We start from the raw sequence: 70601 nt of genomic DNA, 5'->3' as shown, positions 1-70601 counted from the left end.
CGTTAGCCTGTCTCTAGCGTTTTGGTATTGTTTGTTAGCATTTAGCTAAAAAAGCTTTCCAAAGGCAAAATGGCGTAATTCTCGTTTTGTTTGACAGTCAATAAAAAAACAAAACAATCAAATGTACCTTTGACGTTTTAACATTTTTTAAAGAGGAAGTCAACCGTAAACATTTCTTGACAATAACATGTTATATGCGATCTCACTCGTCTTAACGTGACATTCTGTTGAATAAATATGACATTTGTGGAATATGAGTTACGCAACAAAATCCAGCCGTTTTTTTATCCGACTCAGCCATTTTGCCACTCGCTGTCGACTAAAGATGACATCACGAGTTGCTCAGGCAACGAGGCACAGATGACCTGTTTTCTGAAGCTGCGCTGTGATTGGTCGTTGCTTGAGACTTGAGCAACTGTGATGTCATTTTCACTCGACAGCAAGTGGCAAAATGGCCGCCCGTCTGTTATTGATAAAAACTGCAGGATTTTGCTGCTTAACGCTTATTCCACTAACGCAATATTAACCAAAATACTGTATTTAGACTACGGGGCCGCATAGAACATATTATTGTCAAAAAACATTTATATTTGTTGTCTACTGCTTTTCTATTCTTGCCGTCATCGAAAAACTGTCTTCTGGTTAATTGATGCTGTTAGTGCATTTCGAGGCGTGCCTCAACGTCGGGTGGACTTAAATGTTTGACTCCGCCCACACGGATTTCCCAAAATGGCTTAAACAATTTTTTTCCCCACAAAATCTGCAGATTTAATGATGAAGTTATTTTTTTTACTACTCAAGCCTCGGTCAGCCGGGGCGGAGCTAACTAAACGGTTTGAGGAAGAGGCGGGGAGTGCAGTACTGCAAGTCCCCAGCGGTTGAGCTTAGTATTTGCATTTTGGTCCGTTTAAAATTTTCATTGTTCAATACAGTGTTCAAAACATGCTGTAATCATTATGTGTTAGGTTTTGGTTTAACAACAAATAAAGAAAAAAGACGCTTTGAGGTCGAAAATCTGTGTGGGCGGAGTCAAACATTTAGGTCCAGTCTAGCGCCACCTGCTGGTATGGACAGTTGTGCCAAATGCTCTCCTTTTATTCTCTTTTTTTCTCTTTCCTCAGCGAAGAGTTGCGCAAGGAAGTTCGCCAGTTGAAGAAGGAGCTGAAGGCGTTGAAGCAAAGAGAAGACGCCCCCAAGCCCGCCATGGATGAAGTCAAGGAGGGTATGCGGGCCGTGTTTCTTCACTTTTTTTTCTTTTTTTTTAATAAACGGATAACATAGTGTGCAAGGTGGCGCATTTTAATGGTGTTTTACGGCCCCCAGCAAACTCTGACAGCCGGGTGGTCCGCGCCGCATTCTCTGCTAATGGTCACTAAGACAGACGAGCGAGCCTCTAATTGTGCCAATTAGTTGCAGACGTCTATTGTTCCCCCCCGACGAGGTTCCGCAATTTAGCATTTTTTGCATTTTGTATAGAAATGTTTTCCCCTCTTTTTTCTACACGCTCTCTATTTTTGTCTTCTGAAGGAGAACATTGTTTATGTAACATTGTCCCAAAAATATAATATAAATAATAAGATAATAAGAATCAGCACTATTTGCGGGGGAAAGGGACCAGGCCAGCCTGCAAGTCGCGGGAATCTGCGCATAATTGACGCCTTTGAAATGCTTTCGGAAAATGCAAACAATTTATGATTTTTTTTTTTTTCCCGAGCTGCTCACTTCCCTCGCGGAGGAAGCGCTTAACGTTGGCACTAAAATGTTTGAGGGCTGCAATAAATGATGACTGCACCACTCATTGTTCTCGAATAAGTCGTTGACAAATCATCTGGTCTTTAAAGTGTCAAAAATAACAAAAGATGTTGCAAAACCGCCTCTGCGCTCCAAACCTCAAATATTTTACTGAAGCAGCAAAACCAAGCAAACAAGAGCTTGCAACTGAAGAAATGTTTTATGTCTTGGCACCGAGTTCGTGTTGTAAAGCTCCAAATGGGTCGGAGGTGTCGACCTCCTGTGGGCTGGAATATCAACCACGCTCATGGAGGCAACTGGCAAGATTATTGTAGTTAAACGGGACGTCAACCCAAAAACTATTTCTTGACAATAATATGTGACCTCACGAGTCTAAACATGACATTCTGATAAATATTACATTTGTGGAATATGAGTTATGCAGCAAAATCCAGCCGTTTTTATCCATCTCAGGGGGCGGCCATTTTGCCACTTGCCGTCGACTGAAGATGACATCACAGTTGCTCAGGGCTCAGGCAACGACCAATCGCAGTCCACCTGTTTTCTGAAGCTGCGCCGTGATTGGTTGTTACCTGAGACCTGGGCAACATTGATGTCACCTTCAATCAACAGCAAGTGGCAAAATGGCCGCCCCCTGAGATGGATCAAAACGACTGGATTTTGCTGCTTAACTTATGTTCCACTAACACAATAACAACCAGAATAACTTATTTAGACTAATGGGGCTGCATAAAACATATTATTGTCACAAAAAAAATTGGAGAGGGGTTGACTTCCCCTTCAAGCAGCAAAATCCAACCGTTTTTTAACAGTATCAGAAGGCGGCCATTTTGCCTCTTGCTGTCGCGTGAAAATGACATCACAGTTGCTCAGGGCTCAGGTAACAACCAATCACAGCTGAAGGTGAGCTGTGATTGGTCGTTGCCTGAGCCCTGAGCAACTGTGATGTCATCTTCAGTCGACAGCAAGTGGCAAAATGGCCGCCCCCTGAGATGGACTTTGCTGCATAACTCATAATCAGAATGTCATGTTTAGACTAGTGAGGTCACATATAACATATGATTGTCAAGAAATGTTTAAGGTTGACGAAAAAAACATGAAAAAACATTTTAGCTAACAAAATAAAATAAAAACGAGAGTGCTTTTCAAAAAACGAAAACTAAAAAACAAAAATGTCCTGCAATTCATGATAACGGACTTGAGCGCAAACCGCCCGCTCGCTCGCCAGACGCGGATCCGGCGGCCTCGCTGCGGTTTCTGTTACTTCATTTGTTTGTCAGCGTAGCAAAACGCGAGCGTCACCACAGACGTCTGTCAAGCGCCCGCAATAAACATCACATCACGCCGCATCTGCAGCCAGTCAGACCGTCTGCCGCTCGCTGACCTCACGTCGGGCGTTTCGCACCAGACGCTGCTGCAAGAGGCGCGGCGGGAAAGTATTCTCAGCTGCGTTTAGTACACAACGCTTTCTTGTTGCGTCGCGGCGGATTTTTGCCGCCGGGTACGCGACTCCCGAGCCAGTCAGAAAATTGAATTACAAGCCGCGCTTCCGCCAGTTTGTTCGCGTCGTTCGGAACTTTAAGACCTAATTAGGATTTGTTTTGCAGTTTCTGCAAAATATGCCAAATAAGACACAACGCACCCACTTGCTATTAAGTACCACAAGCGTAAGCGTGTTAGCCGAATGTCAAGTTGTGCCGACGTTTACGGCTGGTAACAAATCGGCTGTTTGTCCAGAGAGCAAAAATCCGACCAGCGAGGCCGTCGCCGAGTATCTCGAGGAGAGGAAGAAGTACGAGGAGAAGAGGAAAGACAAGCGCAAGAAAGGCTCGGGCAGAGAGGAACAGGTAAACAATTGTCATTGTCGGTGGCGCACGGGTTTGACCTCTGACCTGTGACCTCTGACCTCCTTAAACAGACGATGGAGCTGCTCAACCGTTTCAAGTCCAAGCTTTCGACGGCCATCAGCGAAGCCCCGGAAGAGGAGGCGGACGTGGAAGAACTGGCCGAGGACGACGATAAAGGATGGTGAGCGGCTAAATGTTGACGGGCGTGCGTTTGTTTTGTAAATCTGACGTGCACACTGACCAACTCGTTCACTGCCATTGACGGCTTTAGACGTCAAAAATTCATTTGAACTATTTCTATTAGTTTAACATTTTTCCCACTTTTGTTAACAAGAGTATGAAAACCTAGATTTTTTTAAATTGTATTAGAATAGATATAAAATTAATCACGATTAAATTTTTTGGGAAAATTGGGAAAAAAGTTATTACAATTATTTTATTTTTTATTTTTTAAAGAAAATATTATAAAAAATTTAGGGGTGTCAGGTGATGATTTTTTTTTTATCGTAATTAATCGCATGACTTCACGAGTTAACTCACTATTAATCACAAATTTTATATCTGTTCTAAATGTACAAATCTAGGTTTTCATACTCTTGTTAACAAAAATGGGAAAAAAATGTTAAACTAATAAAAATAGTTCAAATGAATTTATGACTTCTTTAGCTGTCAATGGCAGTGAATGAGTTAAACGTCTTTCTTATGGCTCTAAGACCTTTGGAAAATAGTTTTCTGACACCTGCTGCTTAGCACCCTTAAAATCAAGCCATCTTTTTTTTCTTTTTTTACTTAAATTACAAATATTGTCCACACGGGTCTTAATTGTGAGCTTACCCGCACCTGCCATTTTCCGCCCAAAGAAAGTCACAATCTGACGTTGCACCCGTTTCAATGCGTGCCAAAGTTCAGGGGGTACGTACAGTACGCGCACGCGTCGGCCGGCCCCCGCCGCCAGGAAATGGGTCCTGACGCTGTGTTCTGCTCTCATATTCTGTTTTTTCGGCGCAGATCTTAAAAGCAAGTCCATTTTGAAATGAATACCATGTGTGTGAACGAGAGATTTAGAATAACACAATCTGTTGTTGCCATTAGTCTCCAGGAGTGTGTGTGAGTGGTGGGTTGGTTTCGGGTGTGGGGGGGGGCAAATGAATTTTTGAGAAACCTTGGTTGGTAGACACCTCGCCGCGCCGCCCCCGCCAGGTATGGCAAGGACTTTAGGGGGGGGGGGGGGTGTCGGGGTTCCTGGAAAAATAGCATTGGGAAGTGTGTGCCACTGCAGGAGCAGCGAACTCAGAATGTGGGTTACAACAGGTCAGACACTGGAAGTCAAGTCTGGGACAGAGGAGGTAAACTATTCCATCTGTGTCGGCGCAGACCCCCCCCCCCCCCACCACCACCACACCCCCCAACTCGCCCTCCTGCCTCGACTTTACCCCCCCCCCCTCCTTTCTCGCTTGAGTGAACAAGGCCAGAAAAATAAACAGCGGAGGCTTCTGTAGCTTTGCATCACAGCCTCCGTCTCGCCGTAGCCCCTTTCTCACAAAACGACCAGTACAGTTGACGACGGTTGAAAATGGGTGGTTTTTTTTGTTGTTTTTTTACTGCAAGATTTATAAATATACGAGTTTAGAATATAATGGAAAATTTGGCAGCCAGCAGTTATTTTTGATTGATGTTCATGTTTATTAATATGTCATTACATTGCAGTGCGTAATTGAGCGTGTCATATATTGGAAACATTTGACTCATGGAGCTGACGGATTGAAAGCGAGCTGATATCCTGGCAGGAATGATGAAAGTTGGAAACTCTCCTTTGATTGTTTTCAGTCTCAGTGTTGAAAGTTGTTGTATCAGTTGGGCTTAAAAACCCAAATATTTTTCTCTGGACCAGGAAGAGTGCAACTGGACAATTTCCTAAGACAATCTGATATCTTGTAAGGCATCGGAGGAAAAAATGCACAAAGAGTCATGAATTCTAGCCCAATTTATAGTATTACAACACCAATCTTAAAAGTAAACAAACAACAATGAACCGTTGACAGTTCGTTTGAAGTTTTAAGCTCCCAACACACATCACTACTTTTGTTGTCTCGGCATTTAATTCTCAGTTTTGCGATTTAATGTGTATTAACTCATTCACTCCCAGCCATTTTCACTGAAGCAACCCCCTTCACTCCCGGCTGTTTTACTGGATTTTGAAAGATTAGTCTTTTCTTTCATCAGGGGGGAAAAAAAGTATATTTGTATCTGTTTCCGTTTTGCAGCAATTAGCATTAGAATATAGCTAAGTTTAATCGTTATTTACAAGCCCGTTTAGAACTGTGAGCTTGTTTTCAACATGGCCCTGCTTGATCTCTTATGCTCTGCTGCCACCTGCTGGCCGTTTTTTTGTAATAACTACTATCGCTTTAAGCGACCTCTTCAGGTCAGGGGCTACATCAAAGCCTTTTGTATGCTCTAGCATAAATAAATAAAACATTTAAAAAAACATATAAATACGTTTTTGGGACCATGGCAATATTTAAAATAGAACGTTTTTATATGTTTTTGGGAGCAAATTTGATCACAAGTGGATTTAGAGACCTCTAAATTACATTTCTGAAAGGGTTAATTATTCTTTATAAAATACTTGAACATCAACATGCTCTTGCATAAAAAAATATATTCTTGGGATTATGAAAATATTTAAAATAGACCGTTTTTATACGTTTTTGGGAGCAAATGAGTTAATGAGGAGCAAAATAAAAAATGTGACCCGACAAGGGCTTATTCCAAGCCTTGAATATTCTTGGCCGGAGTTGTGAGCTCTCCCGTCCGTCCCCACCTCCGTCCAGGCTCGGCCACGTGCTGCAGTTTGACGAGCAGTCCCGCAAGGTCAAAGACGCCGCCGTGCAGGACGAGGACACCTTCGAGATCTACGACCCGCGCAACCCCGTCAACAAGCGGCGGCGGGAGGAGAGCAAGAAGATCATGCAGGAGAAGAAAGCTAAGAGGTGAAGTCGTGGGGAGGGGAAGGGGGGGGGGGTCGGCTTCAAATCGGACCCTGCTTTTGTGAAGCGATCTCCCAAACATCTGGATTCAGGATGCTCACCGTGTCGTGACGGGACAATTTTGGACTGCTGCTTGTGAGTCATTTGTGATGTTTTTGTGGCCAATGTATTGACAATAAACTGTTAATGAGCTTAAAGGACTTGGGATTGATTCGTTTTTTTTGTTTTTTTGGGGTCCTTTTGTCTTGGTACAGCGAACCCCCGCCATAACGCTAGATGGGGGTTCACCGTACATCAAGTCAAATCAAGTCACCTTTATTTCAAAACCAGGGTTCAGCAACCTTTTCTGTCAAAAGAGACATTTGAGGCCAAATAAATAACCCAAAATGTGTTTGGAGCCGCAAAAACATTTGAAGATTGTGATGAAGTGTTAGTTAGTTAGTAGTTAGTTGTGCGTTAGTGTTAGTCTAATGTAATGAGGGCCCAAGAGCTAATTCGAGTTGCGCCATGACAGAAAAGTATCCAACATCCATTATATACAGATTCATTTTCTTTCGTCTTCCGTTTTTGGATTTTTGTTTCGTGTTTGTGTAATTTTTCATATTTTATTTTTCATAAATTTTTAGACTTTTCTACCTTTTTGTCAAATGTTTTAAATTTTATGGAGATATTATGGCAGAGCTCTCTTCTTCCTTTTTTGGGACATTTTATGCCAATTTTTTGGTATACATTTTCTGATTTTTTTTTTGCAATTTGTGTGCATTTTGTGGTAATTTTTTAGATTTCTTCTGTTTTTGTGGACATTTTATGGTTACTTTTTGAACATTTTTTGGTGCCATTTTTTATTAAATTCAGAAATATTTGGCAATTTAATGGAAATTGAATATTTGTTTTAAACTTTTTCATCTACCTTTCGTCTCATTTTCTGACAACTTAAAATTTGAACTGACATTTTTGGAATATTTAATTATTATTTTTCTATTTAATCATTAATTCCTTTAAAGAATATTTATCTAAAAATAAATATGTAAAAAAATAATATTTTTTATTTTATTTTTTTAAGAAAAACAACTTTTCTGCTGAATGTGGAAGAAGGTCTAATCTGTCCAAAACGGTTTATACTGTCTTTGCCGCCCAGTTCTCTATCTTCACCTTGTTCTTGGAGTTGACACTTGGTTCCTTCTACGGATGATTCCGGTTGACATTTAACTAAAGACTTCTTCCCAAAGAAGAACCAACACGTTGAATAAAAAATAAAGCTCTTAAATAGTCATAGCATCGACAAGCTGGTGGCTTCAAAGTTGCCATTAGAGCCCAGGACTGGACGTCCTCCTGGATGTTGCGAGTGTAGGACATGAAAGTGGGACAGAAACGACATGTCAATGAAAGCCACCAGAGTAATAACCCTCATTACCATTTGTCCTCATTAGCCGCCGCCTGTCGTTTCTCGGAGCAGGACAAGCTCGTAATTCACCCGCCAAAGGATTTAGTGCTCGAACTGAACGGCGCCAGGTTTTCCGGTCCCTTTGGCCTAAGTGATTGGCTATCGATTCTTTATGAATGTAATCCACTTACCTGGAGTCTGCAGAGGTGACCCGGCTACCTGCAGAAGCTCGGAATAGGCGCCGGACACTCTCGGGTCTGTCTTATGAAGAAGCTTTCAAGTTCATTGGACAGTAGATTCGTCTGCAAAAGGGAGAGACGGGTTCAAGGCTTGGACCGTGGTAATAAGTGTTTTTAGAAAAACAAAAGAAAGGTGTGGCAGAGAAGGCTGGGAAAATGTTAGACTGAAATACATCTTTAGAACCAGTCCTGGAACTTTCCTGACGACTTTTCCAAGTTTCGGGGGTTGTCACTTTTTTGGATTTAAAGCGAGTATTCGCCAACATCATCTTGGACCAAAATCCTCCCTTATTTCTGCTGGTCGCAGCCGAAGACTCTCTCTTCACATCTTTGACATCCTCCTGCACCCCTCAAACCCCCCCCCGGTGTGAACTTTCCCCTCTGGGACTTTCATCTGGGTGGCGGCGGTCCAGTCTGGACATCAGCTGTGGGAAAAAACTCTTAGCGGGGCTTAACAACACCGAGCCCCAAAGCAGACCTCGGCAGATAGCAGGTGCCGGAGCCGTGACCTTCCCATTTCGGTCCAGCATTCCAGCCTGTCAGTCTAGCCACCCCCTCCCGACCCCCTCGCACCCTTCCCGAATGTGGACTCTGCATGCTCTGTGTCCGAGTACACCATCTGGAGCTCCTCATCCCGCTGTGCTTTGTTCAAGCGCTGAAGTGTCCACAACACTCGGAGCTTTCATCGCTGACCATTTGATTTTAGGCAGAGCCGCGGTTGCCTGTGATGATTAGTGCCTTGTTGTTGTTCTTGTTGTTAGCGCCTCACACACCAGGACGTGTCTGCACATTCAAGTCAAGAGCAGACGAAAGCGATGATTCCCAACCGCTGTGCTGTGAGACTGAAGATTTACGACAAATAATGGATCTTTGTTCTTATATTTATGCCAGTAGTTGGGGTTGCATCCGCCCATTTTTATTCAAATGTTTAAGAAATTTGAAAACAAAACTGAATGGAGAAATCGATTTTCATAAGAATCGCGATTCTCATTTAGTACGATTCAGAATCGATTTTAAATGTCCCAAAATCGATTTTATTTAAATTATTTTAATACTGTCTTGCCTTTGTCTGTGTGTGCCTTTATTTGGAGCGCTGTTCATGTTGTACCCGGTTTGGGCGCCGAGGGGCAGTGTGGTTCCACGCGGTCTAATACACTGTTAAGTTGTAGCCACGTTAGAGAGTAGAAGGAAAAAGTCACAATCAAGTTATTTCAATAAAAGTTGATTTTTTGCAGCGTGGAGCCGTTCTTTTGAGCGATAAACGTGCCGCGAGTAGCGCGCAAATTAGCATTAGCGAGTCAGACTGGAGTAGATCATTACAATTCCTTGGACATCTATCGTTTGAATCAAAAATCGATTCTGAATCGAATCGCAGACGCAAAAATCGGAATTGAATCGAATTGTAAGACATTCAAAGATTCCTACCCCTACAAAATTTGCAAAAAGGTTTTTACGCTTAGGGGTGGATTTTGAAGTGTATCGAAAAAAGGAAAATGATCATTTTGGCTATGGAAATAGGTTTTGCGAATAAACGCTAGCAAGACCGCACGTCGCACGTTTTTCACCGGATATTACATCACTAAGATATGATTAACTTACGGATCTATATATACAAACTTTTTAAGAGTAGTGGCGATCGGAATAGCCAAAACTTAAAAAAATAAATAAAATAATAATAATAATAATAATAAAAAAAAATAAAAAGGAATAGCCAAAACTAGCAAGGTACTCTCTGATCTCTCTCTGGGAAGTCGGACAAGCGTTCGAAGCGAATGTAAACAACAAAGATGGCTGATTCCGATAAATTGTTTTTCTGGTTAACACAGTCGGTCGAAATCACGGTGCGTCAAAGGGGCGTTCCCCTGCATACTTCCTGGTATGAAGTTGGAAAATATGGAGGTCCAAAACTGCCAAAATTCAAAATAAATAAATGAGTAAAAGTGAAAATAAAAACGGATATAAAAAATATAATTCGAAAATTAAATCTAAAAAAAATAAAGAAGAGATGCTAAAAAACGCCAAAAGCTTGACCCCCAAACATTTGAATAGTCCTGTATATATATTTTGTTTTTTTGTGATATTTTTGTTCGGTGGTGTACCGTGAGATTGTTCACATGTAAAACGGACTCCATAAAGGATGGGAAACGCTGCACTAATGAACTTCCACGGCAGAACCTAAATCACCAGCATCCTCCCTTATCTGCCGCGTTACGTCATCGTGTCTGTGCTTCAAAGTTCAGTCGCCAGATTTTGTTTTGTCAGGAGAAAGTTCATCGCAACCTCTACAAAGGAGGGGAGAAGACTTGAGTTCCATCACACCCCCCCCCCCCCGTCACCCTCATCTCCGCAAGTTTTTTTTTTTTGTAAGTTACTTTTTGTAACAAACCAGGCCACCCGCGAGCTAAGCTACATTAACGTCACAGTTTAGCAGCATGAATTTAGCTTGTGTTAGCGTCAGTTATTTCTAGCTTAGCATTTGCTTGTAGTTCACGCGAACGTAAGCCTTGCTTGAGTAAACATTAGACAAGATCTGTCCAAAAATCTTGAGAAGAGAAAAAAGGATTACCGTAAGTAACCTTTAGGGAGCGCCGGATAGCTTTGGAGCTGGTTGCTAGGCTAGCTTGTTTATGCTAATACAGCATACAGACATGAGTGGTGCCAAAAAAAAAAAAAGGTTGAAGTATAAGACTTGAATTTATAACTTTCGTGTGTATGACATATTTCCACCTCTGGTAGGTAGAATCAGAGCAGTGGAAAGTCAGAACCGGGGTGTGAACTTTAACACCCGACACTCCCTTCTTGTGCCCCGTTGCGTTGAAAGCAATTGTTGCTGTCGCATAAGTGGTTCATACGTCACACCGGGCCACGGAAATGCCGCTTGACTGCATAAAATTCATAAATTCACTTTCCATGAAGATGACAGAAAGCAAGAAGAATGTATCCTTTTTTGTGATATTTTTGTCTAGTGGTGTTCCATGATTTTTTTTTTTTTTTTTTGTAAATGTCAAATATGTGCCTTGGCTCAATAAAGTTTGTGAAGCTGCAATAAAAGATTTAAATAGTAGTTAGCGTTTTCCTACCGTCTGGAATTTTAGCACCACAGATACTCACACAGTGGTCTCTTTGAAATCAGCTCATTTTATTATATCTAACTTTTTGTTTTTAAAAATGTGGTGGGTTTTTTTTTTCCCAAGCTGCTAAAATGTCAGTTTTGCATGCAGTGAAAATAAATGTACCCGTGAGACAATGCAATAAATTAGCATATAATTTACATTTTGAGAGGAGGGGGGGGGGGGGGGGTAAAAAGAAATTAGTAACAGTGTAGCAACATTAATACTGAATATAAAATATACACAACTCATCACATGATGCTTTTCATTGTCTCTTTTAAGTGTGTAAGCAATGCGACATTCAAAAAGTTCACAGCAACGGAGTATCTTTTTTTTTTCTTCTTCTTTCAACTTTGTTAAATCCAAACACCCTCTCCCGCTGTCCTTTTCTCTCGACGGCCTCCTTCAAGGAACGGCGTTGACGTTGGCTACCAAGAAGTAGCAGCAGCAGCAACAACAACAAATGAATAGATATGACGTTTTTTTCCTTTCCTGAGCCAGCAGTTAATGGCTTGTTGGTGGCGGGATGAAAGTGTCCTGTTTTTCTTTCTTCTTCTGTTTTCCTTTTCTTGCTGTACAACAATACAATACGACAACAAATACAATCCCAGTGTGAGGTACAAACAACACGACAAGAACACGACCAGCAGATACCATGATTAGCACCACAAGCACCATATTGACTTCGGGGTGTTTTTGTTCACATTGGCTGGAGGAATTGAAAACGGCTGAAAATATTGACTTGATGGGATTTGTTTTCTGTTTCTAAGGGGTAAACAAAAAAAAAATCAATTTGACACCACTCCAGCGTCTGTACGCTATCATTGCTAATGCTAACTTGCCTCTGTCGAGAGCTGCAACACTTTTTTTCTTTTTTTTTTAGCTCAGTGCTACCGCTATCTTAGCTTCGCACTATCTTTTGTTTTGTTTTTTTGTTTACTTTTGACTGAAACATTTTGAGGACAGGCCTCGTACGAGCCAAGGGGAATGTTTTCAATTTCCCATCAGTCTTGAAGGGAGCGCCAAGCTAAGCTAACATGAGGCTGGCTTTGTCTTAAGTTAGCATTAGCACCAAAATGATATCCACCTTAGCTCTCGCTGTAGTTTGCTTTAACATGAGCCTGACATTGCACAAACTGTTAGAAGGCTAGAGCTGTCCAAAGTTATACCTAGCTTAGCTTTTACTATAGATTTTGTTAACATGAGCCTAGCCTAGCGTAACTTTGTTGTAAATGTTCGTTTTTTTTGCCATTAGCATTTGTTGTCTGCCATGTTGGTAGTTGAGATCGAGTGGCTTGTCTATTCAAACACTTGAACCTCAAACTTAGTTCAGCGTGACGAATATGGGAACGCTATCTCGTTCAAGCTAATGTGAGGCAAGGCTTTGTCATGAGTTATGATAGCACCAAATGTATGCCTAGCTTAAGGTTTTTTGAGCTAACAGTATAGCTAATTTGCTTCTCTTCACACTTTAATGCAACTTTAATTTCAAGATAATGCGACCTAATTTTATAACTAGACTATCCAATACCGTAAGTGGTCAAAAAGTCCAAGCCGACAAAATATATATATATTTTTTTAATGTCAATTCATTAGATTTAGCAGCACTGGATGGAGTTGGCTAGAACTAGGCTAGCTGTTGTTTATGCTAACATAGCATACAGATACAAGAGCGGTGTCCAAAATAAAAAGCTCCCATATTATCTGGCCTGCCAACAAAAAGCTCATTCAGGGTGAATCCATCACCATTATTGAAATAACGTTAAAAAAAAGTAGCAAATCTCATTTTACCCTTGCGATAAAGTTGTGAAAAATTATATTGGAGAATATTTGAAGAAGCCAATCCTTAAGTGTTTATCGCGAGTTTTGGTTGCACATTTTCTGGCTGAATGTTCGGAAGCAAGGCACCCTTTGAGGGAGACATGAATTCAGAGAGCATCTAAAATGGCTGACACGGGGAACTGCATTCAGTACAGCTGATAGTGAATGATTTGAGGTACTGTAATGCCCTCACATGTGGGCAAGGAGAGCTACATATTTAGTATGGATGTCTGCTTACGATAAAACAAAATGTTTATGCTTGAGTATGACACATTTCCATTAAATTGCCCTTGATTTCTTGTAAATTCCCATGGAAAGTTTCCAATTTGGAATATTCCCTCTGCTGGCGTGCTGTGAGATTTTCTTCTAATATGTGCCTTGGCTCAATAAAGGTTGGGTTACAGTAAGTCAGGGTTCCGTCCGATGACATTGTATTCCCTTCCAAGACAGTAGGCTACTTTGTGACTCTTGTATAATAAATACACAGTACACCGATGATCCGGGTGCGGGGCTTGCTTTTCTCTGTCGTATCTCCTCGGCGGCTGAATTATTTACACACACAAAAAAAGTGCAGCCGAGCCAGAAGTCCGCCCGGCGACCGCGTCTCTCGCCCGTCCGTCCTCTTTCAGCTCCGTGTCCAGCACTTTGGATCAAACAGCAACTCGGAGGAAGACGCGACAATGATACCAGGAATTATTATTATAATAAAATAACATCACCAAATCGATCCTCCTCCGAGTTCCACTTCACAGAAGTGAACCGTTTTTTTTTTGTGTGTGTCAGCGTGACGGCTGAGCAGTGGTTTGCCTCTGCGGCCAACCGTGAAAGGTCGCCTTCCCATTCCGGGCATCGCGGCGTTATTGGCGGCGTTGGTCGCCGACGTTGGCGCTCCTTCGCTGGCTCGCGTGGGCCTCAGTGGCCCTGACACGTCTTGCAGCACATCTGGCGGAAGTAGGCCCGACTGCAGAACTTGAACTTGAGCACCAGCGGGCAGTAGGCCACTTTGTTGACGTCTTTGCATTCTGCGCACGCGAGACGACAACGGGTCAGAACATGGCAGTTGGAGGTGGGAACAATTTGTTTTGTTACAAATGGTGTTTAGTAAATGTCAATGACGTACAATGAGAGATAACGTCACAATGTTGATATTTGTTACATTTTTTAGACTTTTCCACCTTTTTGTCAAATGTTTTAAATTTTATGGAGATATTATGGGCTCGCTTCTTCCTTTGTTTGGACATTTTATGACAATTTGTTTTGTATCAATTTGCTGAATTTTTTTTGCAATTTTGTGGGCATTTTATGGTAATTTTTTGAAAACATTTTGGTGCCGTTTTTTATTAAATTCTGACATATTTGGTAATTTAATGGAAATTTTGGTAATTTTCTACTTTTCTTCTTCCTTTTTGGACATTTTTAGGTATTTGTTTAAAACCTTTTCATCTACCTTTCGTCTCATTTTCTTACAACTTAAAATTTTAACTGACATTTTTGGAATATTTAATTATTATTTTTCTATTTAATCATTAATTCCTTAAAATAATATTTATCTAAAAATAAAAATAAATATGTAAAAAATATATATATATATTTTATTTTTTTAAGAGATCAAGAGGGAGCCAATAGAGAGGGCCTTAACTCATTCACTGCCATTGACAGCTATAGACGTAAAAAAAATCATTTAAACTATTTTTATTAGTTAAAAAAAAAATCTCAATTTTTGTTAACAAGAATTTGAAAACCTAGATTTTTTTTGTACATTTAGAACAGATATAACATTTTTGATTAATTGTGAGTTAACTAGTGAAATCATGCGATTAATTACCATTACAAATTTTAATCGCCTGATGCCCTTAATTTTTAATAACTTTTTCTTAAAAAATATATTTTTTAAATTTTTAATAATGTTTTTTTTTTTAAGAAAAAAAATATTTAAAATTAGGGCCGTCGGGCGATTACAATTTTTAAAAGTAATTAATCGCATGACTTCACTAGTTAACTCACGATTAATCACAAATTTTATATCTGTTCTAATACAAAACAAATTCTAGGTTTTCATACTTTTGTTAACAAAAGTGGGGAAAAATATTAAACTAGAAATCGTTCAAATACATTTTTGACGTCTATAGCCGTCAATGGCAGTGAGATAACAAAAGGCTACATCTGGTCCTGTTGCATCGTAGCGTACAAATTCACCCTTGAGCCGACTGAAAAAGTCGAGGTCTAAAAATAGCCTGAAGGACGGCCTGCCGCTGTGACTCACACGTAATTGTAATACTTATGAGGCGAAACCTCCCTCAGGGAACACAGCGGCTCTACTTGGACGACGAGGCGAAGACCGAGAAGGATTCTGGCCCGCTCGGCTCTCCGGGCTCGCTGCCACGACTCGCACGCACACACTAAGCGCACCGTGGCTGTAAATGCCTTATCATGATCGGAGTGTCTTCCCTTATTAGGCTCGGGCCCCCGCCTGGGACGGGCCCAATGAGACCAGACGTTGCCTCACTGCCGTCCGTGAAGCGACAATTAGCCCGCGGCTAATCCCATTAGCCGGCCTGTAAACGCTGTTCACGTTTTCCATGCGAGCTCCACCGAACATGTCATACCACTAAATAAATAAATTAATTAATTAATTTTTAAAAAATTAAAGGGGTCACACTTGATTAAAAAAAATAACAATAAAATAAAAAATCATTATAAAGTCATTGATTAATGCTCAATTTATTATTTAAACTATCATTTGAATATAATAAATGTTAAATGTAAGTATATGGATTTTTTTTTTTTTACGAGCTAAATGAATTTAGAAATGGGGGTGGTATGGCGCAATATTTTCCAGATTTTTTTTTTATAATGAATTTAATTATAGATTTTAGTTGTACATGTAAATTTGTTTTTAGACTATTTTTACATTGTTTTTTAATTAAAATAAGCGTCCCCCGCGACCCTTGTGGGGACAAGCGGTTAAGAAAATGGATGGATGGAAATGAATAATCAATATCAGGGAAAATGGCTCAATTAAAATAAAATACTTTAAAAGCTATTAATTTTCTTTTTACTGAAGTAATTGATGGTCCATTTAAAATCATATTATTTATAATAAAATTATATAGATATATAGATGTTATATTTACAATAAATCAATAAAATTATGCAATGGAAAATTTTCAAAAAGTGAGCTTTTTGCTCATTTCTAAATTCATTTTATCATAAGATAAAAAATAACAAAATGTAAATTTGTTTTAATATTTACAGTTGCTCAATTTTTTTTCATTAGTTCAACCAATTTCAGGGAGAAAATAAGCGTCTCCACTAATATTTACAAAATTCTTCTGGTCAAACCTGAAACACTCGACTCGGGCATCTTACCGTCACCGTTGGAGACGGGCGTGGCGTCGCACTTGCTCTCGCACTGCTGCATGGTGGCGGGCCGGAGGGCGTCGGCGCACTCGCTGGACGGCTGCCCCGTGTAGGACAAGCACTGCACCGTCCGCATCTGCTGACCCAGGCCGCACTGCGCCGAGCACTGCACAGATAAAGAGGATGTCGTTTTGCCACTTTAGGCTCATTTATTGTGGTGTAATTCATTTTTTTGTAAACAATTATCAATCACGACGCCTCCTAGCCTCTTTTTGAGGATGAGGCATGTAATTAGCGCCGCGCTGTGAGAAAATTCCAGCTGTTGCTCCACCAGGGTTTAACCTCTTGGCACCCTTTGATGGACCACCCGGGGTTATCAGCGGGGTCTGCCCGATGATTGAATTACCAAAGGTGCATTGATGTTGGCGAAGACTTGTCTGACTGGTGACCTCTGAACTTTAAAGAAAATGGATTTGCAATACCCAAATCACCATCAGCACAAGTAAACGTCGATTTAAAGGGCCAAACCAGACATCCATCAAGTCTTTAACATTTATGTCTGAAACATGTTTTGGAAAGAAAAATCAAGATGTCCAGTAGGTGGCAGAACAGTGCATTACTGGAACAAATTCATCTTTTTGGGATTGAGCCGAAAACGGCAGACTTCCGGTGTCATTTTGGGTTTCGCTTCTTGAAACGTTTTTGTTAGTCGTAAACATTTGATAGAAAAATAAATCCATTCGCCTACATCATGACATGTTCCACCCCGGTAGTGTAGGTGGCAGTAATGAGCATTACAAAGACAAACTGGTTTTTGGAAATTACTAAAATGAGCCTTAAATGGCCACTTCAAATCAAAATGGCATCCTTCGTGTGCTTATTCTTTTTTTGTGGGTCGCATAACACGTTTCAAATTGTGTTTTTCACGTTTTTACGCCAATCCTGTAATGCACATTATTCAACAAAGTTCCTATTTTGGGAATGGAAGTGGACAGAAGGAACACAACATGTGTATCCACTTTGATGACATTTTTCTCAAGTACAATTTGTGCCTCGGCTAAATAAAAGTCAGGAAGCACCGATTAAGTCCCTCGATAGAATCTGTTTTGATGTAACCCTCCTAAATAACCAACTAGTCTTTAGTCTGCATTACAGAGGTAATCAAACAACAACTTCGCGTTTTTTTGTGTGTTTTTTTTCTTGGGGGGGTTGAGTCATGGTGGGAAATGCTATCTTCTTAAGCATTTTCCTGGAAGCATCAGAGAGGCTTCTGACTTTAAACAGCCTTGGGGGGATATTACAGACTCACAGACACACACACACACACACACACACACACACACACACACACACACACACACACACACACACACACACACACACACTCATGGGCTAAAACGTACCTGCCCCCATTCGCCGGGGATCCAGCGCGGAGGAGGACAGCGGCCGAGGCTGCAGCGGATTCGAACCGGCGGCTTGTTGTGGCTCGGACAGTGGGCGGGCGGGAAGGTTTTGGTCAGGTTGCTGCTCTTGCACAAGGCTATGCGATGCTTGAAGCCGGGCCCGCATTTGGGTGTACACTAGAAACACAAAAATGTGGCGTTCTTTGTCATTGTTTTTCCTGCATTTTTGTTATTTAAACTTATTTAAACTTTAACATGTTTTTCCTACATAATTTTTCAGCATATTTGCTTGTTTTTTTTCCTGTACTATTTTTTTCATGTAACTTTTTTCACATTCTTTTTATGTTGTTTTCCTGTATTATTCTTCACTCTTTTTTTCCTCAGCATGATTACTTATTCATATATATTTATTTATATTTTTTTTAAATCCCCTGTTATTTATGTTATTTTTATGTTATTTTTCTACAATTTCATGTTGCTCTTTCCACTTTATTTTGCATCTTAAATTTTTTCTTCTTCTGTATTTATATATATATATATATATATATATATATATATATATGTGTATATATATGAATACAGAAAAAAAAAAAGAAAATATTTTTATATATATATATATATATATATATATATATATATATATATATATAAATACAGAAAAATAAATAATAAAAATGTTGTTTTTTTTCTCCCTGCATATATTTTTCAACCATTTTTTTTTTCAACCATTTTTTTTTTGTTACATACACACCGGTTATTTTCTGTTTTCACAGTCTAAAATTGCAATAGGACAAAAATGCATGCATTTTTTGTGTCAGATTTAAAAGCTAATAAAATAATAACTCACTCTTTCATTTCATCATTGCGAATGGCAATTACAAATGTAAACCTGATTTTTCAGGATGTCAGCTATGCTATGCTAGCTGATTTACCTCCGACCAGTCCAAAGTGACCCACTTGGGCGGGCAGGACTGGTTGTTGCAGGCCTCTTGCTCGATGGGTCTGTGGGTGAGACAGTGGGTGTCTTCCAGGGTCTCCTCTTCAGCCGGCCCGATCTTCCTGATGCACAGCACCGTCCTGGTCCGGACGCCACCGTCGCACGTCTTGCCGCATTCGGACCAGTCGCCGATGAACCACCTGGGAGAACGCAGCAATGCCAAAAACTCAATGCGAGGCCCGTTTTGTCTACAAGGGCCTTTGACATTACAGAACAAATAAAGTAGAACAAAATAATGCAGAAAGAAACATAGAAAAAGGTGGAAATGACCCAGAAAAAAAGAATTCAATTTTCTTCCTTTTGTTTGACCATTTCTACTAGTTGCATTTTTTTTTACTGGAAAAAAACACTACACTGCAAACTGCATAACTTGCCCGTGCGAATGTATGACATCATCATCCACGTGCAATTACCACCTTCAAACATCTGCACTAGTAAAAAGGCGCGTGTGCGCCGAGGAGCAGATCCAGATGAGCGACACGAACACTCGTAAGTAAAAAAAAAAAAAAAAGTCTGTCGGCGTCACGCTTCACACCACTTGGCCGCCGTGTCGCCTCGCACCTGCGCACACGCCGATGCCAAAAGCATCAAACGCAGGTGGTCGCTCTCCGGGCTTCTTATTATTGGCGCGGGTGAGCGCGGAAAGTTGTAAATCTGCTTGCTTTATTATTTTCCTCCAAACACTTTTTTTTTTAAGTGCAAAAGCCAACTGATTTCACTTTTATGGAAGGTTCAGAGTTGATTTGAGGTCAGTTTAATGTTCTGTTTGTACTGTGTTTATAATTAGCGCTAAATCTATGCTAAGACGCTAGCCTGTTTGTAACGTTTTGCATTGTATGTTAGCATTAAGCTAGTTAGTTTTGGACAAATTGTTTTGATGTTGAACTATAAAATGTTAAGCTCTCCTTTGTTCTTTTGCTGTTTGTTTTTCAAAAGGTTTAGAATTATTGTAGCATCTATGCTAACTTGTGTCAGCCCATCTATGGTGTTTTGCGTCACGTTAGCATAAAACGAGTGGACTTTGCTTTGACGAAATGATATGACTAATACCCTTATTGTATTATAATAAATTAGATTGTGTTTTGGTGAGTTTTTAGGGTCCGTTTTGACGTACTCTGGAGGGCACGGCTCGCTGTTGCAGTCCCGCTGGTTGTCCGGGGGCTTGCCGTCCGCGTCGCAGTAGCTGTTCTGGACCACCGAGTTGTCGTCCAGCCGCTTGCACACCACCTCCTGCTTCTGGGAGCCTGCCGACGGCGGGGGACAGATCACAAGATAAAACGTTATACAAACGTTATAGAACCCTAACCCCCCAAAAATACAAATCCTAATTTAAAACCGTAACACAAGTTTAAAACCCTAACGCTAGTTTAGAACCTAGATTTTAAAACCTGTTAGAATAAATGTATATAAGTTATCCCATATTTACTCTTATAGTAAATAATGAGTCTGAATACTTTTGCCTCTTCGAGAATCTCAGCTTACGCTTGGGTGAGCTTTTGTTGTCTTTGGAAAGACAGACAGGTGGGCCTAATGTCGCGGCCGCTGAGCGCAGGTCCAAGGGGGTCCCGAGACATGTGGTTTACGTGATCATGTTCGATGACATATTTTCCGCCATAAACTAAGAGCTCTATTCAAATATTTCAACGGAGCAGACAAACGTAAGCGATTGGGATGCCCGCATACCTCCGGCGCACGTCGCCGAGCACTCGGACCAGGGCAGGTGGTACCAGGAGAAGCCCACCTCGTTGTCGCCACTTCCTGTGCGCTGGATGGGCACGTTGAACTTGTAACGGATGCCCTGGTTCTGTTCCTGGAGGAGGATCTGAGACGGGCAAGGGGAGAAAATGCTACTTTGGATTTCCGCAAAGCGATATCGTCCATCAACTTGATTGTGGCTTGAGTGTTACCATGACAACCAGGTTCTCTGTGGTTGCCCCGAGGGCCTCCAAAGACTCGGGTTCGTCGGTGGGCCTCTTGTAGTGGAAGGCGGTACCGGCGATGTCGAACTTCCTTGGCCAGTCGATGGTCCACGCGCCGTTGATGTAGTAGTCGTCCCCTTCGGATTTCAACGCTGGGAAGAAAGAGTGAAGATGAAAAAGCTCTCACACGCTCTGTTTTAAGGGTCGAGCAAATTGCAATCATGTTGCTGAGTGTAACCTGCTTTTTTTGTTTGTCTTAAACCCAAGACAGCCAATCATTGGTGCTCTCTGACCTCTGTAGTATTTGATAGGGCTGGGTTTAAAAATATATATTTTTTAAATCGAATAATTGATATTGAATCGATTTTCTTTTTCAAACTCGATATCGATTCATAAAACCATGAATCGATTATTTTTAATTTCTCTTTTTCCCATTAATTCTTAAGAAAATAGAATTTAAAGGCTATTTTCACGTGAATTGAAAAGTTTTATTTTTTTTTACATTTATGAAAGACTTGACTTATTCCACTTTTAGACAATTCAGAATCATTTTAATTTCTATTTACAATAATTGAATTAGAATTATGAAAATATTTTGATCTCATCTTTGCTGATTTTGTGTAACACTTAAGTGATTATAACAAGTGTTAAAATTTACTTTGGAATTTAATATTTTGGAAGTTTTTTAATGTCTTGGCCAAAAATGTATAACTAAGTTCTATTTTTAAATGATTTAAGTGTCCCAAAGACGAATTTATATGTTTTTTAATGTGTTTATTTTATTTTATGCTAGAGCATACAGAAGCCTCTCAACTGCAAAGAAACGTTGAAGAAATGGTAGTTACTACACAAACGGCCAGCAGGAGGCAGCAGGTAATAAGAAATTGGCCAGGGCCATGTTGCAACAAGCTCTTTTTGACAGTGTTTTCACCAGGAATGTGAATATTGATGAAAGCTCTATTCTAATGCTAATTGCTGCAAAACGGCAACAGCTACAATCATACTTTTTTTTTCTCCTGATGAAAGAAGAACTTCAATCTTTCTTTAGGTATGTTCCATGTTTTTAAGCAAAAGAACACAATTTTCTGTGGGCCTTGCAAAATCAGTCCAAATTCAGTAAAACAGCCGGGAGCGAAGGGGGTTGCTTCAGTGAAAAATGGCTGCGAGTGCGAAATCGAATCAAACTGAACTCTTGTGAATCAAAATCAAACGCCTGCCCTAGTATTTGAGCGTGGGAAAGTCCTTTAAATGTCCATTTATTTGCCGCAAGATGATCACGACGACCAAACCGAGCCATTTTGGAGAGACCCGAGAACAAGAAGCAGATGTGCACGGTAGCCGAGGAGGCTACAGGTGGAGACAATCAGCGGGCGTGACCTCATCGGCCTCGTTCGTCTTCATCCCGCCTGACAAGTCTCTGTACTCACGCACACGCGGGAAAAAACTTCAGGTGAAAGCCGCCGCGCTAATCTGCTGAACGGCGCCCCGGTTTTGGCGGTCGTCAAAACAAAACGCCGCTCTCCTCCAAACGCACGTGAAGCCATCCCGGCGTCACGTGTTTACGACTGGGACGGAGCCGCACATCTGGCACTGATTGTGAGCGCTGTTGTGTGTACAATTGTTTCAAATATTTTCAAGCTCGTCACAGATTTGTCATGACGTGTTCCAAAAGCGCAAAAGAGGCCAGGATGCGTTGCGAGTACTGCATAAGATCATCTCTGGTAACGTTCCGTCTGTCAAAATGTGCTATTAAGCTACATTTTCAGGGGAAGCTCCAGGGAAATTGCAGGTCTTGGCACTGGGAACATCTCATCAGAAGTTTCATTTCCAGGAACTATGGCTAAATTACCCCAGAACAGCTCCTGTAGTAAAACACACAAATGTGCTAGTTCAGGGTTAAATCCTGCTGCTGAAATGTCCGTAGCGGAAATTCTAGGAAAAATTCAGGTCTTGGTACTGGTAACATTAAATTGGAATGTTGTAGTTCCAGGAACTACATGAATGTGGTCTCTTTTGAGGACCACTATGAGTTTGAACCGCATGAGCTATCATCTAAATTTGGTTTGGGGGTAGGCAATTAAGCCATAAGGCGCTTTTCCATGGCAGGTTCCAGACGGGACTGACGGTGCTCGACCTCAAGCTCGCTTTGGCCTTCTGTTACGGAGGACCAAAACTGCCAAAATTACAAATAAATAAATGAATAAGAAACAGACATAAAAAATACAATTCAAAAATACAAATAAAATACTATATAAATATATATATATATATCGAACTAGATACAAAAATTAATTTATTTTATTGTTTTAATTTCCATTTATGTATTTTTTTTGTATTTAAGTTTTGATTTATATTCTTTATATCAGTTTTTATTTTCACTTTTATCTTTTTGTAATTTTGGCAGTTTTGGTTCTCTATATTCTGTTAAAATATATAAAATATGTATAAAAAAAATTTAAAAAATTATATATATATATAACATAATATAATTTTTCCCCATTTCTATAAAAAAAATTGTAATTTTTTAATTATATTTTTTTATATCCCTTTTTATTTTCACTTTTATTCATTTATTTATTTGAAATGCCAGTTTTTGTCCTTCATTTTCCGTTGCCCCCACCGTCCCAAATAAAAAAAATAATAAAACAAATACAACTTTTACTCTCCATATTGTACAATCAAAGGATCCCAGATGGCCCTCAACGGCCATGATAACTTACCGATGTAGTTCTTGGATATGGTGACCTCTCGGATCTCGATGTGAACGGAACCTTTGGGAATATGGACCACCTCCATGTAGCCTGCAAGTGAAGCACAGTGCGACAACGTTTTTTATTTATTTTTTACGAGCGGATGTATAGAGTCCAAATGATAGGCCAAATGGTCCAAAAAAGGACAAAAAACCGTGAGGACGCGACACAAGTATTTTTAGACGCACACACTGGGGCCCACCATAATAGGACAAAGATGTTTCCCACTACGGATCGCGCCACGACTGTCAGCTATGACGGACGCAATGCGGCGCGGTGTAATCTCATTGCATCACACACTACACGCACATAAAGTTACGGAAATTGGGCTTTCAGGTATCAATTGTTCATGAAAAATGAAGTTATCACATTAATTCTGAAATTCTGCTGAAACGGCTCAATGAGTCACGCATCCCTTTAAGAGCGTGCCTTTTGCACGTATGCACATATTTTGTTCATATTTAACCGGGCTGTGCTACAGCCAATCTATGTTGATGTCTCGTTAATGTACGCCGTTTTTTTTAGTATAGGAAAAGACGAAAATGAGCCTAAAATGGCAGCTTTGAAACAAAATGGTAGACCTACTGCTCAATTCCAGACCTAGTTTCTTCGGAAATTGTCTATGCATTACAGAAAATGTCTACCAAATTTCCAGGGCTGAATTAAAAAAAATATTTAAAAAAATATATATATATATGTTTATTGGTTTTAAATGTGTTTCACCTCCTCGGGGCAGAGAGTCGTTAAAGAGTCCCTCGGTGGCCTCGCAGGTGCTGCCGTCGCCTCCGCACACTCGACATCGATCCTCCTTGGCGTCCGACGCCAGCACGTTGTCGCAGCCCACGTGCTGGAACGCGAGAACACGTGTAATGAACGGCCATGGCGACCACTCGCCGCGGCTGGACGCGACGTCTACCGCCTTGCGCAATCGAAGTAAACGCAACGCGGGCCTTCGTACGATGAAGTGATGAAGTCAGCTGGCTCACCTTACACTCGCCGTTGATGCAAATGTCCAAGGAGTCGGCCTGGCATCGCGTGCCATCGATGACGGCCGGAGAGCGCTCGGTGTAGAAGTTGTATCCCTCCGCCAGGCAGTTGAGGGCGCACGGCTTGACGCCGCCTGCGAGACGCGGCAACTTGATTTGTATAAGGTGCGGTTTTCATGCGCGCGTGTTGCAAATAACAAAGAAGCTTCTCTCAGGATGAAAAACTTCTCTTAGTTTTTTTCTCAAAACTAGAACCTTCTCTTGGGACAAGAACATCCACACTGGACTAACACTTTCTCTCATTGCTAGAACCTTCTGGTGGAACTGAACCCTTCGCTTGGGACAAATATCTTCTTTCAAGGCTAAAAGCTTCTCTTGGGATGAGAAGCCTTACTCTAAAACTAAAGTCTTTTATAGGGACTAAACCCTTCCCCCAGAACCTTCTCTTGGGACTAGAATCTTCTTCCGGGGCTAGAACCATCTTTTGAATGAGGACATACTTTTGGGACAAGAACTTTCTCTTGGGACTAAAATCTTCTATTGGGACAAGAATCTTCTCCCGGGACTTGAACCTTCTCTCAGGACTAAATCCTTCTAGTTGGGACTAGAATTTTCTCCCAAGACTAGAAGCTTGGGACGACGGCATACTCCGAGGACAAGAACCTTCGCTTAGACTAAAACCTTGTATCAGGACGAGAATCTTCTCTTGAAAGTTGGGACAACAGCTTTCTCTTTCTTCCTTCCTTCCTTCCTTCCTTCCTTCCTTCCTTCCTTCCTTCCTTCCTTCTTTCTTTCTTTCTTTCTTTCTATCTTTCTTTCTTTCTATCTTTCTTTCTTTCTATCTTTCTTTCTTTCTTTCTATCTTTCTTCCTTCCTTCCTTCCTTCCTTCCTTCCTTCCTTCCTTCCTTCCTTCCTTCCTTCCTTCCTTCTTTCCTTCCTTCCTTCCTTCCTTCCTTCCTTCCTTCCTTCCTTCTTTCTTTCTTTCTTTCTTTCTATCTTTCTTTCTTTCTATCTTTCTTTCTTTCTATCTTTCTTTCTTTCTTTCTATCTTTCTTCCTTCCTTCCTTCCTTCCTTTCTTTCTATCTTCCTTTCTTCCTTCCTTCCTTCCTTCCTTCCTTCTTTCTTTCTTTCTTTCTATCTTTCATTCTTTCTTTCTTCTCCCCCCTCTCCCTCTCTCTCCCCCTCACCCCCTCTCTCTACCTCCCCTCTCTCTCTCTCCCCCCTCCCTCCCTCTCCCTCCCCCTCTCTCCCCCTCTCTACCTGCCCCCCCCCCTCTCTCTAAGGACTAAACCCTTATATTTGGGACTAGAATCTTCTCTCGAAACTAGACCCTTCTCTTGGGACAAGAACTATTTCTTAGGACTAAAATCTTCTATTGGGACCAGAATCTTCTATCAGGACTCGAGCCTCCCTCTTGGGACGCCAAAAGCCATCACGAATAAATCATCTCTCAGGATAGCTTTTAAAATTCAGGTTCGATTGGCTAATGACATTTAGATTTTCCATGATTCTTGTGAACTCACCGCCGGTGTAAGGCTTCCAGTTGTAGTACTTCCCCCGGAAAGGCATGCTGTCAAAGTCGCCGCACTGCTTCTCCCGGAAATCGCGAGATCCCGAGGGACAGGCCTGTCAGGCATACAAAGACAAACGCCAATTATTGTTTTGGACACGTTCCATTCTGTATCATTCCTTTTGTATTCATTTTTAAAAGTGAATCCTCATTTTCGAATACAAATATTGTCATTTATGTGCAGAAAAATAAACATATAGCACGAATGATGTCCTGATTTGTTCTTTGACACAAACTGACCACGCATGACCCGACTTAACCTGACGTATAATCCGACGCCACTTTACCTGACGCAACCTCACCCCGAGAACACACCTAACTGGATTTGCCGCAACTCATGCCGACCCAACATGACTTGACGTTTATAGAGTGGCCCCTTTCACGCCGACTGAACTCGCTAACAAACATTAGTCCATGCTGTCTGCTGCTGTGTTTTTATTTTACATTTGTAAATATTCATGACTCCGCTGCTACTTGTACATATCAAATTCATCAACTGTGCCTTGCTGTTTTTTTCCACTGCATATTTTAGTCTTGTATAAAATAGTTTTTAATATTTGACTTATCCTACTTCAACATTTTCATTGTATCTGCACCATATATTGTCAATAAAGATTTTTTTATCGATCTACAATGATTTTTAAAAAAACAACTACACACCCATACTCAATTGCCAGCTTTTTGTGATATTAAAAAAAATGAGACGAAGATTAAATCATTTGAAAACTTTCACAAGAGAGTTAAAATAAACAACTAAAATAATGTCGTTGCACAAGTGTGCACACCCTCTTGTTACTGGAATTAGCCAATCACATTCAAACTCGTGTTGGGTGGGGTGTCAGCACACATTTGCCGCCATTGAAAAATAAAAGTTCAGATGTTCTAGTAGGCTTTCCATGATATATATTTTTTGCTTTTTAGCATGAACCTGAAGATTTTGTGCTTGTTATAGATTTCTCTCTCTCTCTCTCTCTCTCTCTCTCTCTCTCAGATTCTATTTTAAAAGGTTATAGATCACATTCCTGATGGAAAAAGTGTTGAAATGATTTATCTTGGTGTCATTCCTTTATATCACAAAAACCTGTCATTCGAAGAGGGTGGGTTACAGGGGTGTGTAGACTTTTTATATCCAATTTATCTATATAAATTGCCACCCCAGAAATTTAGCTGTGGCCACCATAAAAGCTTTAGTAACCTGACTTTATTAGCTGCCATTGAGGGGGTAAAAAACAGGAATTTTTGGCAGCGTTTTGTTAAAAAAAAAATAATAATTTAATCCACTACTGGGTTGAGATCAGATAACTGACTTGTTTGACTTCTACAAAATGTCTGAAGTTATGCCTCTAGTAAATAAACACATGCAATTGAGTAGATGCAACAACAACAAATCATTTTAAAAAAGCAACATTAATATCAGTCTTCTGACTGAAACGTGTCTGTTTTTGCCATCTGGCGCTTGTGGTCAGCGCGATAAAACGGCGGTTTGCGCTGCTGTTTGTTTTCCGCGTCACGCTTGCCCTCCCTCAGCTGTTATTTTTAAAAGCGGCCGCCGACCGTCCAATTTGCATTATTTGTTAGCATTAAGCTAGTGGATTTCGATTTACACTTGGCCAATATGGATGATTCTAATTCTTGAAGAAAAAACAAAACAAAACTAAAGAGCCATGCATATGGAAATAGCTGAGCAGTGGGGTTGGGGGGAGTTGGGTTGTCGACACGTGGCCACATTAAATATTTATCCAAAGCATTGCTCCAAGCCCTCGGCCTGTTGCTTTTTTTACGCCGTAAAGTGCGAAGCTGTCGTCCACGTGCGCTCCAAGGAAGTGTCATGAGCAATGTGTTCGTCGGGAAAAGATCCCGCGTGGGAATACTGAATCACCGCCGTTTTTTTTGTTTTGTTTTTTTAAATCACCGTCTCGCCGGACTTCCACCGAGACAGGAAATCAGGAAGCTGAGCACTGACCTTGGAAAGACCTTGCCCAGAAAGCGTAGCAAAGCCTCCCCGCAGGCTTCAGGTTGCACAAGAAGAAAAGAGAAGAAGGAGAGAAACTCACGGCAGTGTTACAGGACCTGTAGCGCTTCCTCTCCCCGAGGCAGTACTTCCCTCCTCCGGAAGGCCTGAGTGGGACACGGGACACTTGAATGAGAAGGTGACATCATTTGTCGCCGCGGCAACAGCCTCATCAAAGGCATGACTTTTAACAGAGCTGCAACTGTGCCAGTTTTGGGCGGATCCTCGCACGCCACCAAAATCGCATTCCACCGACGACAAAAGTCAGAAAAGAAGAACATACAGTTGCGCTCGATAGTTTGCATACGTTTGGGGTGTGTCAACTTATGAGCGCAACTGTAAATGTGCAAAAGCTAAACGCCTCTTAATGAGCCACAAATGCTATGAACCGTCACCAAAACTACAACCTCTGAAAATATCTAAACAATTGCCCGAGTATTTTGGATTTTATTGGCAATAACGCCTTTTTCTCACCATACAGTGCGCTCATAAGTTTACACACCCCTAGGGTGATACTTTACTGTACTTATTTTTTTTCTTTATTGAACTACAAAAACATGGTGTGATTGATTAATCGACAAGTAATCAATTATCAAAATAATAGACAACTATTTTAATAACGGAGTAATCGTTTGGAGCCATTTTTTTTTTTTATTAAAAGTGTCATTTAATTTAAACGATTCTAAAAATATTCAATAGTGACAGCGCAATTCCAGCTCCCTGACAAGGCAGACAGGACATAATCATGGGCTGCTAGCTTAGCCGCATGCCGACTTGGTATGGTGCTAATTAAAGATGCGTTAGCTAGGTCTCATTTATACGACGGCGTATATAGGGCCACGTATAAATATATATTTTTTAGAGGGCGGAGCAATATTATATATTATATTATAATATAACTTTATAAAGTAGCAAATTTGCCACTTTATGAAGTGCCGGATTTGCGAGAAAAAAACCTCTGAAACTTACATGTAGCGTACTACTCCAATGTTTGTGCCAATACTTTTCGGTCGGGTTTCCAAATAAGGAGATAGTAATTGCTTTAGCAGAGATTAACCATATGATGTTAAGCATTCGGTCTTTGAAGCGTTGGGTACGGCCAGTGACAATGACGCAAGCATCAAGTTCATTTGTTAAAATATATATTTACAGAATTATTATTTACACATTCATACATTTTTGGTATTTCTTTTTTTGCACAAGTTGATGTGTCAAATCTGCTGTTGTCCGTTCCATTTACCTAAAGTATGCTAGCTTCTGATCAGTTAGTGTTCGTCAGCTGAGAGGGAATCAGAAAGTGTTGTCGCTCTAGCTGCCGCGTAATTCGGGATAACGTTTGAATTAAGAATGAATCCCTCTCCATTTCTGCCGTTTCATTTTATAAACAGTGTCCCATTAACCACCAACGAATCCTCACATGATTAGACTATAGCTACGCTACGTGTATCGAAGTTTCTGAGAGTTTTTCTCGCAAATTTGCCACTTTATAAAGTCGCAAATTTCCGAGTTTTTTTTCTCGCTAATTTGCGACTTTACGCAAATAAAGTCGCAAATTTCCGACTTTATGAAGTGGCAAGTTTTTTTCTCGGGATATTGCCCCCGCCTTCAAAAAAAAAAAAATTATACGTGGCCCGAATACGCCGTCGTACATTTAGGCTTGGTACCCCACGTGTGTTTTTTTTGGCCGTTACATCTGTGACGTCGCAAAGCTGTCAGCCGCTTATTACTTCCTGCCGCATCTGCAAACGACGCATATGCATATGATCGTCTCCAGTCTTGTTCAGCGGGTCCGGCTACACACACACACACGTGTAGGCGGGCCCCCCCCCCGGATGTGTGTGTGTTTCGCTCGCTGTGGCTTACTTTGCCTACTTACGCTGGGCTGTCACAGTGCCTCATGGACGAGGAGACGCCGCCGCTGCACGTCCTGCTGCACTCCCCCCACATGGACCAGGGACCCCAGCCTCCGTCCTCGCTCTGCGGCCAGGTCCCGAACGACACGCACTCGCCCTGGTAGCACCACTGCGAGACGTGGGGAGAGGACAATGAGCGAGCAGCAACTTATTACGAGCTGGGACAACACAAGTGTCAGTTTTACTGTTTTCCAAGCGTCCCGTCCAGGCTGTAAATTAGCTTCGGCGTGAAATGTAGACTATACAGCCCTTGACTGATGACTTTTTTTCCCCCAAGCAACACGTGCGCCATCTTTCTTTCAAGCCCTTTTAAACACACGCTAACTCCCAATCGCGCCATTACTCAGCCCATAATTTCATTTACGCGTTAGTCCACTTTTGCAGTCGTCCTTGTAGGGCTTTTATCGTTTGTATGCGTTTTTTTATGTGCTTTTTTTTTTCTTCTTTGTCACAAGGGAAATTATTTCTGCCTTTGCGTATCTTTCCGGAATTCGCTGAGCAAGCTGAAAGTTTTGTGGGTCAGGATAAAAGCAGTGCAAATCCCAAAGACAGAGGTGCCTTGTGATACGAGCGGGACGACTTGCGTGTTTTTCGGGATAGGAGCCGTCGTACGGATGATTTGCGAGTAAAAGTTGGCGATACGAGAGCTGTACGGTGGCGGTGAACTCAACTCACTTTACAACAAGAAGCACTTCGGCAGACGGTGAACAATTCATCAAAAAAAGAGGCTTCAAGCTGTTTAATGCCTCTCCCAGTTGAAGTTTACTGTCAAGCTAAACATAAAACTGGGAGAATTACTTGCAGTGTATTTAAACCCACGTGCCTTACCACAGTCCGTTTAGCTTAATGCTAACAGACAATGCAAAACGCCACAGACAGGATAATGGAATAGCATTGTTGACACAGTGTTATAACACTTTAACAACGGTTATTTGAACATGAACGACGGAGTAACACGTTAGCAGACGATATAACAATATTCACAGGCATATATTCTTTATCTTCAGTGAAGAACAACTAATATTACTGTGGCTTACGGAGAAATTGTGATGCCAACTTCATGTATACTTGTATGGCAGTATTGTACTGCCCCCTGGTGACCAAGGTATGCACAGCAAAAGGAGCAGCCCAATGGCCACTGAATTGAAGCAAAAATGTGATTAAAATGTTTTTATTTTATTTTATTTGTTTTATTCCTTAGATTGTATTTAATTGTGTCATTACTGTATTTTTTAATTAAGAATAATATTATTAAGTGGTATTTACACATTAGACACAGTAGTACACGTTTCAAACACTGTTTTTTAAGGACATGATTTCTCAGTTTTATTTTTATGTGAAATAAATGTTTACAAATGTAAGCCATAGTCATCATGAGGTGTTGTGTGCAGAATACTGAGGTGGGAAATTATCTGATATCAAATCATATCGGTCAAGTTCTTTTATTTTGATTTATTTTTCATAAATTAACAGTCTGGAGACGATGTTCGTTAACAGGTAAAATAATACAAGCTTGCTGACAGGGTGGACATTTTTCGCTAATATTAGCATTTAATCAGCACACGATGGACCTTCACTTTTCAAATATGTTTTGGTTGGCAAGCTGACTGTATGGTTTAACAAGTATATTTTGTTTTTCGATCAATTGATATTCCACTATGACAGAGTGGACAAGTTTGACAACTTCCAACTTAAAATTCTGCCACTAGCTTGTCCTATTTTGCCCCCGTTGAGGACACACAAAATGCTGTTAGTGATGTCCCTGAAAACAACAGAGGTTTTCTTGTAGGAGCAGTCTCTCCGTAATGACAGTGTGGACATTTAATATGACTATTAAAAATAGAACATACATGATTGAAATGACTCGTTTTATCAAATAACACATTTCTGAAAACGCTCTCTTACATAATGTAACCTATATTACTTATCCCGGTCATCATGATGTCTTTTGTTGACACCTGACCTGAAACTTTCTTTGCAAGCTTAAAATGGGATGCGCCCCACTTCCCAGTCTTCTGGGTGTGGCGTGTGCCCAGCCTCTTTTTTTTTTTTATCTCATGAGAAATACTTCTTCAATTTTCTTGTGTCTTCTGGGACGTTAGTTGCAAGGGGCGACCTGGCGCCGCGGGAGGGTGCTAAGCTGTTCGCTAAGCCTGTTGGGAGATCCGAGTGGATCAGAGGCAAGGCCTTTTGTTTCACCAACTGTGTCAGTGGGTTAAGAGCCCCGAGCGTGAGTGGGAGCTTCAAGGTGAGCAAAAGAACTCAGTGTCTGTACTTAAGTAGAAGTACTTTTTGGAGGGAAAAAATATCTATATCAGACCGGTGAAAGTAGAAGTACAGATTCAACTCCTTCTAAGCAAGTATAATCTATTTAGAAACAAACTTCTGAATTCACTATGCGGGGTCTTTAAACACAATAACAAAGTTATTTGTACTCGGTTGCTTGCCGCTACTAAAAGTGAGCGAGAGCTACGTTGGACCGCTGTCCTCTTTCTTTGCCTGGCTTTGTCCCGCACGTCCTCGGAAAACGGGATTATGTTGCAGCCGAGAGGTTTGCGTTACACAACAACCTCCAGCAAGGTGAGAGCACACAAGAAGCTCAGTTCAGTGGGTCACTTTTTGTCTTTCTAGCCCTCCAATCCACCCCCTTAGCACACCCCCCCCCTCCCCCTCCCCGTTGCCCCCTGCCCTTTCCCGTTGGCCGGGCCTCTCTTCATTACACGGCGGGTGAGAAACGGCTGACAGTCGTGTTCCTTTGAAGCTATCCCGGCCGGGGGCAGACAGGCAATGGCGGGGCAGCGCTGCTAAAAAAAAGTGCTCCAAAAGCGCTTCCAAAAGCCCCCCCGGCTCAACCTGGGGCCCCCTGTGTTGTCCAGGACCCTGTCCGCGGGCCCCGACCCTCAAAGGCTCCACTGAGCTAATGCTAATGGCCGCTGACAGCTCGTGACACTCTCCCATTCTTCCCTTTTAGACCGCCAACCATCCGTCCACAATAACCGCCGTAATCCGCGTTAAAACTGTCTCTCCCTAACCTGGCTGCCATGGACAGCACGCCAGTGACGTAAAGTTTGCCTCACTAGTGTGCAGAGGCGGCAAAATTACCCACACTGTGCTTAAGTACTATTTAGAAGTTGTGATAGATTGTTTTTAAAAGGTTAGTCTTTCCTGTCAATAGAAACCATCCATATTGACAACGTAGCGCAATAAAAAGTTTGTTTTTAAACCAGATGCTAGATAGGGTTAGCGCAAGCCTTAATGCTAAAAAAAGAAATAGCTGATGCTGTGTAAAATAAAGACTGATGTAAGTAGAAGTACTGATTAGAGTTATTTACCAACGTAAAAGTAAAAGAACATACCAAAAATCAAATCAACCCAGCAGATAGGGGCTCCCCGCAAGCTAGCTAGCGCTTGCTTTGGACGATTAGTTCTTACGCTTGGCGAAATGACGACTTCCCAATACAAAATATTTCAAGTAAGCGGGCAGATTAGCTAACTCTTAAGTAGGCTATGCTTGTTGTTTGGCACCATTTTCGACTTGTGACGTAAGCTCAGAATTGTCAATTGGCGTATCGGCTGGCCATGTGGTTAGCTTGTGTTTTCAGATATCCATCTCTGAGATTGTTAGCGCTGCCAAAATACACTGCAGCCGCACAACAGTTCAGTGGTGAAAAAATGGCATTGAAAAAAAAAAAAAAAAAAAAAGAAAGATTGAAGAAGTGCGTCTAGTGCAGTGATTCACGACTTCTGCGTTCGAGAGATCATCAGGCGTGCCGCAGAAGCCGTTTGGCGGGGGCGACTTACCCCTTTCTCGATGCTCCCCGTCTGGCACAGCGTTCCCTCGGCGGCGGGAATACTGTTTGTGACACAGCGGTTGCTTTTGCTAAGGCACCAGAGCTCTCTACACACTTCCTAGGAAAGAAGGCAAAAGCAAGTTGGTCAGAACACATTAACAAATATTCTGACATACTGTACGAAGACGTCCATGTTAGTTAATTTTTTTTTAGAATCAGAATGTTTGAATTACACTCCTTCAGTGTTGTACCCTATTTTGCCGGGCAACGCTAAAGTCTACTGAAAGAGATGCAGCGTAATTAACAGCAAGAAGAAGAAGAAGAGGACGCCCGCTAGAATAATACGATATGCTTTGTAGTTTTAATATTTGTTGTTCCCGCAGAGTAGAGAGAATCAATGCCTGTGCTCCGTTTGTTTTAAAGTAGCAGTTGTTTGACTTTTGGAATTACAAGTAACATCTCCGCAAATTTTCATTAGCCAGTCCATGATGTTTTCGCGTAAGCTAGCAGACTTAAGTTAAAACCAATTTCGATTTCAACTTTAAGGGACATTTTAACCATTTTGGCTCTTATTTGTGGAACTGGTCACAAGCTGCTGAAGTACGAGAAACCGAGGTGTTACGGAATACATAACATATAGGAAAAAAAAAAAAGTCCCAAGTAACAATTGATGTTACGAACAGCCTTCCGGAGGCTAACTCATTCGTAGCATGGGGAGTTACTGTAATTCTTCAGCCTGTATGGTGGAAACGCATGTCTAAACCGGGATGAATGTGGGATTGCGGTGCAAAAAAGGTCCTGGTGTGCTTCGATATCCCGAGTCAGTCAGCTCAACGGCGTGACTAACGCTTGCTCACCTAGCCACCACGCCAGATTGCCATGTCAAGGAAGCGCCATTCCCAGCGGAGCCACGGGGCCTCCCAAGTCTACAAGATGACCCGCTGGCCTCCCGAATATCTTTAGTCTTACTGAGCGTCTGGACAAACACGACGGTGTTTATTCTAGACGCCGTCGCCGTCTTGAATATGAGGTTGATACCCAAAAAATGATCTTCAGCTGCTGCCAGTTGTGCCCCCCCAGTCTTGCTTCAAACCTTTCAAGCCACGCACCCACTTCAACATCCCTACACAGTTGGGAGTTGGGAATATTTCTGTACATGTGATTTTTTTTTTGGAGTGGCTTGAAAATGTTTGGGAAAAGTATGCTCCAGAACAAACGAACGTGTATGGCCTTTTTGATTCTTGACGAGACTCCTCGGTCTAGAACAGCGGAGAAGTGAATTTGTGGTATAACCGCCAGGGGGGTGTGCACCATAGTTTGGGAATCTCTGTTCTCGACTCATAGTGTCTTTGAATAAAAACAGCTGATTTTGTCTGGACATCTTCCCAAACCTTAGTCCCGGCAGAATTGACGCATTCCAATTGTCTGCGCATGATTTCGCCGACAGTTTGGCAATTCTGGCTCAAGACCATCTGGTTGTAAGCGAAGGCAGTGCAATGTATATAAAAGCATCAAGTGAAACACATCAGACAGGGTTAACATTTGCCACGAAAACCCCACCAGGTCACCCTCCGCTATCATCTTCAAAGGGTTCTTCTACTGGACAGTCATGCTTGGCAGAAAAGTTGACCAATGAAGAAGAGTTATGATCCGATGCGCGGATTCTGACCCGCCGGGTCAGTAAATATGCCAGCGACCACCCCCCACCCCCCTCCCGCCTCCTTCCAGATTAAACAAAGCGGCAAACGACCCCTCTCTGGTTGCAGCCACTTCCCGTTGCCAGCTGCTTTCAATAAGCCACCGCGCCACTTGCCTTCACTATCGCAGCCCCGACTGAAAGGTCAACGGCTCGGGCCTTCGTCAACACGGATATGAGCCTGATGGATTTACACCAGGGGGAGAACAAGCTGGTGATTTAAAAAAAAAAAAAAAAAAAAAAAAGGCCAAGGGTGGGAGGTTCTACGAAAAGGCCACAAAGCAAAGCTGCGGCTGAATCACAAATAACTTCATCTTGACTTTGAGATAAAAATCTGAATTTGATTGAAGGTCACATAGACACGCTGGGCAGTGTCAATAATCGTCATCAGTTTCACGGAAAACCCTTTTGAGTATTTATTTACCATTCTATTACTAGTACATGGATCTTATGATGGATATCAAGCATATGGAATACTGTAACGGCTCATGCTGATATCCATATTGCAGAATGCTAGCACTTATATTCAGAACAGGTTTAGATCGTCGACTGCGTTTCCTTTCTAATTAGTTGACATTGCTGTTTATTACCACATATTTTTTTTCATCTTGTTCTCTCTAGCTTTCCTTGCCTGCATCGCCGCCACCGCCATTGTCATCGTCACAGCCCAACGGGAGCGTTGACGTTAACGTCTGTCATCTCTGTGGAGGTGCTGACGGAAACCTACCAACCGGCTCCACTCGAGAGACAATAATTAAAGAGTTGCACCCCTCCCACCAACATCGCCACCAACAGAAGAAAAAAAAAAGCCTACCCCCCCTTCTCTCAAACAGGAAATATAAACCTGAGCCGATTAGCTCATTTCCCAGAGGGACAGGCCGCCTGCGCGAGTCAAAAATATGCGCGATGGGGGGGGAGAAATGTCAGAGGCGATAACGACCGAACGCTTTTCAAAAACTCTCCATGACTTTTCAAGGACCTGCAAAAAAAAAATGTTAAGTCCATGACCGCATGTTCCAGATGTGATGACGTCAAGGCTTGCCGGTATTCCGTCTACAGACTGGAATATTCAGGCAGACTGATTGGCTCACGTCCAGTGGTAGGAAGGTTAGCAAGGACAAATGTTACTGCGCCTAGTGCATATTTATATATATATATATATATATAATATAAAAAGGGAGCAAAACGTACCAAAGCAAGAAGTTCAGTTGACTTTACCTGTTTATGTCTTATTATAAATTATACTGTATGTTGAAAAACACTTTCAACTGTAGAGCAAAAAAAAAGCACCGAGTCATCAGAAAGATAAAGAATCAAGTCAATGAAAACATACTTAAGTAAAGCAACAAACTGTACTTGGTTACTTCCCACCTCTGAAGAGTGAGGCTCGCGAGACGGTTGGCCGGCTGCCGGTTTCTTACCCCATACTTGCACTGGCGCGAGGACGCCCCGTACTGGAAGCGGCACTGCTCGTCAGCGTCGTACACCTGCCCCGGAGCCACTGTTGGGTACAGGAAGTCTCGTTTCAGAGGTTCATTGTCCAGACACGTCCCTCGACCTGAGCTGTCAAAAACACAAAGCTACAATAGGATTGTTTCTTGCACAAATGGAGCTGGACCGTGTCAGTAGACCGTAGACCACTCTTCCCGCTATGTACCTGATTTACTTAAGGTTTAAGGTTTTGCACGCAACAAAACGGATGCAAACTTAATTCTGATGTCACAGATGCAGAAGCTGATCTGGCAAAACCAGACAATTGACCTGAGCAAGCAAAATTCTGGGACGAGTAGATACAAATAATGAATTTAGCACATGCAATGTAAGTTATCAAACCGGCAATGACTTGCAGTCTTTAAATATCAAGTCTAAAAGGTAGGTGCGAACAACACAGCGGTGCGTAATTATAAAACAGTGAGAGGCGACAGAGAGAAAGGATCGTTTCTGCTCATGTAGATTTTAATGAAATGCCAGAAACTAAAATGATCAAAACAGAAAATCGATTCAGCAATGCAATTTTGGATCTTTGAATGATATGAGGCTGAACTGAAGCCAATCACAAGAAGGTGTCATGCCGTATCTCAACATAGTATAAAACTCAGTTTAACTCTGCATTTTCTTGCATCTGGATAATTTCCGAGCTCTTTCAGAACAGTTTTTTGTCCCGATTTTTCTCTCCCAGGTTTTAAGCACAATGTTACACAGGATGAGCAGACACAGCCAATTCCTACGCACTACGAGACAAGCCAAACCAAACAAAACATGGCTTTTACCTGGTTGCTCTCTTCCCCAACGTTATCTAAAAAAAATCTTTCTTTTCTGTTCACCTCTTCCACTAACACTTCCAATTCCATCACTTCAAACTTCATTTTGAACTTGCAGCGCTCTCCTGAATTTTCTATGGTGAAAACTATCATAGCTATCTAAAACACAGAAAATAGAGCCGTTCCCACCATTTGTACAGCTATCGGCAACTCTCTGGACACCTGATGTCCGCTACGTTTGCCTTGTGTGGAGTGCGCTGATGCACAATGAATAAAGCGATTGCTCCTTCAGTTATTGCAGCTCTAGTTATTAGTGCTAACCACCACCATGCACGAAAAAAGGACTAGAAGAGCCTGAGGCAGAGGTTTCTCATTTGGATTAAAAGACTTAACCAACTCCTAAACACGGCGAGAGAGACAATAAGTTGCAGGAACGAATGAATCTAGGGTAATAGCGAGATGTTTAGTCTGTTTTGTCAAAGAGAAACAAGCGCTCACAAAAGAGAACTCGCTGGAAAAATAAACGACTTGTTGTTGGATTAGCGCGGGTGTTTACTCTGGACCGGCTCGCTGAGCTTCCGCAACGAGGAGCTAACATTAGATAATTATCCTATTAGGATAAAACGGACCTTGTGTATTTCACTTGGAAAACCCTGTTTACTATAACTGTGTACTTTCCAGCAGGGGCAACTGTGGTGGAAGGCTTCCATCCCACCACAGGAAAAATGGGCTCGCTGACAACACAAATGCAGACGACAAGAAGACCGAAGATAATTTAGGCCTCTTCTAAAAATGTCTTTTTAAATAGTCCAATAACATGAAGACCGGTGCTTTTCCCAACAGTGAATTTTCCACCTTTTTCGCAGGTTGCTCTTCTCCGTGAAAGGCAACAAACCCGAATTCACCTCCTTTTTACAACCTGGTTTTTGGGGTCCTGTCCTGTCCTCTTAATGTCTTTGTCATTGCTGAACTTCATGCTGTCTGGCCACATTGTTGCCTTCTTTTGGAAAACATTGTTAAGATCAGGCGGTTTTCCGAGGTGCTGTCCTCGCTCCTTTAAGGATAACGTCAGCATTCATTAATTGGTGAGATACAAAATGTCGTGTCCCTTTTTGCCCCAGTTTTACAAACTCTGTGAAATTGGCTGGCTATGGGAATCTGGCCTGTCCTCTTTTTGGGTAATGTCAGCATGAGGCCGTTAATTGGCAAAGCACAAAATGTTTGCTACTTTTTGCCCTATTTTTAGAACCCTGTTGAATTCAAACATTCTTTTTTTTTCGAGGTTCTGATTTGTCCTGTTCTGTCCTGGATAGTTCCACATTTTGCCTTCTTTTTACAAGCCTATTTTGGGGGGGTCCTGTCCTGTCCTGTCCTTTCTAATGATATCATCCTGTAATATCCTTTCATTACTTTTTATTATTATTATTAGAATGTATTTTTCTATTTCTCATTGATCTTTTCTGTCATTTCTTTCATATTTGATTGATTGAACGTTATCAATATTAGTAACATGAACAACTTTGCATATACCTTTTGTTTTTTTGAAATAATTTCTTGATTAAAGCTAATCAAATGTATTTTTTAAACAATTTTATAAATGAGCATGACCTGTCCATATTAAAACTCAAACATGAGCCTTGACCACAAAAAGGTGCCAAGATACCCCATGCTTATGGCTGGTGGGCCCGATTCCCATCCCGGAGCGCTGACTTCAGGTTGGCCCGCCGTCGCGTAAACTTGGCCTGAACTCTTCGGCAGAGTGTGTTCATAAAGCATTTCTTAAAAAGCCAAACAAAGCGCTGCAAGAAAGCGAATGTGGGCCAACGTGACGGCCAAAGTTGTTTACTTGGCAGGGGAAGAAGCGTGTGTGTGATATCCAAAAGCTCTGTCTGGGGGAGGCAGGAAGGCTGGGTAAGGCAGGGTAATTGGAGTTTACGGACAAAACCCTTTTGTTGGAAACACCGAGGCATAAAAAACTAAATTAAAGTAAAAAAAAAAAAAAAAAAAAAAAAAAACCTGGCTAATGTCGAATGAGGTGTAAGAGAGAAGACGTGCGGGGGGGGGGGCTCGGATACCGGATTCCTTTGAGCACACTAAGCGGCTCTTTGTTTGTCATCTCCATCCCGGGTGCTGGTCGGCTCACAGCTTTTAGCCGGAAACATTTTGTGACAAGCGCGTACGCTATTATCCGCTTTTCCTCGCAGGCCTTGCGAGGGCATTTTGTGAGTTAAACCTGAGCTCCTTTCCATTTCTGCGTTAAAGGTACTGATACGGAATGGGTTGATGACAATTTTCCGGCTTACGTGGTTGTATGAGAGGCATGACAAAGCGGGGACGGTAGTTGTGTGAAAAAGGGGAATAGTGGAAAACTGGGACTGGGGGGGGGGTGTGAAGTTTAACACCAGCCACTGACTTCTTATGCCCAAGGAAGGAAATAGCGGATTTCTCTGGCAACTGTCGTTATATTTTAATAATGAAAAGAGAGGAAACGGATGCGAAATAAAGGAGATGGTGTTGTTATTTGAGAGCCTCTCTGCAATGGTCGTCTTCGGCAACAGAGACTCTCCACACGGCGCTTTTTAGTTAATGATTGCAAAACACAATATAATCTATTGGGTACACTCTTGGTGGCTGGATCTTGCCTCCGATACCCTAAAATATCGTGAAAGCTCATTTAATGCAACATGGTATTTTGGATTTGCCGTTAAATCTGTGACGCTGCGATGCCGTTCAGCTAACGTATAGATTGTGTAATGGATTAGTTAAATTGTACAAATTAGTATTTCAGTGCGTTACTGTACCTTCAACAGTGAAACACTTGCTTCTAATTCGTTTATTCAAGAGCGATTCCAAAAGGTGGAGGTATGAAACCGACTTTATGTGACGGGCCAATTTGCGTGAAACTCCTGGTGAATGATTGAAGCCGTTTAAACACACCTCATGCCATCTTCGCAGAGTTCACTATAACGTCAAGGGCCGGGTAGGGGGGGCCCGGACATTGCCTTGGAAACCCGCCTGGATGCTCAAACGCACACATGAAAGCGTTTTCTATTCCCGCAGACAGTGGCGTGGGGTCTGCTTCGTAAATCACGTGCTGCGCCAGCGCTGCGCACGAACGCGGTGGCGGCGGCGGGGCAACGGGTGCAGAGAAGCGCACAGGGAGGGGGTTGGGGGGGGGGGCCGTCATTCAAAAGGCCGCTGTCTGCTACTTTGGTGTGATTCTGACCTCCCATCTCAACGGGAGCACATACAACCTCCTGTGACTTTGGAAAATAAATCAATAGTGTGTGTATGTATATATATATACATATATAAAATTAATGTGATAATATATATATTTTTAATATTATATATATATATAATTAATGTGATAATTTTTAACTTTTAATTTTGACCGCAGATGATCCGTTAGCTGACAGCGGATGGTTACGTTAAAGGTTGCACAGGTTGTGTTTGAGCAATAAGCATAACTACATGCATTAAGCATTTAATAAATGTTTGCGTATGAATATTTGTTCATGTCAAACTATCGGGGTAATTTCCCCCCCCCCCCATTTTAAAATATGCAAGTAAGATAGAGGATGATGAGCGTGTGCAGTGGATCGAAAAATGTTGAAGACTTCCCTCATAACATTAAATGTCGAAAGAGTTAACAGGTGCTTTTTTAATTTGGCGGGCACTTTTTTTTTGATAAAAAGCCTTTTCAATTAAACGATTAATCATGATTAATCAAAATGTTAAGATGTGTTTACACCCTAGATTCATTAGGGACTCTAAATTGTTTATAAGCATGAATATGAGCGTAAATGTTTTGTTTGTCTGTGACCTCCACCAAGACCTTTTTTTTATTTAACACAGAAATCAACAAGAACTGCTGGACCTGAATTAGTGTGTGTGTGTTTTTGCAGCAGCTTTGAATGAGACGGCATTAGAGCGCCTGACTCCAGAGTCGAGGTTCTGGTCGGGAAGGAGCCGTGACGTGCGAGGAGCAACCGGGCCAGGAGCTCCCCGTCAGGATGGCGGGTATCTGCTTTCTGCCAGACGCTGAAGGCCGACTCCAGATGTTTTGTCTGGCTTCGTCTGACTTGGGGCCCGTGCGCGTTTTTCACCGTGCCAGCTTGGCAGCCAGCGGGGCCTCATTCCGACAAAAAAACTTTGCGAGCGTGCGGTTGTGTGTGTGCGTACGTGCGTACGGCAAGCGTTTATTCGATATCCTTGATATCCACCTTAAGGTCCATGTGCTGGTATGTGCTTTGTCCTCGCGAGGAAGACAATTCAGCACACTAAAATATAATGCGAGTACTTTTTTGACTTGTCATCGAGACAGCGCGCGTGGGCTCCACATTAGCTAAATGGCTCACCTTGTTGCGCGAGGGACCCCGCAGAGGACGTGTCGTAATTCTCAGCCTCAAGGAGGTCTGACGCGTTGATGAAATGGAGACGATTAATTTAATAGAGAAAGACGACAGCGGCTCGGGGGCAGACGGCCAACATTTTACGTCACCTTTGTTGAGTTTTGATCTTGTTGAAATGACTTTTGCTAACTCTGCTGCCTTGACGAAAAAAAAAGTCAACTGATTTGCAATTTGCTGTTGTCCATCGGCAAGGTTGAAATGAGGTAGCAATCATACAAAATGTATGGAACGAGTCCATATTTGGAGGATCCTTGGAAAAGGCTAAAAAGACCATTTTAAAGCAAAATGACAAACTTCCTCTGCATTTTCAGGCATGGCTTCTTGATAACTTTTTGTGGGTCTACTCATGGTGGACATGACAACCAAACTTAATTTTGCCAAGTGAACCTGATTCTGGGTGCTTAATATTATTTTATTTTTTTTAACGGATGTTAACGAGGCAAGATTAATTCGACAAATTCCAACTGCAGACTTCCTATGTGTCTTCAAAGATGGCCTCTTGAAATTGTTTTTGTGGGTCGATCAATGATTGACATGCCTGCCAAATTTCATGTTGTTAAATAAAACTGGCTGTGAGGGCTAGATTCTTTTTTAAAAATCGGGAAGACACTTCTGATCCCAAATTGTCAATTCAAACAAAAAAAAGACTTCCTGTGTTTCAGACATGGCTTCTAAAGATTTTTTTTGGGTGGGTCTACCTATGATAGACATGCCTACCAAATTTCACATCGTTTGTCTTCGATCTTGTGGAGCATTTTGGGTTTTAGGGCGAGTCATTGTATTCAAAAGGACCCTGGGAAATGGCCAATATGACCCCAAAATGGCCGCTTCAGACCAGAATAGAAGACTTTCTGTCTTTTCAGGCATGATTTCTAAAGACTTTTTTGTGGCTCTACTCTAGCCAGACAATTCAGCACACTAGTAGAATGACTGTGTTTTACTAGTAATGTCCCCCCCCCCCCCCCCCCCCCCCCACTACCCAACTCGTATGACATTTCGCTCTATCAAGGATGTCGGAAAAAAAATGGCGTTCCGTAGTTGAGACAGTCATCATCCACTTACTCGAGAAAGCTGGTGATGTAGTCTTTGCTGCAGGCCGACCAAGAGAAGGGATTCGTGTTGGCCGTGATGTGCGCGGCCATCAGCTTGGCCGTCTCGTGGCCTTTGGTGCCGCACGAGTTTCCGATGCCGTCGTGGTTCATGCCGAAGCTGCGAGCCAAAAAAGCAGAGATAACGAGTTAGCCCAACGTCACCCGCCGGTCTGCGCCGCGCCAATCCCCCCCCCCCCGGCCGTAAAGACGGCGCTCCCCGGGGCTCTTAAAACAGCTGTGAGGAGCGCAGCCCGTGGTCAAGGGTCAAACCCTGTCTGGAGTTCAGCGGGAATGAGAAAAAAGTCCTAATCACCACTGTGATGCCTGCCTGTCAATCAACGCCGGCAGGTCTGAGCAGGCCACCGTGGAGGCTGGAGAGTGTGGGGGGAAGGGGGGGCGGGAATCCTTTGGAACAATTACAGGAGACTTTGAAAACTGATCATCTTAACCATTTATTGAAACATTTGATCCTGATCTGACCTTGTGGCTTTGACTTCTATGTTGTGTGTTTTTTTGGTGAAAACACACATTTTGTTGCCAAGCTGTGCCCACGTCCGATGACGACTCGTCAAATTCTTGGCAATTTACTGTCATCCGTCTGTCTAGTAAAGTTCGACAAAATCTCTACCAGTCTGTCCTTGAAGGACTCCGGGGAATTACCCTAAAGCGGGTGCTTCAAACCAAAATGGCAGACTTCATGTGTCTTTTTTGGGCATGGCTCTTTTGTGGGTCTATTCACGACAGATATGTCCACCAAAAGCAAACTGAATTTGGAGGCTAAATTCTTTTTTAAAAATTCTGGCGGATGTGAGTGTACCAAGATGGCCACTTCAAACTAAAATGGGAGACTTCTTGTAGCTTTCCAAGCATAGCTTCTAGAGAATTTTCTGTGGGTCTTGATGTGCTAGAAATGTCTACCAAATGTAATGTTAAAAACTTTAAAACTGGTTTCCTGCATCCGACTTTGCTACCAAACTGAAACAATCACCAATGTGATGCCTGCTTGTCAATCAGCGCCGGCAGGTCTGAGAGGGCTGCCAGAGAGGCTTGGAAAGTAGGGAGGGAGTTGCGGGTATATCCTTTGGATCAATTACCGAAGAGTTCCCGGGCCGGAGAGTTTGAAAACTAATCATCTTAACAATCAATTTAAACTTTTCCTTGAGGCCCCGGGAGCACAAATCAGCTCTAATGTATTTAACAAACCCGACCGCATCGCGCCGTCTCAAGCTGTTTTTCTAGCGCGGGCCGTGTATGTGACATTTTAGAACGCTCTGGAAATAAATCAGGCCCGGCCGCGCTGTTATTCCTTATACATCTTCTGCAGGCATCGACTATTTTTACAACAGGCCCCTTGCAACAGAAGCAGACACGAGACATAATAAAAGGAAATCGCCATCTTGCACAACTCTCCGGGGAGGCTAATACATCATCATTATTGCGCGCTAGAGTCGCGAGCCAAAGGTATGCACGCGCGACATGCTGGACTCGGAGCCCGCGGGAGTTCGTGCCAAGTCCCGAGGCACGCGGCCCGGGAGGAGGTAGAAAGGCTTAAAGGTGGTCGGAAGGCACACGGGAGGTCACGTGACGTGGACTCGGGTCACATGATGGAGCGGAGTCACGAGGCGGACAACGTTTTGGCATCGTGTTCTCCCACAGGTAGTAAAAGAACTGTGCTTTCGTTTTACAATATGTATATTATAGTTCATACAGAGGAGTGATTCCTCAAGAAAAATTTTGAAAAATTGTGAAAAATTGTGAAAAATTGTGAAAAATTGTGAAAAATTGTGAAAATTTGTGGAAAATTTTGAAAAGTCCATCTTTGTTATAGAAATGTGCGATTCCGATATATATATTTAATAGTTAATACAGAGTGGTGATTCTAAGGGTCAGCCTTTAATTTGGCATTCAAACCTCCTAGTGGGCAAGGCTTCGGAAATTACGAAAAAATGGCAAAATTCCCCAAAATTTTTTAATAAAAAATAAAAAAGGGAAAAAAGGGAAAAATGGTACAAAAGGGTAAAAAAGTGTGAAAATGTGCAATTCAGATTTATATTTAATAGTACAGAGTAGTGATTAAATGCACCACAGGTGCCTAATTTATCATTGAACCCTCCTAATGGGCTGGGCAGCAGACATTAAGACATTTTTTGAAAATTTGTAGAAAAATACAATTTTGCTTGTAAAAATGTGCAATTGCGATCAATGTGAAATAGTTAATGCAGAGTCGTGATTTGATACGTCAACCCCTAATTTGCCAGTCAAACAGCAGAAGGTGCATAGCCGGTGAAAAAGTTCAATAAAATTTGAAAATTTGTATAAACAAACAAATAAACAAACATATACATAATTAAATAAATAAATATTATAATAACAATAATAATTATGATAACAAAAAAAATTAAAATACATCCAGCGGCTGCATTGTATCCCATCAGGTTGTCGCTGGGCTTTTCCATGCCACAACGAGGCACTCTTAAGCAGTCACGCCAGCAAAACACGCTAGCTATCAAGTCAAGACCTTCTAATTTCCCACTCTTCGGTCACACACTCTAGGCCAACAACAAGGCGCTCTAAAGCAGCCACGTCAGCAAAGGAGATGTGTTATTGCGGTTATTACTAGATAGCTACCTGCATGTCACAATTGCGCCTGATAAATGCTGATGCGAACAAAAACATTCAAGTTCTTAAATAGTGGGGCAGAGATGCTCATGCCCGAGCTAAAGTGTGTCACTGGGCACCATTTTAAATATGCAAAATAAAAAAAGCAAACAAAAACAAAACGAAAAATCAAGAAAACTGAAATGCTGAAAAACTGTTTATCTATATCTCCACAATTGAGTACTGCATAGTTCTCGGTCTTTGCACGTTTTTAGCAATAGTCTTCAAACATGTATCATGTATTTAGAAACAAATCTTTGAAATCACTTTAGGGTTTTGGAGTGGTTGGTGCGCAGCCATCGAGTTTCATGCCACAGGAAAAAAATAATTTGGACTCACTTGTGGCCGATCTCGTGCGCAATGGTGAAAGCTGAGCCAAGGCCAATATCTTCGTTGATGCTGCAGCTCCGCTCCGGCTCGCACATTCCCGCCACCGAGGCCAACCCTGGACAAAAACACACACACACACACACAACAGGAGTCAAATGCAAGCACAAGCACACTTATTAGACTTCTTAGATTTCTTTGTTGCTTTGCACCGATTGCTAGATTTTTCTATCTTAGCTTAGCAACTGTACCATTTATTTAACCAATCAGATTTCAAATTTATATTCATAGAGCCAATACATTTGAAATCCCTGATTAACTAAAGCAAAACTTGTTAGACAACTTTAACTGGCGAAATACGTCTGTGGAGAACAGGGCTGGACTGGCCATCTAGCGTACAGGGCAGATGCCCGGTGGGCCGGCCTCTTTTGGGGCCGATGCAGTGCTTTTTCATGATTATTTTCCTAAATTTTGCCACAAGAGACTGGCCCACAATTTAGAGGGTCCATTAATCCACTTCGTATATACTCGGGATGGGCCGGGCCAGGCCGGTGGGCCTAAGCCAAAATGCCAGGGCTGATTTTTTTTGTATGCCAGTCTAGCCCTGGTGGGGATCTAGTATCGAAAGTAATGAAGATAAAAAAGTTTAAAATATTTGACCATTTACACACTGTATAGATAAAACGACCAGAACTTAATGCTAACAAATACTTTAAAACGCCGCTGACATGCTAACGGCTAGCTTTGATAGTCACATTTAGAAGGAATTTGAACACACACGGTGGAGCTCCACATGCAGACAGATACAATAATACTCAGAAGGCAGCATCTGACTGTGTCACTCAAAGTAGTAGTAGAAGAAGAAGTATTAATATTCTTTGTTTGTGTGTGCAAGACTGTACAGTATTATACTGCCTCCCGGTGGCCATTGCATCTGTACTATTCTTGTCATACAGCATGTAAGTAGTTTTGCTACCTGCGTGGGCACTGATGCTACCTTCAAAATGTCCCCTCATTTTGTGTCGCTACCTTTCACACAAACAGAAAAAAAAAAAACCCGTTTTGACTGCTATTACACACTATCGCCTGAATTTCCCCAGTTTTGGTTGCCCACGAGAGCAAGAGAAGTCTCAGGATTGGCTTCCGGCCGCTGGGAAACATCGAGACGGAGGTTTACACTTCACAAAGCGCCAGGCCATCGCCTAAGAGGCGAGCCAAGGAAGGAAACGTAGCAGCCGCCGCACCCGAAAAGCTGTCAGAGTAGAAGAAAAAATAGATGTTTTCCTCATTTGGGAGCTGGCGAGAGAGAAGAGAGGAGAAAAGGGAGAGCAGGAGAGGCTGTTTCAACTTTCAGCCTCTCCTGTAATCCAGGTGTCGCGAGGCCTTTTTTTTTTTTTTTTTTCTCGAGAAAAACCTGAGAGGTCAGATCGGGAGACAGGAGGCAATTCTTCACAGATTACATCTACAGGTGAGTGCAGAGTGGATCGGATGACAGCACAAAGCAGGTGTGTTTGTGTGCGCGCACGCACGCACGCGCGCACGCGTGTGGGGGGAGGGCAGTGTGACTACACGACAAGAGTGTTCACTACGGAAAGCCGATTCAGCGTTTCTTCAATATCATCGCGATCAACATTAGGGTCCATCTTTGTCCTCTATAGTAAGACAATTCTGTACTAGTAGAACGACTTACTAGTAACATTAGTTTCCCCAATAGGTGCTCAAACGGCTTTACGGAACGATATTTGTTTTTCGACGACAAACTAGCAAAATTCTGCCACTGGTCTATAAATCAGTGAATGGCTTGGGTCTTGAATATAATAAGGAAATGCTAATTGATATGAATCCATTAGTCCATCTAAATTCGACAAACTCGGGTCAATTAACGGAGCTCAGGTTTTAAAGCAAGCATGGTGAAGCGGCATCTAGCTGTTATGCTGCATGCAAATGGCATTAGTAGCCAATAGAAGTGAAGACAAAGAATAAATGCTTTTAACCCCCCCATACCTTTGAAAAAGTTTAGTTTATTTATTTTTAAAGCAAGCATGGTGAAGCGGCATCTAGCTGTTATGCTGCATGCAAATGGCATTCGTAGCCAATAGAAGTGAAGACAAAGAATAAATGCTTTTAACCCCCCCCCCCCCATGCCTTTGAAAAAGTTTAGTTTATTTCTTTCATTTTCTTTCAAATGAAATATTTTGTTTCAAATTGTGTTTAAATGTCAATTTACGTTTCTGTAATTTGTCTTTGCTTTGTGAATGTCTTCAGCTGTTCTGTGTGTAAATGCTTCGAGGTGTTGTGCTTGTGTATGGAACGTGCTTTATAAATAAAGTTGACTTGCCTAGTAGAATGTCTGTCTTACTGGCAACGTTTTTCCAATAAATGCTCAAATTGTTTTGTTTAAAGCCATTTATTTGTACTAATTAATTTATTTGAAAGCAGTTTAAGAGATTATTCAATATATTGGGCCTGGCCTAAAATGTATATAAAGGTATCAATTGAATCCCTTCACGTTAAAAGTTTACTGTATATCATGATATAACCTTGAGTATAAAAATTAGGACGGAACTACTGCTAAATGATATTAAGTTTTAAGATGTATTGTACAAAAGTCAAACTCAGCACTGTGTGGTGCAAAACAGCATAAATAAATCCAAACTTCAGACTATGGAAGGACGACACGCTAGTCGCGTTAGCTAATCGTCCACAGCTCAAGGCTAGAGGGAAGAAAGTTAGCTTAGCATCTGGCATTACATTTGTCTAGCTAGCTCGAAGTCCGATGTATTCCAAACAATTATTATTCCGATGATTACTGCTTTCAACGCAAAATGGGGGGTTCTGTCTTACAAGTCAGAACTAAAGCAGTGAAAAGTCATCTTATTTGGCCAGCGTGTAAGGGGCTGTAAATTTCCGAACGTCATCAGAACTGAAAAACACAGACAGCATTTTTTAGTCCATGTTGACATGTCAAGTTTTGTCTCCCAATACAAGAAAAGGAATTCCGAACATCTTTCTCTCTCTGTCAATGATCCATGCTTGAAATATGAAGAACATCTCCGCAGAACCCGGTGTTCAGCCAAATTGCGGCCTCCAAAAGCGACCAGGCCAGATAAATCAACGCTGTGATGAAAGTCGTGCGCAAGCAGAATTCTGCGAAACGTCGGATCGATCCCGACCGGAGCTTGCCAGGAGAATTCAGGGCAAAAATAGTCATTGTAATGAGATACTTTTTTTTTTTTTTTAATGAAATGCTGCTAATAGAGGGAGTTCAATTTCCCCTTGAGGATAGACCAATAAGTATAATAAAAAAAAAAAATTGGATCAACTGCTTATCTTTTGACAATTTCTCCCCATTGTGTGTTAAATAAAGGCCTATTGTAATCTAATCTGCGCGGCAATATTTACAAATACAAGCCGTAGTCTCAGATCTCTTTGTTTGTATTTCCAATACGGCAATCCCATTTAAACCCAACTCCAACATCCCGCGGCTTTCAAGGGGGGACACGCACGAGAAGGTTCCGAACGGGGGAAGACACCTGCAAAACGGTGAGCTCGCGCCGGCTCCCCCCGCTGCGAGATTGGCTAAGAGCGTCACGGCTTTTGTATCCTCTTTGCTAAGAGGCTAAACAAGAATAGACTCGCAAATCGCGACGGGCCGAAAGGGAAGGAGGCGAGCCTGAAGGTGAGGAAAGAAGGTGGGAGAGGGAGGAGGAAGGAAGGAGGGTGGCTACTCTGCGATTAGTTTTAAGAATGCGTGCGTGAGTGTCAGTTTGTTTTCTTAACACCAGCGCCGGACTGTGTACTATCTCCAGCCTCAGTGATTACTCTGTGACCCCGAAAGGCCAGGGTTGTGGCCCTGGAGCATGATCTCGGAGAAGAGGGTGAGGGGGGGGGGGGGGGGGGGTGGTAGCGGGGTTAGGCAACGAGGAAGCCGAGCAGATGCCGGGGCAATTAAAGCGACCGGGGGGGAATGTGACGAATGCGGTCAATCTGTCAAAGCGCTCCATGAAGTCACAATATTACCCGCCAAGATATACTGTGCTGCCTGCGGGCCCTTGTGCAGATAAGATGGCGAGAGGAGGCTGGAGGTGGGACAAGAGAGAGGAAAAGGGAGGAGACGGGAGGTATTTGTCGCAGGGCGGCAGCGAGGGGGGGGGGGGGCGGGGGGGTTTGGTTTTTGCCTTTGCTCCCTTCCTAAAGTAGCATCAGCAATATCTCACTTTGCTGCGTGAAAGGCACAGGGTGATGAATTCCTGCTCTGCTGTTACTTCGTGACCAGACGTCCCGTTTTAGCCGTGACAGTCCCGATTTTCTTTTTGTCCCGCGACTCGGCAAGTCCCGTCCTGGCGTCCCCATATTTTGCCATGTGTAGCGATTCAAGCGGGAAATCTATTAAAAGGGTAATTTAACTGTTAAATTCCTTCCTATTTACCTCCAAATTCGCGTTCGCATCCGCATCGAACCGCTAGCAGCGCAGACTTACGTAGCAGCACGGACTTACATATGAAGGGACCGTCAATGCCGCTTAGTTGCCGTAAGGAGAAGTGAGGTGCCTTGTCGGCCATCTTTTACGTTGCCACTTTGTCTGTGCTCATTAGCTTGAATACATTGATTTCTGTGTGGTGTCACGTTTTTTTTTCTCTCTGTCTTCACTGCAAAAATGTCACAACGTATGGCGTACGATTATACCAATAAGTCATACAGTATGTTAGTCCACGCGAAGCGGGCATTAACCAGGACTACCACTACTTCCTGCTTTGGCATCTAAGAACCATGGGAAATGTAGTCGCTACAACGTAAGGTGAGTTTTCTAGTGGTATATTTCCATTGACAATGCGTGACCGGCGCGATGCACGTAAAACGGCACCGCCTAGCTTCCAATAGCTATCTGGGCGGAGCCAAAAAAGTTTGGATAATGGTGAGTGCACTGAAGAGTCAACCAACATAGCATTTAGCATTAGCAACTCGATGCGCATGTCGACAGTCCGGCCCCAAAACACACACGCTTCTCCCGCCTTGTGTTGTGTTGTGCTGAAAGCAATTTGTCAGGACTTGCGCTGCTAAAACGTTTGCTGAGCCCTTCCGGTCGTTTTTCCGCTGCACTCACCTAACGTTCCACAGGGTTTGTTCTTGTAGGTGCAGATGTCATACCTAAAAACACAAGAGAGAGAAAAATATGAGCCTCGGGCTGAGATGTGAGCAACGTACGCACTTTGTCGCGACGGCTCGGCTCCCGTCTCACCGCACGAAGGCGGACCAGGCCGCGCCCCGACCCGACCGTTGACCCCGCAAACTCGCGTGCCGCTAATCCAATAGAGCGCAGCCGAGGGAGGCCGCGTGCATCTTACAACGGACACGAATGATCCAATCGTCGCTAAAGCTTTTAATCTATTAAAACCAAGGGCACGGCAAATTTGATTTCGCTCTGCTCGCCGCCTTCTTTCCAATGCGTCCCTCCACGCAGGCCTTGTTCCTCGTTTTCTTGAAACTATCCCGGGAACAGGTTAACCAAACAAAGTACTCTAACCCCCAAATCCTAACCCCCTAACCTAGAAAGCAAACAAGGTACCCTAGGCCTCATCCTAACCATGGAAATCAGATGAAGCCCCTTAACCATAAACCTTGACTTGAACACTGGAACGCAGACCAAATACCCTATCCCCCTAATCCAAAACCCTTACAAACAAATGAAGTACCCCTAATCCTAATACCTAAAACTAATTCCGGAAGCAGACAAAGTACCCCCAATCATAAACCTAAACCTTGTTTAATGGGAAAAAGTGATACGTGACGTCACCCAGGAGTAAATCTGCAGAGCGTCAGCAAACCGGAGCGCTCCGATGACAGAAAGTAAAGAGACTGTTCTTGAAACAGAATCAGCCTGCAAACACTTGAGTTGCTATAGTTTACCAGGCCCAAACAGTCCCTACCAACAACGGCGCAGATAAAGACGGAGCGTCGATTTTTGGCTCCCGCCGCATGACATTGCACAGAGCACCTTCTATTTTCATCTTTATTGGGCTATCGGCGTTATGACCGCAAGCGCCGCCGCAAGACCCCGACTTTGTCCTCACCGAGTGATGAGCACGGCGTTGTCGTGGTGGGCCATCCCGTTCTCCGGAATGCTGTTGCCACCGTCGCTGTGGTGGGACAGGATGGACTTTTGCCATTTGCAGAAGCTGTCCAGAGACTTGTCGGCGTGATGGTTGATCTCCAGGTTAGGCTGTGGGGGTAGATATGGAGGTGACATTGCACGGAGAAGGTACCCTAAGTTTAAACCCTTGATTTTTCTATAAAAATACTTAGTCTAAAAGATATAACTGTCATAACCACAACCAAAACACCCAAATAAAAACCATCTTTTTTTGGCGTTTTCTTGGATCTTCGTACCTGATCTTCAGTCAGAACGATGAGACGCGTCACAACAATGTTCACAACATTTCCTAGACTGGCATCGCGGTAAAGTTTGGCAACCTGACCTCCAGAAAAGAAGAAAAGACACAAAGTCAGACAAATGGCGTCCACCGGGGGCGCCCTCCGAGAAAGCGGGATCAAACTTACAATATTCATGACGGACAGGATGTAGTGCTCGATGTCTTTGCGGCCGTGGTAGCCAACCATCATTTTGTCGGCCACCACCAGCGTCTCCACGAAACGCTCGGTGCTGACAGAGCGCCGCGTTCGACGCGTGCCGTTGCGGCCCGCGTCGGCATGTTGGGTTGGGGCGGGCGCTCGGATCGGGGAGGGGGCGCTGGTTTTGACCAGGTCTGTAAACCACAACGATGAGCTTAGACGAATAATTCGGTTTATAAAGTCAACTTTCAAAAAAAAAAAAAAAATGTCCTTGGTTCCACTACTTCACGATGGGGTTGTGTTCTTTGTGGTAGTAACTAAAATGTGCAGCGAGTCTGCCCCTTTGAACCTCGCAGTTCTCGCCTTTTGCTTTATGACCCAGATGCTCTGGGGAAAAGTGTTAAGATCGTACATGTCGGGGCACGCTGGCTTCCTGCGACAACAGCTATTTGTTGGTTCTTCTAAAGACCCTGTTCCCAAATACCTCAATATCCACCTGGTTCTCCTTTTTTTTTTTCTCCCCTCGTTCTTTGACATAAACGTTAAAAGGTCTTGACACAGATTTGTGCATCTTTTTTTTTCACACAGATATTTGGAGCTGCAGAAAGGATAGCTTGAGAGATGTCAGACTTAAGTCGCCAAATTTATGACTTGAGATTTGCCTGGCTAAAGCTTTTGAAACACACAACTTGACTTTGACTCGGTGCTTTCAAACTTGACTTATGTTAACAAGTCTTCGTTTATCTAGGTCAAGGCAATTGTGAACAGATTTTCATTTGCAACGCTGACCTGGCAGCTGACGGCGGCAGGGTAAAACCGAGAAAATACAAATAAATTGACAACAACTGGAGAGTGTTATATAATTACATAAAACATTTCATTAGATCGTAGCGCATGGTAAATAAAAGTTTTTTTTTTTTTTTAAATGAGTCAAAAACAGGTACAGCGATCTTGTACAGTATCCCTTGCTAACGTTTTAAACGATGATGAATGAGGTGACTTTTATGATTTGTTGCAGCGCTCCAATCGTTTGGGGAATTAAAACTAAAAAAGACCATCGACCATAAGTACTGCAGACTTGGGAACCGAGAGATTAATAAAACTGCTGGAACCAAGAATGTGAGTTGTGGTATGCAGGGTGAGTAGAAGCTACGTTTCCTTTCTTTCTTTCTTTTAATATAAATTCTGTTGTCGGGGTTAAATCTTGGGAATTTTTTTACAGAAGAAATTGAATGGTTGAACAGATATTTTTCTTTTTTTTTGATTGTGTAAGAGACAAATGATACTGAAGATGATGTTTAACTTTGTTGTCTTGCTTATCTTGTTGATGTAATCAGGGGATGTAGGTAACATCTAAGACTCTGCGTTGCGGTGCGGGGGCAGACATAAATAAGAATTCCATTCTTCTTACTGCTTCTTTCTACACATGACAAGTGTTGATTCAAAAGAAGTTACGAAGGATTTGCAACTCAAAGATGAGAGACACAATTATCACATGCAACCCCATCCATAGCTATAAAGCCCACAAAGACAGGTAAGCTACGTTATCGTCACAGTTTAGCTAAGGTTAAGACTTAGTACTTGCATACAATATATGTGACTAACCTCTACTATAAGAAACCCCCGACAAGGACGGTGCACCCACCTGAAATGCCACAGCTCAACTCCTGGCTCTGTTCCTGCGACGAGGGCATGGCGGACATTTTATAAATAACGTGTTGCTGTGCTTCCTCCAGGTTCCAGTCGTCGGCGGGGGAGGATATGTTCTTTAACGGCTCGATTAAATACTGCTCTTCCTCTGTCGTGATGACCCCGTGCTTGTCGACAAAACAAAAGAAGATACAAACAGAACAGTATTAAAACATTGTATTCCTTAAATGACTTGTTGGTTTCATACAAAATGTTTGGTAGCTTTATATACTGTCAAAAGGCACAAAAAACAATGTTAGCCATTTAATTTTTAGTGATGTTGTTGTTTAATGATCACAATGTCAATAATCGTTCAAAAGAATGTCGTAATTATAGGCTATGTAATAAGCGTAGACTAGACTACATCCACAGTACTCAACCTAATAAAAAAAGCTAGCCAGCTAATGGGCTAGCATTTACCTGCTAGCCAATCTTCTACTTGATTAAAATACGTAGTTAACACAAAAATTTAGTAATATTTGTAGCATTTTGATCAAATATTAGGCTGTGGCTAACAGTAGCTGAAAATACATCTGCAAACAAAGTAGCCTACTTTTTAAAGTGCTCAACTTTCTCAAATAGCATTCTGTCACACGCAGGCTATCTGTTATGTTTCCGTCTCCTGTTTTAGTCATGCAGCTTTTATGCTTGTGTTAGCTTCACAATGTAAGAACTCACTTAAAAGAACAGTATACTTGCGGAATTCACTGTGAGGCCTGCAGTATCCCAAACCCCCGGCCATTGGCTAGCTAGCGGCTATCAGAGAATTTAGCTAATAAGGGTAACTCTCCGTTCTTGAAAATATTCTTTTAAATTTGACTATCAAATATCATATTAAAAACATATTGTCGTGACGTTCGATTGCCGATAGGATTATGAGGGGATCCTTGGAAAAATGTTCCCCATTAGGATACAACATTTTTAGAACCCTTGACTTTTTAAACGGTGCAACTCTTTCAAATAGCATTCACTGACCCATATCTGTTAGTTTTGCGTCTCCTCCAAGATTCCCCGCCACAAAAAAAAAGAGGAGCAAAGCCAAATAGTTGGTATTTAAATACGTAATCCTTTAGCAGCCAGTCAAACAAGCAATTAAAGCGAGGACTAGCATTCAAACAATTATCCTCAAGCACCTCTTTAGAGCAAACAAAAGTGTCTTGGCACTGTGAAAATATAAAACTTATTTTATTTGGGTCTTTTAAAGAGTGAGTCAAGGTTTTGCAATTGTCCAGACGACTGATTGCATTAAAGCGCATGCTCGCTTTTGACCATTTTTGGTGTTGTGAGAAGGGGGGGCAAATACTAATTCAATTTATGATGCTGCGTCGAGATGCTGCCAACACATTTGGCTACGAGGCGAATACATCTTAACATTTGCAAGCTACACTTCATTTTCCTTTCTTGAATTCTTGTCGCTGCCAAGTCATTTGTTGCATTACATTATCGATGTGACATGTTGACTGGCTGATAACTGCACAAATATTGACTGAAAGAAAAACGATGGCACGATGACCGAAACGTAAGCCGCAGCTTAGCTTAGCTAGGCTTTTTGTTTAGTTTTTTTTTTAATTTCCTTTAATCGCAAGGGCCATTAATGAATTTACCGAATTGAGTAACTTGAGTAACTTCCCCACTTCTTTTAATAAAATAGAGTGTTAAGTTAAATCGGGGGATAACGTCTGACATTTACAGAGCGTGAAAAGCAGATAACGTATGCCCGAGTTGGTTTACCTCCGGCGGCACCGCTTCCCGCCAAGGTTCTGACAGGCAAACTACAATGGCTCTAATGTTGTGCGCCGTTTCGTATGAACGCATGGCCGGCCGGCACCCGCTGGGCCAAGCCAAGGTTTTTTGTGTATTAAGACATTTCACCGTGAGGTCACACGTTCTTCCGGGCGGCAAACGCCAAAGCGCTCTCCGGCACCGCAAGTAAACAAACCCTTATGGGTCATTTGACCAAAGCAGTGTGGTTAAGAAAACAGCGGTTAACGACCCGAATGATGATTTTAGCCTTCTTTTCGACCACCGCAGTTGGAATGTGTGAAGTGTCGGTCAAAAAGAGGTAAATTGCTGGTAAGGGAGACCCAACGCTGGCTATAATTTGCATTTCAAGTTGATTCAAGCATAGATGTGGTGGATATTCAGAGATATTTACAATGAAAATTCCTTAACCTTTGTCATGGTAGATAGAGGTTTACATGCTAGCATAATTTGTACATGAGCCAGCTTTCCCTTGAGTGATTTATTCGTTGACTGGTGCTGGTTGATAGATATGATGATTTGCCTGGTATCTGACTAAGAAGGTTGTTCCTAATTACACAGACAAGCTCTCTTGGGTACTCAAGTACATATTCACTCAAACTAAACTTGCCGCGATGATGAAACCAAAGACTAAAACATAACTATTTTTTTGCTATTCTGCCACCAGGCAATCGTGCTATCAGCAGAACAATTGATGGCATCCACTCAATTTATTCTTCTCTCTCACCCACACATGTTGCACCGAAATAATTTTGTAAATCACCTTTTGGGCATTTCTGGCAGAAAAGGATTCAAGTCAGCAGAAGTCCCTTACTTTTTTGCCAGCCAGAAGGATCCTGGCGTCTTGTTTACTACCAAGAAACGAGTCTGTAGCGCATTAAGTTGTTGTTTTTTTCTTTAAAGTTGGGGAAGAAAACATCTGTCATCGGGTTTGTGGTAGACATTTTCTCATGGATATTTTTTAAAAATGTTTGTTTGGGTTGGCTTTGAGTAATTTAGCATAACATAATAGCTAGCCTGCTTGCTAACGTCATCTCAACAGCGTGTTATCTGTTTCACTGCCAAAAGAGTGAGTGTGCGCTGGGTGCTGTTTTGGGGAAGCAAACATCTGTCATCGGGTTTGTGGTAGACATTTTCTCATGGATATTTTTTTTTTTTAATGTTTGTTTGGGTCGTCTTTAAGTGATTTAGCATAACATAAAAGCTAGCCTGCTAGCTAACGTCTTCTCAACAGCGCGTTATTTGTTTCTCTGCCAAAAGAGTGTGTGTGTGTGTGTGTGTGTTATTAATCCAAGCAACAAAAAAGTAGCCAGTCTGAATTTCCACTAACTGCCAACTGGACTGCAATTTACCTCCTGTAAAAATCTTTTTGATACCTGAAAGGTTTCTAACGGTTACTTTACGCTCACCAGGCCATTGCAGTTGCTGAGCACCACTCGAGTGGCACCACGCCGGTTTTGCAAGAATCCCACGTAATGGCAGTTGTCCACCATGTTGTGGCGCCACTCCATGCCATCGCGGCCCCAGTACTCCACCGAGAAGTGCTTGGAGACCAGGTGAGGGGTGAGAGTCAGGTTTAAGTGGAAGTGCTTCCCGTAGGCGGAGAGGCTGTAAAAAAGCTGGGACTCGGGCGGTTCCGGATACGGGCCAGCCGAGGGGTCGGCCGCCCCGCGTCTCCGTCGGCCGGGTCGGTGGTGCTTCACGGTGTAGCTCAGGAACTCTCCGTTCTCATCCACTCGCACAGGGACAGTCAGCTGGTAGTGCTGCAGGTAGGACAGGAACTCCTCTGTGAACACATGCGATGACAGCCGATGTTAAAAGGGGACAACAGCGATGCTGCGATTATCACGTTCTTATTAGTTGCGAGAATATGATTGGGAACTTTGGACATCCTACCTTGAGAGTTGTGTGAAAGGCGATTGATGCTCTGAAATTCGGAAGCAGCCATGACCACCAGGCTCAATGTCCAAGTCAGCGTCTTCCACAAAATTTCCATAATTCTTGGAAAGATGTGACATGAGGAAAGGGGTGGCGGGTTATGGGACTGGGGGGGGGGGGGAGGGGATGGGATGGGATGGAGGAGGGGGAAGAGGCTGCTACAGTCGGACTAAAAACATGCGCTCAGTCCGAGGCCAAACCATAACAACTCCATGGTTTGCGTCCCCTCGCTGGCTTGAGGAAAAAAAAAAAAAAAAAAAAAAGGTCTGCGCGTATCCCGGATGCTCAGATTTCTCCCGGAGGCAAGCGCGTCCACGTCACAGCGGAGGCCTCACGATTCATGTCCACAGCTCGGCCAAAACGCGGCGATCCATCAGACGCTCAGGTGGAACTCCGGAGAGGAAGCTCTACATCGGAAACTTGCCTCGGCCCATCCATCTGCATTCCTGCCAAAGGGATCGATCAAAAGCGTTAGGACGACCATGCTCGCTTCTCGGCGTCGCCGTCTTTGTTTTCCAAAACAGAGGCTCTTTGGAGGCTGAATGACATGACCGCCATTTTTTTTTTTAAGATTAAGGACCAAATTATGAAGACGTAAAAAGAAGATCCAACTGAGATTGATGAGTAAAAGAGCAACATTTTCATCAGGAAATAATTCAGAGATCGTCTTTGGACTGATTGTTTTGGATTCGGAAGAACATTTCCACCATTTCCAATATTACAATAAAACTATGAAGACATTAAAAGAAAACCTTTTCATTCCAAAACTTATCAGGGAAACATCAGGGCATCCGTGAGGTCCTTTGGACTGATTGTTTTGAAATCCAAACGACATTTCCACCATTTCTTATATCAAAGACCAAGTTATAAAGACGTTAGAATGACAATTTATCAAAGACAACCTTCATTCTTGAACAAATACGCATTTGGGAAGTCTTTCATGAATATATCATACTGTACGCGTTTAAGACAACATCAAAGACAGTGTTGTCTCTTGAGCTTTTGCAGGTGTACCAAGTAAAGGGGAGTACATTTTCGGACAAAACTTTTTTGTAAATGTTGAAGACAATCAGGAGTCTTTGGTCAAGTGTATATAAAAAATAAAAATAAAACACACATTAAAAACACAACGCACCTAATGTGAACAATGACAATATTTGATCCAAGACAACTTGGTAAACACAACACGTGTCTTTGAAAGATCAAAGACACAAGAGTCCAATGAACTTGTTTCTGAGAAAGACGGAGGACAATTGACTGCGCATTCTCAAGTCTTTAACCAACCAAAAGAGGAAGAAAATACTGACGTGCCATACGGTACAGTACCAATTTAGTCCTCACTGCTCTTGTGTTTTTGTGCAGGTGTGCCCAATGAGGAGTGCGTTTTTGGACAGCACTTTCCAAAGACAACGAGCACCTGTCATACAGTTAGATAAAGTGAGTGGGTCCCCATTTACCGCGGTAGTGGTCAGCTCCGATCCAAGTGTGCTTGATGCGCGTCCAAAAAGCCGATGTCCGCCCCACGAAGCACCGGCCCGGTGCGTGCTCCTGCGCTCATCTCCTGGCGGACTCCTCGGTCATCCTCTCGGCTGCGCATGGAAGCAACCCAGTCGCTCGGAATCACAACAAAACGAAACAATGCACTCTCCTCCAGCGGGGCTCTCTCTCTCTCTCTCTCTCTCTCTCTCTCTCTCTCTCTCTCTCTCTCTCTCTCTCTCTCTCTCTCTCTATTTCAAACCCGTATAATCTTGACTCAGGCTGGCTTAAAAAGTGAGTTGAGGTTGCAAGAGGAGGGGAGATGGGGTGAGAGTGGGGAGGTTGGGCGGTGGTGGTGGGGTGGGGTGGGGTGGGGTGGGGGGGGGGGGGTGTAGTGCACGCATGCATGCATGCAAAGGAGAGAGAGAGAGCGAGTTGGACTTTCGGCTTTGGAGGATCGCACTCACCGGGGTATGTCCCACTTCAAATTGGCAGCTTTCCCCCCGTCTCCCTTTTAGGGAGGGGGTGACGTCAGTGCAGATGTGCCTCTCTTCAAATCATCTGTGCGCATGTCCATCACGGTCAAAAACCTCAGCACCCCCTCTGGACGTCACCCACGAAGTTGAACTGCGGTTGTCATGGTGACAAGCTACTTTTAATAATTACTGTCCTGCCCCCCCCCCCCCCCCCCCAATTTAAGTAGTCATTAGAAATCCACTAATATGTTCCATAGACACTGACAGACTTGGTGGTGACTGTCTATGTTTGTCACACACGCAAGTGATGATTATGTGGCAGCCTAACATCATTTTCAAAACACGACTCGCTTCACGTTGGTCATTTTGTAGGTGGCGACCCCGTGAGGCTGATGGAAGGAACTGCGATCTTTCAATCACAGAAGGGACACTGGAGAGATCACCAACACTCCACAACAAAGTGTTTTGTGTATATACGGGTGGTTAAATTATTATTATTTTTTTTTAAAGACGATGTAGTCTTCCACTAACTTACTGTAAAAGTATGCATATATGTGCCATTTTTGTTTGGTGGGTGGAGTACTATGACATCATGTGCCTGGGCTCAAAGGCTAGGAAAGACTGTTAAACAGGTAGTTAGAGTTTATAGAACATAAAGTGACATACATCTTTGGTAACCATTCACTCAAGTTAGAAAATGTGGTAATTGCTTGTTGATAAAAAGAGGGAAGTAGATGTTCACATTTTGTAGTTCCGCTCCACTTCTGTAGTGAACCAATGTAGAAACAGTCGTATCAACTTTAGAATTGTGATACTAACCCAACAATAATCACATTACCAAAGTTTAATCTCAGAGCATTTAAAAGAACAAGACACAATTTACTTATCGATGAATTGTTGTCGTATGAAGTTACTTGTGATCCCCCCCCAACCTAACAACACATTTATTATTTGACCAAAGTATAGATTCGCAAGCGGAAAAAGAAACATGGAAAATAGCGGGAAGAAGAGCAAAGGGAGTGGCCTTCTATCTTGATAAGGCAGCACGTATGCTTCTCCCCCTCATCAGTTCCTCTGTACAGCAACCGCACACGGTAAGAGTAGCTTCTTATTCTATTTTCATCATTTCTTACACGCCCATAAAACAAATAAACTTGCTACCTTAGGTTTGGGGTAACCAAAAGATCCAATATGGTTTTCTGATATTTCTGTACAAACTATTACAATTATATATATATATATATATATTATTATTTTTTAAGAACAAAAGGCATATGATTACAGAAATAGTCCTATTTTTTCCGAGAACCAACCATTTTTTTGGTCCAGTAAATCAGTTTCGCACTAAGTTAACTAAAAATCTATCTAAATAACGATTTGAAAACTGTTCTGAAAGACAAAATGCAAAAGAAAATATGAGGAATTGACCATTCGACACTGCAATATTGTCAAATGATTATTGTATTACACTGGTCAACACACATTTTGGCGGCAAGAAAATATGACCGGTTTTAAGGTATTTTGATGTCACTGAATGTGAAAAGGACATTGTTCTTTCCAAATTGGCTCTACTAGTTTTTGAGATATTCCGGGTTTTTTTGTTTTTGTTTTTAAAAGTGCTATTATTACTATTGTGAAAGATGGCTACCATTGCATAGAGAGCATTCTATATGCAAATCATGTTTCATGTGACAATTCTGGCAATTTTAGTTTAACAAATGTTAACACAGGTGAAGTCAAAGCACAAACACTACTTTTCCTAACACTCAAAGTACATTTCATAAACTGTCAATGCATGTTAATTATCAATTTTAATTGTAAAAAATATGGATATCTCAAAATTACCCAAAAATCATTCAATATTCTTGGCACCCGGGAAAAAAAAAATGTTGGCCAGTGTTATTATAACAGCATGTTTTATGTGTACCTAATGTTGTGAATTTGAGTGAGATTAGTAAAGTCTTTCTCATTCCAGCTATCATCATCACAATCAGTCATCATCATGGCGGTAACGAATCAACCAGGCAGATATCCGGCCTCTGACTTCCAGACCGGCTTGTGTGACTTCTGCGACGATTGCGGAACTTGTAAGTCCCCCCCCCCCCCCAAAAAAAAAAAAACGTTGACTGTCAATATGCACATAGGCATTATGAACTTGCGGTTCACATGTTGAGCAGATCCAGCACAAACAGTTGACCAAAAGTCAACACTAAAAAAACAATAAAAAAAAAAAACAAAGAGATTACTTTATACAGCATAGAGCAATATAAGTCAGATGGCAAAATTTGCCACGAACAAGATAAAGGAATTAGGCTTGGTGTCATGTGGCGCTAGCGCTGAGCAATATGGCCTGAAAAATAAAAAATCTGATATACATTTTTTTTTTCCTTTCACGTATTGCAAAACTTTTGACACAATGTTACTTTAGTTTCTCCCCCCCCCCCCCCCCCCTGATTTTGCTATATCTGAATAGCTAACACATGCTAAAATTGATGAATCTCCTTCATGTTGCTAAATAAATGAACTCCGTGTGAATGCATGCAGGTGTACCTCAGGTTGCGTCGCCCATCCCTTTCTCCTTCTTGCGTGCGCAGGCTGCTACGGCCTGTGGTGCTTCCCGTGCTTGAGCTGCACCGTCGCCGGCGACATGGACGAGTGCTGCCTGTGCGGCTTGAGCGTGGCCATCCGCAGCGTCTACCGGACCCGATACAACATCAACGTACGTGCGCATGGCGGAAACAACTCGCTGTTCTCCAAAATGGAGCTGGACCATTGCCAAGGATGTCCACTTCTGAGCCTTTCTGTGACTCGACCAGTCTCTGAATCCCTCTGAGAACATCCCGTTTGAAGCTTCCAGATTGCTACAGAGATACTGAGAGACTGGGGGAGTGACAGAAAGGATAAGAAGTGGACGTCCTTGGAAATGTTCATTGATGAAACACCTGCAGTGAATTTTGACAATCGGTTGCTTGTTTCTATACTTTTTATAAAAACACGGCCATTAGGTGTGTTGAAGACAAAAATCATATTCAATGTTTACTTAATTTCAACATTTCTTGACAATAATATGTTATACGTGACCTCACTAGTCTAAACATGACATTCTGATTAATATTACATTTGCAAAATATGAGTTAAGCAGCAAAATCCAGCAGGTTTTTTTTTCAATTTTAGAAGGCGGCCATTTTGTCACTTGCTGTTGACTGAAGATGACATCACAGTTGCTCAGGCGAGCAACTGTGATGTCATTTTCACTCGACTGCAAGTGGCAAAATGGCTGTCTTCTAAAATAGATTTTTTTTTTTTAACTGCTGGATTTTGCTGCAATAACACAATAATGGCCGTATTTAGACTAGCAGGGCTACATGGAACATATTATTGTAAAACTAAATTGATTAAACCAATGTGAGTTACAGTTGATAAAGTATACATATACATAATATTAAAAAACACAGGCTAGGCTAATTAAAGATAGGAGTTTCTTCAACATTTACAAATTTATGTTAGTTACCTCATACGAAGACTAAAGAATTGAGAAATGTGACACACACCGCCGACGCCCAACTTCCTTTGTGATGATGAGACGGCATGTTTACTCAGCGAGGCCATTGTTCTCCACCCTCTCAATCACTCAGTCAAACAAAAGTACATGCCTGCGCGTTTACAGGGTTCCCTATGCAGCGACTTCATGGCCAATATGTGCTGCCTGGTGTGCGCCACCTGCCAGCTTAAGAGAGACATCGACCGGAGAAAGGAGCAAGGCATCTTCTGAGGAGGAGCGCGTTGAAGCAAAACCACCTGTCCTGGTGAGTTAATCATTGCTCAACTCAAGAATGCTGGAAGGAAACGTTTGACCTCAATCTGATTGTAGTGCTGTTGCTTCTGTGTGATAAGAAAGCTACTGTCATAAAAGAGAAAATTAATACTGGTGACGGTTGCTCATATCTTGTGTTAACGCCTTTTTGTTATCTGTTGCAGGTTTCTTCATCTCTAAGAAGAGCTTGAATTATCATCTTTATGATTGGTAATGGTGGTGATCTTTCAATAAAGAAGCTTTTAAATGGGAGTCTGATGGTTGCTTTTTTTTTATTTTTTGGGTGCGAAGATTTCAATAAAACGTGTTGTTTAAAAAAAAAATCAAAGCTAGTCTAAAGCGCCCCCACTAGTCTAATCACCGCATTCTGATTAAGGGCATTTGTGGAATATGAATTAAGCAGCAAAATCCACCCATGGTTATCCATCTCACGGGGCGGCCATTTTGCCACTTGCTGTCAAATGACAGTTGCTTGGGGCTCAGGGAACGACCAATCCCAGCTCAGCTTGCAAACGTCACACAGCCCAACTCAGAAAGCAGGTTACACTATTAGCTTATTTGCAATTTGCTACTCACAAATTCACAAACCTATCCTCTGTTAGTCGCCCTGTCTTATAGAAAAGTAGTGCTTCGCCACCATCTTTGTAGCTGGAGTCGTCAATTTTCGCTATTATAAAGTAAGTGACTGGTGCCGTTGGTGAACGTAGTTTTTCGGCGGTGTGTTGAAAAAGAGCAGATTGAGCCGCTAGCTGTGTGCACATTTAATCATATGTCATGTCAACTCTGTGTGTAATCACATTGGCCGTATGCTTGTAGCCAATAAAATGCCAGAGCATACACACAAGAGCACTTGTGTCATCAACGCTAACATGAGTCACTGCGGGCAACAGGCAATAAAAATGTGCCTTTGGAATATTCAGCCAATGGGGTGTGAACGGTGGAGAGATATATTTCCTTTGGCGCACCTTGTGATGATGTAAAAAATTAAAGAAGGGGGCTCGAGATGGGGTGACTTTTATTGACTCATCTGGGACTCCAGGGCCTGGGCGGCCCACTCGGGAGCTGCCTGTCGGATCTTTTCCAGGAGGTTGTTGACCTGGAAACACAGCGACTGGATCTGCTTGTCCCACGTGGGTAGCGGCTCTCGTGCTGAAAACAACATAAAAGTTCATTTGTTAGAAACATATAGTATATATATATAGACATTATCATTATAAAATAGTTGACATCTAGAGCTTTACGAGTAGCGCGCGTATGTTAATTCGAGTAGTTTTGACTTATTAGTTAACATGTTCCTATCAGAAAGTTGTGCAGAAATGCCATAAGTAGTGGAAAAATCACAAGTAGCTTAAGAAAGTCATTCTACTAGTGTGTTGTATTGTCTTATTAGTGAGGACAAAACATACTAGTACATAGTCCAGGAGCTGGATATCAAGGATATCAATAAATGCTCACCAGTCCATCACAACTTTAGTATGAGGGAGCCCCCTGCTGTCCGCATGACACATTTTTGTTTTTGTCATGGTGGCCTTTTCCACACACAAGGTGTGCACACTTATGCAAGCACATTATTTCAGTTTAATTTTTTACTTCACTTCTCAAAAATATTTATTTTACCGAGTTGTACGGGTCAAAGGCCACATTCAGGCTGGGAAAACTTTTGGAATGTTTCACTTTGGTCTCATTTTCTTTTTTTTTATCCTAAAAACACATTTGAACATATCCACTATAAAAGCCTTGTAATAAGGTTAAATGTGTTTAAACATTGTTGGAAGGGTTAAATTACTACTACTAAAAAAAAAAAAAATTCTCCTGAATAATATATTATGTGGTCTCTCTCTGTCGCAGATTTTCACCTATCACTGGTTGATTAACGGATTTTTACTGTAGTTGCCCAAAAAAAAAACGTGCCACTCACTCTCAAAGTGCACGATGCTATCAATCTGGTCGATGAAGCCGTTCATGCGTCCTTCAGTGATCATTTGCGACGCAATCTTCTCAGCCTGTACATAGAAATCAATAATAAATCAATTAAAGAGTCGTAAAATAACTGAATAAAACAAAGTACAATTGGCTGTACTTTGCTCTGAAATTGCAAGTCAAGGTTGTCGTGGAAGGAGGAAAATGAAATCAACATAGTAATAAATGACGCCCAAAGTGCAATATTTCGGAAGCGGTAACATGTCATCATCGGGGGATTTTCCTGCATCTATTGAACTCACTTTGGCCGGAGGGATTTCCAAAAGTGCTCCGAGCTCTTCAAAGGTGATGTTGTTGTAAAGTTTACTGGCGGAGAGAAGGTTGTGTTCGATCACGGCTCTGTCCAAGATGCTGGAGCCTGAAGAGAAGTTCATATGTCAGGTCAATATAAATATCAATTCATAATAAGCATGGAATGATATTAAGATAATGTGATGTACAAATTACAATGGCTTAATTTTTTATTTTTTTTAAATGAACAAATGCACATACATATTTTCTCCATTCTTAAAATGCTTCTGAATACCTCTGGCGAGAAAGTAACTGATCCTATGTGGCCCTCGCGTGACCCCTCCCTCATTTATGTTGCTAAGCCCTTCTTCTATGTAATCTGCAAATTTCTCTTTTTGAATTAAACAAATGAATGTTTTCCATCTACCCACTCCACAGGCTACCGTTATTGTTCTTGCCATGAACACGTTTCCAATTTCTAATCCAAATCCAGGTGATCTGAATTGATTGCACAGGTGCAACTAATGCTGCAACGTGGGAGCGTAAAGTTCCTTATGGGTACTGACCGTCTGCCGTGGTGGCCTTCTGGTGAGGCATGAGCATGGCGGCAAATTCTTGCAGCTGGTTCCCCCGGATGATGCGGTCCAGATACATTTTCTCGAGAATCCCGTACGCGGCCAGCTGCTGGCAGCGCTCATCTTTGAAGAGGGTGGCCAACATGCGGGAACGTTGCTGGCCTAGAATACCGGGAAAATAAAGACGACCATTGACAAACTCCCTCCTTGCAATTGGTGTTGACAATTTAGCACTTTTCTTGCTCGATAGAGCAACTTTGCCTCTCCCAAAACACAAGACAGCAACTTTTAAAGTTTGGAAACTTTTAGCAGCTGTTAAAAAGTGACTCTAATGCACAAAATTTCCATATACGGTACATGAAAAATAAATAAAATGTATTTTCTGTCACAGTTATTTCTTTCCTTCAAACTAAGGTATAAGTTAACATATGCATGAATAATTAGGTGTTGCCAAAAATGTAAATACAAATGAATAATACAGCTTTCAGGATGTATAGAGGAACAAACTAAGCCATGCCGTGAATTATTATTATTATTTTTTTAAAGGTTTTCAGGAGTAAATGTACTACTTTTCTATTAGACAGCACTATAGCCTCGTTAAATGAAGCTACCCTCTTATTGTAATAAAGTTTCTAGGTAGCAAGATGGCTCCAAAGCTGCACTTTTATATTAGACAGGGCTGAGTTTTCAGCAAATAATGGAGGAATGGTTAACAACTAACAAACATCTGGTTGTTCGTGAGAATATTAAACCCACAAATTAGTATTTTGTGTGCAAATTATACCTAGCCTATATCATGGCCACATTTTAATATTTTGTGGTTAAAAAAAATAGCTTTTTGTGCACATTATATTTATGATGTGACCACAATTTAACCCCCCCCCCCCCCCGTCACTACACACATTTCAGATTGTTAATACTACTTAGTCTGTATTTCTGACTAACTGCCCTCTGTAATGCTGAACACCGTTTTTTTTTAAAGCAACAAATAAGACGCATCATTAGTAGCATCCTCTAAAAATGAGTTGACCGCACCTGCAGACGCCAAAATGGTGCAGTTGAGCGCGTGCTTGAGCGCCTCTAGACGCTCGCTCTCGTGGACGATGGATTTATAAGACAGCTCGTTGTATCGCTGCGCTGCTTCAATGAACTTCCTCCTGAAGTCGAGGACTCTGGCGTAGCACACCTAAGTGAGTAATGCCTTTAACATGGGAATCTGCAGCCTTTTGTTTTGACCATTTCTGACAACCACCCCCCACACCTGCTCACCTTGTAATGTATTTGCAGCTGTTCATTGGAGGACTCATTCTGAAGAAGCGAGGCTCTGTTGATGTAGGCCTCAGCCTGCACCGGGTCGTCGTCCTCCAGATAGAGGCGGGCTATTTTCAGGTAAGTGTCCAACTTGTAGTCGACATTATACTGCCTAGAGGGAACGGAAACAGAACTCTTAAAAAGATGAAGAAGGATGAAAAGAAAAAGGTGAAAAGACAGGCTTACTTTTGCCCCGTCTCCAGAGGAATGCCGACTAAAACCTGGGCGGCGTTCCTCCAGTCGCCCTCCTTTTCATAAATAGTTGCTAAGTGCTGTCTGATGGAGGCCACCTGCGCACCGTTAAGAACATCACATTATCATGGAGATCTTTAGACAGAGCGACGCACTGACAGTCAGACGGACCGTCAGACAGGCCACAGAACAACCGACAGTCTGACAAGTCAAACGACTGACTGACAGAAAGAGAAAAAAAAATGATGTCACATGTTTTCTGTAAGTAATAGTCTATCTTCCAGTAATATTTGCATAATTAGAATAAAATGGGACCTCTAATACAGTGGCCTCTCTGCACTCTCCTATTTAGCTCACTCCACAGGTTTTTAATGGGGTTGAGGTCTGGGGACTGAGATGGCCATGGGACGAGCTTGATTCTTTGTCTGGTGAACTATTTCTACAATTTTCAATATGAGAATATGCTTCTGCAATAAAAAACTGGACATATTTTAAGACCGTTAACACATTAAAGTTTTGAGTAATAGTTTACCTGCTCCTCAAAGGAAATGACCCTTGGCTGGATCTTCTCTAAGGTGAAGTGATACACCGCTTTGGCCGTGGCGTCGGGCAAGTTGGGCAGATGTGTGCAGAAGTCCGTGAGCAGTTGTCTCGAGATGACTAAACTCACGTTTTCATTGACCACTATAAGGGGATAAAAAAATTGAGGAAACTGTATTCTTATGGAGAATGAGTACTATTAGCAACCGCTTTAAAAGTGAATTAAAGTGCTACATACTTGCTTCAACAAAGGCCCTCAAGGATTCAAGCTGATCTGCATCTGTGAATTGGACAGCCCTTTCCAAGATTTGTCTATATCTTGAAGGAGATATACAAAGTTATGCAACTTTTTTCACAATCTAAAACGGTTCTCAGCAATATTATTTTAGAAATAATTAAATTTCACCCATGACTCCAGTGTTTTTTCTGATGTTTTCAGGTTTTGCTGTGATTTTTTTTTTGTATGGGTTTCACAGTCAAAATAGTGGTTTTGCAACAACACTGGGGTCAGTGCAGTCTGCTGACAGCCTTTTTACTTACTGACCCTATTAGAGAGTTAAAATTAAAGGTAATAGAGCCTTGCAGTCTGTTGCCTCTTACATTTTTAAAAAGCAATTAAAAACACATTTGTTTAGGCAGGCATTCCAGTAAAACTTATTTGGAATTTTCTGGTACTAATTGCATAATGCTCTATATTTTAACAATGTGAAGCACTTTGCCTGACCTCTCTTGACAAGAGCTGTACAAACAAAATTTACATACTTTCAATTCAACCATGATAGTAATAGTATGTTGTCCATCGATAAGCTAAAAGTAGTTGCTAGCTACTAAAATGAAAACGTGCAAATGGTGTCAATATTTGTGTGGCTCGGACGCTATTCACAACCTTACTGTTTTTATTCTTTACTCTATATTGATAAGATAAGTTTTAATCGCAAATAAACTTCATTCTGAAAAATCACCTATTTCGCTTGCTAAGCAAAGTAGCTAATGTTAGCTTAGCTTGGTCTGTCATGGTAACCCCGGCACCCTTTTAGTCTAACGGGGTGCTTCATATTCTGTACAGGGCCAGTTTGATAATAGACAGATAAAATAAAAAAACACGTTTCTGGTAAACGCCACGTACTTGGCCGAGAGATCTTTGTGGGAGCCAAACGAATTCATCAGCTGTGCGAGCTCCTGCCGCACTTCGGTGGCCATGGTCGCGCCGTCCGGGTTGTCAACAACGCCGCTTCCGCCGCCGAAAAGGGGAACTTCCGTTTAGTGACGCTAAATTAAAAATATTCAATTTTATTTTATTTTCTTTTTATAAATACTGATTATGATTGTAATTGTGATTTTCTATTCACCTACAAGTGGCATAAAAAAAATCCTATATAATTAAAAATATATAGAGAGAGGGAACCTGTTGCTCACAGGCACTAGATGGTGCAATCCGCCAAGGTTTCATTTTTTAACCTAAAATACTTTTTTAGTTCTATGATTGGAAATTGCGATGATTTCTAGTTTATCTGGTTGCATTATTTATTTTACCCGTTTTTATTGCATGATTTATTTCCCCTCATGTACAGCACTTTGTATGGAGCAATTATCGTTTTAAAGTGCTTTATAAATTGAGTTAAGATGCACAATTTTGCCGCTCAATTTTGTACATTCTATTTAATCTATTAAATATAGTATTATAGGGTGCCATTTTTCCACACATTACTAAAATGTTTATGTTATTTATTTTTTTGCTGGGTCTTAAATGGCTTA

At 42.0% G+C, this 70601-nt stretch overlaps 4 protein-coding genes and 1 long non-coding RNA gene across 6 annotated transcripts in view; 3 read left to right on the top strand and 2 right to left on the bottom strand.

The window, feature by feature from the left end:
* Positions 1-6596, top strand: part of cwc27 (CWC27 spliceosome associated cyclophilin) — a 16395-nt gene extending 9799 nt beyond the window's left edge. The window contains exons 11-14 of the mRNA XM_086096618.1: positions 1122-1222; positions 3490-3599; positions 3671-3780; positions 6434-6596. Coding sequence (XP_085952744.1) covers positions 1122-1222; positions 3490-3599; positions 3671-3780; positions 6434-6596 — 484 coding nt within the window. The remainder of the gene's footprint in view (positions 1-1121; positions 1223-3489; positions 3600-3670; positions 3781-6433) is intronic.
* Positions 6597-12885: 6289 nt separating this feature from the next.
* adamts6 (ADAM metallopeptidase with thrombospondin type 1 motif, 6) lies at positions 12886-59925 on the bottom strand. 2 transcript variants are annotated; one of them, XM_086096642.1, is made up of 25 exons: positions 59709-59925; positions 58210-58697; positions 57723-58099; positions 54509-54680; positions 52852-53057; positions 52681-52764; positions 52365-52513; positions 51398-51441; positions 46306-46411; positions 43280-43426; positions 36963-37104; positions 33856-33963; positions 30018-30163; positions 28185-28248; positions 26084-26186; positions 24559-24692; positions 24296-24419; positions 23543-23623; positions 20811-20974; positions 20587-20725; positions 20018-20147; positions 18839-19043; positions 17907-18083; positions 16513-16669; positions 12886-14165 (listed from the first exon to the last, which is right to left on the bottom strand). In XM_086096642.1, the coding sequence occupies exons 2-25, from the start codon at positions 58307-58309 to the stop codon at positions 14056-14058; spliced, it is 3369 nt and encodes a 1122-aa protein (XP_085952768.1). In that variant the 5' UTR covers positions 58310-58697; positions 59709-59925; the 3' UTR covers positions 12886-14055. The 2 variants fall into 2 exon arrangements, with proteins under 2 accessions (XP_085952768.1, XP_085952767.1); XM_086096641.1 differs by having other exon boundaries at positions 52681-53057.
* On the top strand, positions 47578-54710 carry LOC147161587 (uncharacterized). The gene is made up of 4 exons (XR_015097248.1): positions 47578-47761; positions 53882-54001; positions 54201-54397; positions 54600-54710. It is a non-coding gene; the product is annotated as an uncharacterized LOC147161587 (long non-coding RNA).
* A 675-nt stretch (positions 59926-60600) lies between the features above and the next one.
* LOC147161585 (placenta-specific gene 8 protein-like) lies at positions 60601-64268 on the top strand. Its single transcript, XM_086096645.1, has 5 exons — positions 60601-61297; positions 62179-62290; positions 62798-62922; positions 63871-64009; positions 64182-64268. Exons 1-4 carry the CDS (start codon positions 61253-61255, stop codon positions 63973-63975), a joined length of 387 nt encoding a protein of 128 aa, XP_085952771.1. The 5' UTR covers positions 60601-61252; the 3' UTR covers positions 63976-64009; positions 64182-64268.
* Positions 64269-64763: 495 nt separating this feature from the next.
* cops4 (COP9 constitutive photomorphogenic homolog subunit 4 (Arabidopsis)) lies at positions 64764-70072 on the bottom strand. The gene is made up of 10 exons (XM_086096644.1): positions 69973-70072; positions 69085-69164; positions 68839-68990; positions 68301-68404; positions 68073-68226; positions 67839-67989; positions 66795-66965; positions 66240-66355; positions 65936-66020; positions 64764-65166 (listed from the first exon to the last, which is right to left on the bottom strand). Exons 1-10 carry the CDS (start codon positions 70044-70046, stop codon positions 65033-65035), a joined length of 1221 nt encoding a protein of 406 aa, XP_085952770.1. The 5' UTR covers positions 70047-70072; the 3' UTR covers positions 64764-65032.
* Positions 70073-70601: the final 529 nt, after the last annotated feature.

This window comes from Leptonotus elevatus, chromosome 15 (genome assembly GCF_054856555.1).
Source record: "Leptonotus elevatus isolate MCC_2025b chromosome 15, RoL_Lele_1.0, whole genome shotgun sequence".
NCBI classification, from domain to species: Eukaryota; Metazoa; Chordata; class Actinopteri; order Syngnathiformes; family Syngnathidae; genus Leptonotus; species Leptonotus elevatus.
Note: the sequence above shows the minus strand (reverse complement) of the source record. Positions and strands in the feature narration are given on the sequence as shown.

Excerpts from the sequence above, each read along its gene's own strand:
- LOC147161585 (XM_086096645.1), top strand. The coding sequence starts at position 61,253 with ATGCTTCTCCCCCTCATCAGTTCCTCTGTACAGCAACCGCACACG. Across the intron at positions 61,298-62,178 it reads CTGTACAGCAACCGCACACG|CTATCATCATCACAATCAGT; the intron begins GTAAGAGTAGCT and ends TTCTCATTCCAG. Across the intron at positions 62,291-62,797 it reads CTGCGACGATTGCGGAACTT|GCTGCTACGGCCTGTGGTGC; the intron begins GTAAGTCCCCCC and ends TTGCGTGCGCAG.
- adamts6 (XM_086096641.1), bottom strand. The coding sequence starts at position 58,309 with ATGGAAATTTTGTGGAAGACGCTGACTTGGACATTGAGCCTGGTGGTC. Across the intron at positions 33,964-36,962 it reads CGCGCCAGTGCAAGTATGGG|GAAGTGTGTAGAGAGCTCTG; the intron begins GTAAGAAACCGG and ends CTTCTTTCCTAG. Across the intron at positions 19,044-20,017 it reads AGCGAGCCGTGCCCTCCAGA|GTGGTTCATCGGCGACTGGT; the intron begins GTACGTCAAAAC and ends GCGTTCTCCCAG.
- cops4 (XM_086096644.1), bottom strand. The coding sequence starts at position 70,046 with ATGGCCACCGAAGTGCGGCAGGAGCTCGCACAGCTGATGAATTCGTTT. Across the intron at positions 68,991-69,084 it reads GAGGGCCTTTGTTGAAGCAA|TGGTCAATGAAAACGTGAGT; the intron begins GTATGTAGCACT and ends ATCCCCTTATAG. Across the intron at positions 66,021-66,239 it reads TGGAAATCCCTCCGGCCAAA|GCTGAGAAGATTGCGTCGCA; the intron begins GTGAGTTCAATA and ends TTCTATGTACAG.